Raw genomic sequence first — 67708 nt, 5'->3', positions numbered from 1 at the left:
TTTATTCGTTTAGCCGAAAATTATACAAGTCCGCGAGAGGGTTATTAGTTTATTCGTTTAGCCGAAAATTATACAAGTCCGCGAGAGGGTTATTAGTTTATTCGTTTAGCCGAAAATTATACAAGTCCGCGAGAGGGTTATTAGTTTATTGGTTTAGCCGAAAATTATACAAGTCCACGAGAAGGTTATTAGTTTTTCCGATATGCCGAAAATATACAAGTCCACGAGAAGGTTATTAGTTTATTCGTTTAGCCGAAAATTATACAAGTCCGCGAGAGGGTTATTAGTTTATTCGTTTAGCCAAAAATTATACAAGTCCACGAGAAGGTTATTAGTTTATTCGTTTAGCCGAAAATTATACAAGTCCACGAGAAGGTTATTAGTTTATTCGTTTAGCCGAAAATTATACAAGTCCGCGAGAGGGTTATTAGTTTATTCGTTTAGCCAAAAATTATACAAGTCCACGAGAAGGTTATTAGTTTATTCGTTTAGCCGAAAATTATACAAGTCCGCGAGAGGGTTATTAGTTTATTCGTTTAGCCAAAAATTATACAAGTCCACGAGAAGGTTATTAGTTTATTCGTTTAGCCGAAAATTATACAAGTCCGCGAGAGGGTTATTAGTTTATTCGATATTTCGTAAATATATCAAGTCCACGAGAAGGTTATTAGTTTATTCGTTTAGCCGAAAATTATACAAGTCCACGAGAAGGTTATTAGTTTATTCGATATGCCGTAAAATATACAAGTTCGCGAGAAGGTTATTAGTTTATCCGATATGCCGAAAATATACAAGTCCACGAGAAGGTTATTAGTTTATTCGTTTAGCCGAAAAATATACAAGTCCACTAGATGGTTATTAGTTTATCCGATATGCCAAAAATTATACAAGTCCGCGAGAAGGTTATTAGTTTATTCGATATTTCGTAAATATATCAAGTCCACGAGAAGGTTATTAGTTTATTCATTTAGCCGAAAATTATACAAGTCCGCGAGAGGGTTATTAGTTTATTCGTTTAGCCGAAAATTATACAAGTCCACGAGAAGGTTATTAGTTTATTCGATATTTCGTAAATATATCAAGTCCACGAGAAGGTTATTAGTTTATTCGTTTAGCCGAAAATTATACAAGTCCGCGAGAGGGTTATTAGTTTATCCGATATGCCAAAAATTATACCAGTCCACGAGAAGGTTATTAGTTTATTCGATATTTCGTAAATATATCAAGTCCACGAGAAGGTTATTAGTTTATTCGTTTAGCCGAAAATTATACAAGTCCGCGAGAGGGTTATTAGTTTATTCGTTTATCCGAAAATTATACAAGTCCATGAGAAGGTTATTAGTTTATTCGATATTTCGTAAATATATCAAGTCCACGAGAAGGTTATTAGTTTATTCGTTTAGCCGAAAATTATACAAGTCCGCGAGAGGGTTATTAGTTTATCCGATATGCCAAAAATTATACCAGTCCACGAGAAGGTTATTAGTTTATTCGATATTTCGTAAATATATCAAGTCCACGAGAAGGTTATTAGTTTATTCGTTTAGCCGAAAATTATACAAGTCCGCGAGAGGGTTATTAGTTTATCCGATATGCCAAAAATTATACCAGTCCACGAGAAGGTTATTAGTTTATTCGATATTTCGTAAATATATCAAGTCCACGAGAAGGTTATTAGTTTATTCGTTTAGCCGAAAATTATACAAGTCCGCGAGAGGGTTATTAGTTTATTCGTTTAGCCGAAAATTATACAAGTCCACGAAAAGGTTATTAGTTTATTCGATATTTCGTAAATATATCAAGTCCACGAGAAGGTTATTAGTTTATCCGATATGCCAAAAATTATACCAGTCCACGAGAAGATTATTAGTTTATTCGTTTACCCCGAAAATTATACAAGTCCACGAGAAGGTTATTAGTTTATCCGATATGCCGAAAAATATACAAGTCCGCGCGAGGGTTATTAGTTTATTCGTTTAGCCGAAAATTATACAAGTCCACGAGAAGGTTATTAGTTTATCCGATATGCCGAAAATTATACAAGTCCACGAGAAGGTTATTAGTTTATCCGATATGCTAAAAATTATACAAGTTCGCGAGAAGGTTATTAGTTTATTCGTTTAGCCGAAAATATACAAGTCCACGAGAAGGTTATTAGTTTATCCGATATACCGAAAATTATACAAGTCCGCAAGAGGGTTATTATTTTATTCGATATGCCGAAAATTATACAAGTCCGCGAGAAGGTTATTAGATTATCCGATATTTCGTAAATATGTCAAGTTCACGAGAAGGTTACTAGTTTATCCGATATGCCGAAATATAATATACAAGTCCGCGAGGTTATTAGTTTATCCGATATGCCGAAAAATATACAAGTCCACGAGAAGGTTATTAGTTTATCCGATATGCCGAAAAATATACAAGTCCACGAGAAGGTTATTAGTTTATCCGATATGCCGTAAAATATACAAGTCCACGAGAAGGTTATTAGTTTATTCGATATGCCGAAAAATATACAAGTCCACGAAAAGGTTATTAGTTTATCCGATATGCCGAAAAATATACAAGTCCACGAGAAGGTTATTAGTTTATCCGATATGCCGAAAAATATACAAGTCCACGAGAAGGTTATTAGTTTATCCGATATGCCGTAAAATATACAAGTCCACGAGAAGGTTATTAGTTTATTCGATATGCCGAAAAATATACAAGTCCACGAAAAGGTTATTAGTTTATCCGATATGCCGAAAATTATACAAGTCCGCGAGTAGGTTATTAGTTTATCCGATATGTCGAAAATTATACAAGTCCGCGCGAGGGTTATTAGTTTATTCGTTTAGTCGAAAATTATACAAGTTCACGAGAAGGTTACTAGTTTATCCGATATGCCGAAATATAATATACAAGTCCGCGAGGTTATTAGTTTATCCGATATGCCGAAAAATATACAAGTCCACGAAAAGGTTATTAGTTTATCCGATATGCCGAAAATTATACAAGTTCGCGAGAAGGTTATTAGTTTATCCGATATGCCGAAAAAATTCCAAGTCCGCGAGAGGGTTATTAGGTTATTCGTTTAGCCGAAAATTATACAAGTCCACGAGAAGGTTATTAGTTTATCCGATATGCTAAAAATTATACAAGTCCGCAAGAGGGTTATTAGTTTATTCGATATGCCGAAAATTATACAAGTCCGCGAGAAGGTTATTAGTTTATCCGATATGCCGAAAATTATACAAGTCCGCGCGAGGGTTATTAGTTTATCCGATATGCCGAAAATTAAACATGTCCGCGAGAAGGTTATTAGTTTATCCGATATGCCGAAAAATATACAAGTCCGCGAGAAGGTTATTAGTTTATTCGTTTATCCGAAAATTATACTAGACCGCGAGAAGGTTATTAGTTTATCCGATATGCCGAAAAAATTCCAAGTCCGCGAGAGGGTTATTAGGTTATTCGATTAACCGAAAAGAAAGTATAGATAATAAAAATTTGATAAATCCCCCCCAGGATAAGACATACTGCCGAGGTCGGCGCACAAAGTACGCTATCCGACAGTACATCATATCAGAGAACATACAATAACTGATTTCTTTTATATAATTGGCAGTCGAATTTTGTTTGAGGGTTTTTTTTCGAATGCGCCATCTACCTAAGCATCTGCAAACTACGCGAAAATTTTGACTCAATTGGGTTAATGCGTTCGTTGGCCTATTTGGCTTGGGTTATTGACCTATGGGATTAAAATTCACAGCAAAGGAGTCATTAATCGAAAAACAAAATCAATCCGTTCAATGTATCCATAAATATTATTAAAAAATAATTAAAAGGATATTAATTTATCCGATATGCCGAAAATTAAACATGTCCGCGAGAAGGTTATTAGTTTATCCGATATGCCGTAAAATATACAAGTCCACGAGAAGGTTATTAGTTTATCCGATATGCCGAAATATAATATACAAGTCCACGAGAAGGTTATTAGTTTATTCGTTTAGCCGAAAATTATACAAGTCCGCGAGAGGGTTATTAGTTTATTCGTTTAGCCGAAAATTATACAAGTCCACGAGAAGGTTATTAGTTTATCCGATATGCTAAAAATTATACAAGTTCGCGAGAAGGTTATTAGTTTATTCGTTTAGCCGAAAATATACAAGTCCACGAGAAGGTTATTAGTTTATCCGATATGCCGAAAATTATACAAGTCCGCAAGAGGGTTATTATTTTATTCGATATGCCGAAAATTATACAAGTCCGCGAGAAGGTTATTAGATTATCCGATATTTCGTAAATATGTCAAGTTCACGAGAAGGTTACTAGTTTATCCGATATGCCGAAATATAATATACAAGTCCGCGAGGTTATTAGTTTATCCGATATGCCGAAAAATATACAAGTCCACGAGAAGGTTATTAGTTTATCCGATATGCCGAAAAATATACAAGTCCACGAGAAGGTTATTAGTTTATCCGATATGCCGTAAAATATACAAGTCCACGAGAAGGTTATTAGTTTATTCGATATGCCGAAAAATATACAAGTCCACGAAAAGGTTATTAGTTTATCCGATATGCCGAAAATTATACAAGTCCGCGAGTAGGTTATTAGTTTATCCGATATGTCGAAAATTATACAAGTCCGCGCGAGGGTTATTAGTTTATTCGTTTAGTCGAAAATTATACAAGTTCACGAGAAGGTTACTAGTTTATCCGATATGCCGAAATATAATATACAAGTCCGCGAGGTTATTAGTTTATCCGATATGCCGAAAAATATACAAGTCCACGAAAAGGTTATTAGTTTATCCGATATGCCGAAAATTATACAAGTCCGCGAGAAGGTTATTAGTTTATCCGATATGCCGAAAAATATACAAGTCCACGAAAAGGTTATTAGTTTATCCGATATGCCGAAAATTATACAAGTCCGCGAGAGGGTTATTAGTTTATCCGATATTTCGTAAATATATCAAGTCCACGAGAAGGTTATTAGTTTATCCGATATGCCGAAAATTATACAAGTCCGCGAGAAGGTTATTAGATTATCCGATATTTCGTAAATATGTCAAGTTCACGAGAATGTTATTAGTTTATTCGTTTAGCCGAAAATTATACAAGTCCGCGAGAGGGTTATTAGTTTATTCGTTTAGCCGAAAATTATACAAGTCCGCGAGAGGGTTATTAGTTTATTCGTTTAGCCGAAAATTATACAAGTCCACGAGAAGGTTATTAGTTTATCCGATATTTCGTAAATATATCAAGTCCACGAGAAGGTTATTAGTTTATTCCATACGCCGAAAATTATACAAGTCCACGAGAAGGTTATTAGTTTATCCGATATGCCGAAAATTATACAAGTCCACGAGAAGGTTATTAGTTTATTCGATATGCCGAAAATTATACAAGTCCGCGAGGTTATTAGTTTATCCGATATGCCGAAAAATATACAAGTCCACGAGAAGGTTATTAGTTTATCCGATATGCCGAAAATTATACAAGTCCACGAGAAGGTTATTAGTTTATCCGATATGCCGAAAAATATACAAGTCCGCGAGAGGGTTATTAGTTTATCCGATATGCCGAAAATTATACAAGTCCACGAGAAGGTTATTAGTTTATCCGATATGCCGAAAAATATACAAGTCCGCGAGAAGGTTATTAGTTTATCCGATATGCCGAAAAATATACAAGTTCACGAGAGGGTTATTAGTTTATCCGATATTTCGTAAATATATCAAGTCCACGAGAAGGTTATTAGTTTATCCGATATGCCGAAAAATATACAAGTCCGCGAGAAGGTTATTAGTTTATTCGTTTAGCCGAAAATTATACAAGTCCGCGAGAGGGTTATTAGTTTATCCGATATTTCGTAAATATATCAAGTCCACGAGAAGGTTATTAGTTTATTCGTTTAGCCGAAAATTATACAAGTCCGCGAGAAGGTTATTAGTTTATCCGATATTTCGTAAATATATCAAGTTCACGAGAAGGTTATTAGTTTATTCGTTTAGCCGAAAATTATACAAGTCCGCGAGAGGGTGATTAGTTTATTCGTTTAGCCGAAAATTATACAAGTCCGCGAGAAGGTTATTAGTTTATCCGATATGCCGAAAAATATACAAGTCCACGAGAAGGTTATTAGTTTATCCGATATGCCGAAAAATATACAAGTCCGCGAGAAGGTTATTAGTTTATTCGTTTAGCCGAAAATTATACAAGTCCGCGAGAGGGTTATTAGTTTATCCGATATTTCGTAAATATATCAAGTCCACGAGAAGGTTATTAGTTTATCCGATATGCCGAAAATTATACAAGTCCGCGAGAAGGTTATTAGATTATCCGATATTTCGTAAATATGTCAAGTTCACGAGAAGGTTATTAGTTTATTCGTTTAGCCGAAAATTATACAAGTCCGCGAGAGGGTTATTAGTTTATTCGTTTAGCCGAAAATTATACAAGTCCGCGAGAGGGTTATTAGTTTATTCGTTTAGCCGAAAATTATACAAGTCCACGAGAAGGTTATTAGTTTATCCGATATGCCGAAAATTATACAAGTCCGCGAGAAGGTTATTAGTTTATCCGATATGCCGAAAATTATACAAGTCCGCGAGAGGGTTATTAGTTTATCCGATATTTCGTAAATATATCAAGTCCACGAGAAGGTTATTAGTTTATTCCATACGCCGAAAATTATACAAGTCCACGAGAAGGTTATTAGTTTATCCGATATGCCGAAAATTATACAAGTCCACGAGAAGGTTATTAGTTTATTCGATATGCCGAAAATTATACAAGTCCGCGAGGTTATTAGTTTATCCGATATGCCGAAAAATATACAAGTCCACGAGAAGGTTATTAGTTTATCCGATATGCCGAAAAATATACAAGTTCACGAGAAGGTTATTAGTTTATTCGTTTAGCCGAAAATTATACAAGTCCGCGAGAGGGTTATTAGTTTATTCGTTTAGCCGAAAATTATACAAGTCCGCGAGAGGGTTATTAGTTTATTCGTTTAGACGAAAATTATACAAGTCCGCGAGAGGGTTATTAGTTTATTCGTTTAGCCGAAAATTATACAAGTCCACGAGAAGGTTATTAGTTTATTCGATATGCCGAAAATTATACAAGTCCACGAGAAGGTTATTAGTTTATTCGTTTAGCCGAAAAATATACAAGTCCACGAGAAGGTTATTAGTTTATCCGATATGCCGAAAATTATACAAGTCCACGAGAAGGTTATTAGTTTATCCGATATGCCGAAAATTATACAAGTCCACGAGAAGGTTATTAGTTTATTCGATATGCCGAAAATTATACAAGTCCGCGAGGTTATTAGTTTATCCGATATGCCGAAAAATATACAAGTCCACGAGAAGGTTATTAGTTTATCCGATATGCCGAAAATTATACAAGTCCGCGAGGTTATTAGTTTATCCGATATGCCGAAAAATATACAAGTCCACGAGAAGGTTATTAGTTTATTCGTTTAGCCGAAAATTATACAAGTCCGCGAGAGGGTTATTAGTTTATTCGTTTAGCCGAAAATTATACAAGTCCACGAGAAGGTTATTAGTTTATCCGATATGCCGAAAAATATACAAGTCCACGAGAAGGTTATTAGTTTATTCGTTTAGCCGAAAAATATACAAGTCCACGAGAAGGTTATTAGTTTATCCGATATGCCGAAAATTATACAAGTCCACGAGAAGGTTATTAGTTTATCCGATATGCCGAAAATTATACAAGTCCACGAGAAGGTTATTAGTTTATTCGATATGCCGAAAATTATACAAGTCCGCGAGGTTATTAGTTTATCCGATATGCCGAAAAATATACAAGTCCACGAGAAGGTTATTAGTTTATCCGATATGCCGAAAATTATACAAGTCCGCGAGGTTATTAGTTTATCCGATATGCCGAAAATTATACAAGTCCACGAGAAGGTTATTAGTTTATCTGATATTTCGGAAATATTACAAGTCCACGAGAAGGTTATTTGTTTATCTGAAGTCCGCAAAAGGTTATTGGATTATTCAGTCATGGAAATTTTTACAAGTCCTAAAAAGGTTATTATTATTGAATAACCTTAAACGAGCGGTAAAAATGAAACACCGATTTACATCCTTATTTTTGGCTAAAAAACAGTTTCCACTTGGTCCCGTCTCGATTCCGCGCTTTCCCTCGATTTTCACTGATTCCATATATATAAACCCAATAACCAAGTGGTGTTGTTGGCTTGTTGGGTTATTGGGTTATAAAAAGTCAAATTTGTGTTATTAAAGCTGATCACGGAACATTCGGTAATGGAAATTTCGAAAATTTCGAAAAAGGTTATTGGTTTATTCGAACACCGGAATTTGGACAAGTCCCAAAAAGGTTATTGGTTTATTAGGTTATTATTGAATAACCTTAAACGAGCGGTAAAAATGAAACACCGATTTACATCCTTATTTTTGGCTAAAAAACAGTTTCCACTTGGTCCCGTCTCGATTCCGCGCTTTCCCTCGATTTTCACCGATTCCATATATATAAACCCAATCGTCTTTTGGGTACGGTTTAAAGGGTTATTTGGGTTATTTGGGTTATTTGGGTTAATAGAATGTTGAAGTAATAGGGTTATTTGGGTTATTGGGTTATTGGGTTACTAGAATATTGAATTTACTTGGGTTATTGGGTTATTTTTTAGTTTTCCTCCAGAAATACACGCTTTTCCGGAAGATTTAAAAGTTTTCCGAGTAAATATACAGTTTTCCGAATGAATTTTGAGTTTTCCGAGAGAATTTAAAGTTTTCCAAATAGATTTCAAGTTTCCAGAGTTCATTTCTCCGTTTTCCAGGCAAAATTCCACAAAAAATAAGTTTTCCAACCCAATAACCCAATAACCCAAATAACCCAAATTCTACAAGATACGCTGGAGCACTTGAGTGATTTGGCCTGAGTGATCAGGCCTATCAGAGTGATCAGGGTGATCGGCCAAATAGGGCCCTCACAAGTCCCCCCTCTGCTTTTTTTCCGGGCTTGGGACCGGCATAATTCGTCATTATGGCAGCATTAGGGATTGCGCGGAAATACCTGGTTTCCAATTACTAGTTCGAGGTATTTTCGCGCTTTTGGGCCACTCGAGAAAAAAATATACATTTTTGAAAAAACTGCTTTTTAATCAATTTTAGGGGAAAAATTAACTTATACATCAATTTATATATACACACAGGACATAACTACTGCCACAGACAGTGGAATAACTTCGCATCATCTACTGACAAAGCATACTTTGCCATCAAAGTCGCTACTGGCAATCTGCAGATACTTTTGGCCTTATGCCCGAATGCCTTAGCCGAACGAGAAAAACCTGCTTCTCTCATGTACTCCTGGGCATTCAACCAAATTTTCTGCATTTTGCAGTTATCTTTGATTTTCGCAAGAGTGCTCCTATCGGAAACCAGACAGTGCAACAACACTTTTTCTTCCTCATGTCTCCATTGTCGCGATGGTTTTTGGACATCTTCCCCATCATTTTCAGCTTCCACGTCCGGTATCTCGATTGTTGGATCTCCGTCTAAGTAACAAATATAGTAACGATTGCAACAACAACCTTTAGCAATCGAATAGAGGTGTAAACTTAGTTCATTTATTACCGTCCCAATCGCTATCTGAATATACCATGTCTTCCCACGTTGGCACGTTAAGTGATGCTTCAGGAGAAGCAACACCGACTGTTTTTAGCCCGCTTGTTCCTGGCGCTCGAGAGCTGCTTCGTTTGTCCACATCCAAGGTCACAGATTGTGGATCGTCATCTGTAGTTGGAATGTATTGTTATGATGACAATCTCGAATGATATTGATTAAATCCGTAAAACCATTGAAACAACGAGATTGAAATAACGAGGATTCTTACCGTCAGATTCGGTATCGGATGCCTTTTCATCATGTCCAGTGTCGTCAACTGCAGCTGGCGATGCATCTGGTATAGCAGTGGAATCGAGAGACTTTGCAGCATCAAATGCAGAAGCAGGCAATCGAACCAGTAAAACGACTGGCGACAGATCTGGTGCTGGAGCATTGAATCGACCATCGTTGGTGTCAACAGCAGCTGGCAATTGATCAACCTCCTGTTGATCGTCAACAGCTGCTGGCAATTGATCGATCTCTTGTTGATCTTGAACATTTGCATGTTGTTCAAGCACCTGTTGTTCTCGATCAACAAAGGGTTCATCGACAATCTCAGCAGTAGCAAGTTGCTCAACACCAGGAGGAGGATCGATTGCTGCAGGTTGAACACCGATAGCTTGACCAACGACTGCTGCCGGAGCATTTGGCACTGAAATAATTATATGTTTTATAGCACGTGAGATCGTGTGGAATTATTAAATAAGTAAATATGTATATACATGTAAGATCGTCGATCATCTGGACTTGCCGAGGTCGATTCAAATTTCTCCAATTTTTCTTGTACTGCAGCTTCTTTGGTACATTCTTCTTAAATGACCGGTTCGGTAAATTGCGTAAGGCATCGGGACCAATTTGTTGACCTCGCACCGCCAGTCGATCATTCACGTGATCTAACCGGTTCTGTAGCCACATCGGTAACTTTTCCGCCATTGCTGCGCCTGTAATACAATTGTCTAGTATGTTATTCAAGCTATAGAGAGAGACCTAATGCAATCATAAAAAGTGGGGGTCGTGGTACTCGTTTTCAAGCTACAGCTGTTGGAATAATTCGAGCAAAGTTCAAGGCATACTATGATTTCACTATTTTTTTTCGTTTTTCCGTCAACTCTTATCGACATAATAATAAATGTATAACGTTTTAAAAAAATTTTAAAGATCAATAATGATAGTTCATAGCGATTTTTGAAAAAATCGAATTTCGAACTTTATGGTAATTGAAGAAATACATCACACGCTATGAAATAGCACAATAAATCAATAGGGCACGAATTATTTACAAATATTTACAGCACCCCGCGACTAGTGTCGATTAAATAAAAAATCGGGCATAGGTTCCCCTGCGGCTTGCGCCTTTTCGATTCGCCAAAAGGCCCAAGCCGCAGAGTTATCCCTGTCCCGATTAAAAAATCGGGCATAGGTTCCCCTGCGGCTTGCGCCTTTTCGATTCGCCAAAAGGCCCAAGCCGCAGAGTTATCCCTGTCCCGATTAAAAAATCGGGCATAGGTTCCCCTGCGGCTTGCGCCTTTTGAAAGGTCCCCAGGAAAGTCGCAAATCGCCGAGTTATCCCTGTCCCGATTAAAAAATCGGTGACAGGTTCCTCGGCGATGTGCGACTTTCCCCTCCCCCCGGGATCCCAACCCCTTGAAAAAAACCCACCCCCCTTAAAAAAAAAAAAAAACCAGTACGACGAGGAAGTTTCCTCCCTCGAAACCTGGCAAAAAAAAAAAAAAAAAAAAAAAAAAACCAGTACGACGAGGGAGTTTTCTCCCTCGAAACCTGGCAAGCATGCAAATATAAAATGTATAAATACATGTATAGTGCAGGGGTCGCGAACCGTAGGAACAATCACGTTTCCCGACGGATCCTACAACGTGATTGTTGCATGTCAGAAATATGCAAGCCAAATGATGTGTGAATCCGCCTTCGCTTCGGCCGAAACCGATCCAGCGGCTCTACACATCATCCCCGGTGACCTCTTCCAACCGATAAGGGAAATCTGCACCCGGGCTCGTCAGAGTCACCGGGCTCAACCCTATATCTCGGGATCGAAGGCCCAGTCACCGGCCGACTCAGCATATCCCTGACACACGGGATCCTCTTTTTTTTTATATAATTAATAATACAATTATACTCACCGAGGAACTGCTGCTGCTACTGTTGCTGCTGCTGCTACTGCTGCTGCTACTGCTGCTGCTGCTGCTGCCCGTGCTGCTGCTGCTGCTGCTGCTCCTCCTCCTGCTACCGAACTCCAACGACGAAGAGAACCTGAAAAATAAAAAAGAGAGATTAAATAAAATGTGAAATTTGATGGATGCATTCGTTAATCGACGCACTGTATTGGAAGCCTAGTGCAGCACAGTGAAGTTGAGTAAACTTACTTTCAAAGTGCTGCACTAGGCTTCCAATGCAGTGCGTCGATTAACGAATGCAACCGACAAATTTGACATTCAAAGTTTCCTTACTGTTCAAATCTACTGGGGATGTTGATCTTGAGAATGTATAATCTGAAAAATAAAAAGTTGTTGATGTCGGTCGACGTATAAATATAAATTATCCAAAGGTAATGTACATGGAAATTGTGCATCAGAACCAATGTCACCGTTGGATCACGTCATATCAAAAAATATACTCGAGAAAATTAAAGTCCAAATATCTCGCGATGAAAGTGAGATAGAGCAAAACTAACGATTTTTGCGGGTTTCTAAGGGAAAAAATAATCACCTGGCGTTTCAGAAAATAGTAATACTTGTATATTTCTTTCGAAATTTGCAACTCTGAAAATTTTGTGAGAGCGCTCTTATGATAGTCGTGTTCAACAGTAGGTATGATGTAGTGGTCACAAAATTTTCGGACTTGCAAATTCCGTGAGAAATATACAAGTAGTACTATTTTCTTGAACGCCAAGTGATTATTTTTTCCCTTAGAAACCCGCAAAAATCGTTAGTTTAGCTCTATCTCACTTGCATCGCGAGATATTTGGACTTTAATTTTCTTGAGTATATTTTTTGGTATTACGTGATCCAACAGTGACATTGGTTCTGTTGCACAATTTACATGTACATTACCTTTGGATAATTTATATTTATCAAGAGTCGCGGCAGCCACCTGTGGCATTAATGCCGATGGTGCTGACTACCTATATACGTTGAATTCAAAATGCACCGAGACAACCTGCAGCTTTATTAGAAAAATACATGCAAATTTTCGTATTAGTTAATTCTTAACGCTTTAATTAAACATAAACTTGCTCAAAATTACGAAATCACGCTTGCAAAAAACTTGTTAACGTTATTTTTCATAATCTTTTTCGTGAGGTGGTCAGAATCTTTTTTCTTTTCCAGTGTTCAACATTTTCTATTGCGCATGCGCGAGCCTTCAGCAGCCGCTCATGTATAAGCGCATCAGCTGAGATATCTAAGCAGTTGAACTATAATTCACACTGAGCCTTATAAGAGAATATAAAATTTATCTTTATCGATACTGTATTGATTGATAGTAAATTGCAATCGAGAAATAATATATATAATAGCTTACGTTGAAATCAGTGAAATCTGACAAAAAAAACTTTCAACGAAGTAAAAAGGTTGCACGAAAGCTTTGTGTAGTCTCAACTGCTTTTATCAAAATAATCAACCAATTTTATGAACAAATGTAATTAATTAATACGTTGTAAGATTAAAGTATGATTGCTGAATTATTTTTGTAAAATATGTTTGGTATGCACATTCTTGTCGTTTTTAAAATAGATCTCAGTAATTTCAAAACTTCAAAAACGACTTGCATAAAATTGGTTGATTATTTCGATAAAAGCAGTTGAGACTACACATAAAACATTCGTGCAACTTTTTACTTCGTGGAAATTTTTTTTTGTCAGATACGTCGACTGACAGCAACAACTTTTTATTTTTCAGATTCTAGATTCTCTAGATTATCATCATCCCCAGCAGACTATCAAAGTAAGGAAACTTTGATAGTCAAATTTGTCGGTTGCATTTGTTAATCGACGCACTGCATTGGAAGCCTAGTGCAGCACTTTGAAAGTAAGTTTACTTACCTTCACTGTGCTGCACTAGGCTTCCAATATAGTGCGTCGCTTAACGAATGCATCCATCAAATTTCACATTTCATTTAATCTCTTTTTTTTATTTTTCAGGTTTTCAGCAGCAGCAGCAGCAGCAGCAGCAGCAGCAGCAGCAGCAGCAGCAGCAGCAGTAGCAGCAGCAGCAACAGTAGCAGCAGCAGTTCCTCGGTGAGTATAATTGTATTATTAATTATATAAAAAAAAAGAGGATCCCGTGTGTCAGGGATATGCTGAGTCGGCCGGTGACTGGGCCTTCGATCCCGAGATATAGGGTTGAGCCCGGTGACTCTGACGAGCCCGGGTGCAGATTTCCCTTATCGGTTGGAAGAGGTCACCGGGGATGATGTGTAGAGCCGCTGGATCGGTTTCGGCCGAAGCGAAGGCGGATTCACACATCATTTGGCTTGCATATTTCTGACATGCAACAATCACGTTGTAGGATCCGTCGGGAAACGTGATTGTTCCTACGGTTCGCGACCCCTGCACTATACATGTATTTATACATTTTATATTTGCATGCTTGCCAGGTTTCGAGGGAGAAAACTCCCTCGTCGTACTGGTTTTTTTTTTTTTTTTTTTTTTTTTTGCCAGGTTTCGAGGGAGGAAACTTCCTCGTCGTACTGGTTTTTTTTTTTTTTTAAGGGGGGTGGGTTTTTTTCAAGGGGTTGGGATCCCGGGGGGAGGGGAAAGTCGCACATCGCCGAGGAACCTGTCACCGATTTTTTAATCGGGACAGGGATAACTCGGCGATTTGCGACTTTCCTGGGGACCTTTCAAAAGGCGCAAGCCGCAGGGGAACCTATGCCCGATTTTTTAATCGGGACAGGGATAACTCTGCGGCTTGGGCCTTTTGGCGAATCGAAAAGGCGCAAGCCGCAGGGGAACCTATGCCCGATTTTTTATTTAATCGACACTAGTCGCGGGGTGCTGTAAATATTTGTAAATAATTCGTGCCCTATTGATTTATTGTGCTATTTCATAGCGTGTGATGTATTTCTTCAATTACCATAAAGTTCGAAATTCGATTTTTTCAAAAATCGCTATGAACTATCATTATTGATCTTTAAAATTTTTTTAAAACGTTATACATTTATTATTATGTCGATAAGAGTTGACGGAAAAACGAAAAAAAAATAGTGAAATCATAGTATGCCATGAACTTTGCTCGAATTATTCCAACAGCTGTAGCTTGAAAATGAGTACCACGACCCCCACTTTTTATGATTGCATTAGGTTTCTCTCTATAGCTTGAAGAACACTGGTTTTTAAAAAAATATTCCAAGATAATTGTATTTTAAAAAACTCATAAAACGTAATATGGAAGTGAGGTTAGCCTATCTAACTTGCGTTGAAGTATCAAGCTTTGAACTTTAATATGTTAAAATTTAGCACCGCTAACTGTTTTCTATTTTACCAATTAGTATCACTACCGTTTAACTTGAAGCAAATAAATGAATAATCCATAACATATCTTTCAGCATAAAGTTTCCCAAGCGTGACCTGGCAGAGGAGCGTTGCAATAATGGCTACTGAGCTAATGCAAGAAATGATAGGTAATTGAAAATTTCCTGATTCGGCATACCAAATATAATCCGCTTGTATTTTGATAATTTTTTTCCATAAATTTCCCTTCAATTCTTATTATAAAATCATCTATAGACAACGAGGTAGCGGCGCTTCATCGTCAGCTAGGAGGTGACCAAACCGCAGGAAGCGGCAATGATGACATGTACGGACCTGCGCTAGTCATCAATACTCTGAAAAAGCGATACGATTACATGCTCAACCACGCAGACTTGGTTTTGCTTTTACCATTCTACAATCTGAAGAAGAACGATGACGATTGTATAGAGGTTATAGGTGACCCTGAGGTTTTGCGACAAAGGTTGCGACAACATGTGCGCCATGAAATTGGCACACTTGTTTTAATCCTGCATCAACCACCCATTCACTGGGCAACATTGGTCGTGTGCAATAGATCAATTGGATTCTTTGCAGACAGTGTCAATAAAAAAGTGCATGAACAATACAAAGCTGTTCTTAAACAGTTTCGTAATACAATTAGGATCAGAGTCACTAGTCAACTGCAGCAAGCAGATGATGATGGGGTAAATTGTGGATTTTGGGCCTTGCAAAATGCCCAAACAATTCGAAGTTGGATCGCTGACAATGACAGATGCATTGTAGAGACGCAAGCACCTATATTATTACATGTAGAACAAGATAGATCATGCGATCACTTTGTACAGCTACGGGAAAAGATGATGGCTCAAGTTATTGCTCATTACAAACTCAAGTCAGTATTCGTCGTACTTGATAACCCATTTGCTCGTACACATTGATATAATTCGTTTGTTTTATTTTCTAGTGTCGCAAATTTACAAATGGCGATGAACGAAACATCAGCTGTCCAATCATCATGCAAACAAACAAATATCGACGTTTGTGAGGTAATTTTCAAATATAATTGTGATATATTATGTGTAAAATATACCTCGTCGAATATTCCGCAGGCTGAGTCGTTGATGGATGTTGATGACGATATGGAGCAAGTACCAACTGAATTGTTCTCGACACGGTACAAAATAGGTTTGATTTTACATTGGTTGATTTTCATGTATTCAGCATTTGCCTGTAATTTTCAGCGTACGAGATCAAGAGCAATCCGAAAAAATTGATTCCCGTTTCACAGTCATCGATTATAAAACTCTGAAAGCAGATATAAAAGCAGGCCGAAGAGTTGTTTCACAGGATACCGACAGTTTGTTAATTATTTCAACGAAATGTGAGACGTTTACTGGTGGTAACGGAAGACTCGATTATCCTTTGAAATGTTTGTTTCCGTTGCCTGAAAAAAATGAAAAACTTATTTCGATCTTGATGGAGAAACAAAAAATCATTTGTAACGATGATTATCGGTGGTCCGTGATGCGATTCGGGAATTACGGCGTGAAATCGGTGTACTTCACCTTCTACCATCCCAAAAACATGCCCATAAGATTTTTTCGCAAACAATTCAGCAATGAAATTGTGAAAACTGCGCTGAACCAATGTCTGTTACCTAGTGACGAGACCTCAACGCAACAGTCACTTGACTTCAATGAGCATGGCGAAGGGTCCATAAGGTTCTACAGAAAGGATTGGCCAAAAGTGTCACGAGCTATCGATGAGCAATTAACAAATTGGTCTTTTTTTACTGAAAATGAAATCGAGCAATTTTATTTCTACAGTATGTTACTGTTTTCTATAAATGGTTCGTATCCACCGCATGTTCTAATGCGTTACTTGGTTTCAGCTGCTGAGCATGGCATGCAAGACGATCGGGAAGACGCGATTGAGCAAACTGCATATGAGATGAATGTGAAACTCACGTGCCCACATATTGTTCTCGTTCAAGCCCACCTTGCTTTGACATTGACAGCGTTGGAAAATGAACTGGTCATCGTTAAAACTGAAGGCATTGGACAAGTACTGAGATCGGAAGCAAATGTAAAGTGTTCGAAAGTGAGAGCTATTTTCACGAAATTCATAATGGACGCTGGCCATGTGACGTGAGTTATAGTAAATTAATTTGTAAATTGATGAAGCACTTGCCACTAATCGTTAAATATAAATTTTTCCGTAGTGCTTGCTACAGCTACCGTAGTCCTTACACCAGGACGTACGCACAAACATATCATCCATCCGAAAGACTGGTCCGAAAGCTTCGTCATGGCCTTCTAGTTAATTATTTCGGTCTCGGCGGTGCAAGTTTTAAGTAAGCTTTATATTTATGATTGAGATCAATTCTCTGCCATAATTAAAACTTCAAACACTATTTTTATCGACAACTCCTAATTATTCTTTTTTTCAGGTACTTTCCTCATCATACAAGTATTACGAAATTCCGAGAGAATGCGAGAACGCAAATGAGTGTACTCGAACAATACGAACGAGTGGCAACCGATGGCCGTATTCGCTTGGAGGATGTGCACTCGGCTGATACTATAGATGCATTACAGGAAGGCATTAACTCTCGGGATCATATTCTCCTCAAACAGTTGGCAAAAGTAAGTGAATATCGAATAGAAATTTCGCACGTGACCTTATCAAAGGTGAGCCGCTGTATTATTTCATATTTCAGAACGGCTGTTTACTATCGTTTTCCCCATGGCCTCAGTACCTACGCAATTCTATAGGTTCAGACATAAAATTGTTACGCAGCGCAATGGAGGAAATAGAGATACACGGCTGCTGTAGACTTACGCAGCGTACAATCGTGGAGCTAAATAAAACGGAATCAAAAGTGAAATATTTTTTAATGCCTCACAAGTTTAAGGCGTTTGATTATATTACAGCAAAAGACATGATCAAAAAACAAGAAATATCAATAATTTCCTTCGCAAAATCCTCTTCGATGCTCGTCGGCGACACTGATGTAGGCGACTATGATTCTTCAAGCGACGTGATTAGTGATCAAGAAGAAGTTGGAGAGGAGGTGGTTTATGATGATGAACAGATACATTTTGAGACCGCAACCAGTGACCAAAATCACACCCCAGCGACAGGTTCAAGATGTTTACTCGACTCGATCAACCTGAAAAAATTCTCAGGACATGTACTAGTCGCGACTTACGTGCCAACTTTATTCAAGTTTTTACCCACAGATAACACACACAAACATCCATTACGAAGTCTCAATGGAAAAATAGAATGGTTGTTTACGGTTATTGCGTCCGTAGCTAGATTAGTCAGACTGGACGGTTCAGAAGCTAATACTTTTGTTCAAAATCCCAAGACGGCATTCAAAGCAGCCGCAATCAAAGCATTCGTAGCCAGACACAAGCTAGAGAGAACAATTGCACTCAAAGGAACGGTATCAGCAAGTGAAATAACCAAAAGCATACTACACCCGGACAAACTGTTACCAAGCATCCTTATAAGTTTTTTGAAATTGGATGTGGACGATAAAATTGTGGAAACATGCATAAAAACGTTTGTAAAGCAGCACGTTGATTATTTCCCAAATGCATTCCTCGATAAAAATATAGCACTGGGCCGCTACGCTTACAATCAATGGTGGAGAGTGGCTGGATCTTCGGGAACAGATTTTCCTGAAGCGTCCATTGATGATTCCGCTGGAGTTAGACAGATAAGAAACTTGAAACAATATAGACCGGTGGATCGAAGAAAGAAGGTGAGTTTTTTTTCCATAAAAGCATCCTCTGGTACGGATTATCAAATACAAAGATCTGTCCACAGAACAAATATAGCAACTTAAAGAACAATGAGCTATGGATAGCCAATAAACTGAACAAAGGCAGAAGGAAAGGTGCAGGATAAATAACAATGTGATGTAGATAACTTAGTGTAGGAATAGTTTTACTTAAATAATAATTCTTAGAGTTCTGCTACATGATCGGCGTTTTTTTACTTTATTTTCTAGGACATTCCCTTTAAACCTATTCTCCTTTCTCTCCCATTCCCCTAATGCCGCCATAGATGTGAGTCTATGCCGGTCCCAAGCCCGGAAAAAGTGCAGAGGGAGGGAACTACCTTGGAAAATTCGCTGTAAAATAGCAAATCCTAGACGGAATTTCCTCAAAATTAGAAAGAAAGTGAGTTGTAGGAGACGGTAATGATTTCATTTTTTACGATTTTTCTTACAACATTTTTTCCATCGGGGGGGGGGGGCTGCGCCTCCGCCCCCCCCCCGAACCCCCCACGATATTTTCAGGTTTGAGAAGCGGAAAATCCGAGAAGAAAATCTCTGGAAAATGAGGGAAAGGTAGGACTGCACCTGAGAAAGATATTTTCGTTGGAATGGAGCGGAAAAGTACTCCCGGAGGCTGAGTGTGACCTTGAAATCACGTTTTTTTCAAAGTTTTCGGGAAATTCGCTGCCAAACGGAAAATCCGAGAAGAAAATCTCTGGAAATTGAGGGAAAAGTGGGGCTGCACGTGAGAGAGCTATTTTCGTTGGAATGGAGCGGAAAAGTACTCCCGGAGGTTGAGTGTGACCTTGAAATCACGTTTTTTTTTCAAAGTTTTCGGGAAATTCGCTCCCAAACGGAAAATCCGAGAAGAAAATCTCTGGAAATTGAGGGGAAAGTGGGGCTGCACGTGAGAGAGCTATTTTCGTTGGAATGGAGCGGAAAAGTACTCCCGGAGGTTGAGTGTGACCTTGAAATCACGTTTTTTTTCAAAGTTTTCGGGAAATTCGCTGCGAAACGGAAAATCCGAGAAGAAAATCTCTGGAAAATGAGGGAAAGATAGGGCTTCACGTGAGGAAGCTATTAAGTACTCTCGGAGGCTGAATGTGACCTTGAAATCAAGTTTTTTCAAAGTTTTCGGGAAATTCGCTGCGAAACGGAAAATCCGAGAAGAAAATCTCTGGAAATTGAGGGGAAAGTGGGGCTGCACGTGAGAGAGCTATTTTCGTTGGAATGGAGCGGAAAAGTACTCCCGGAGGTTGAGTGTGACCTTGAAATCACGTTTTTTTTCAAAGTTTTCGGGAAATTCGCTCCCAAACGGAAAATCCGAGAAGAAAATCTCTGGAAAATGAGGAAAAGATAGGGCTTCACGTGAGGAAGCTATTTTCGTTGGAATGGAGCGGAAAAGTACTCCCGGAGGTTGAGTGTGACCTTGAAATCACGTTTTTTTTCAAAGTTTTCGGGAAATTCGCTCCCAAACGGAAAATCCGAGAAGAAAATCTCTGGAAAATGAGGGAAAGATAGGGCTTCACGTGAGGAAGCTATTTTCGTTGGAATGGAGCGGAAAAGTACTCTCGGAGGCTGAATGTGACCTTGAAATCAAGTTTTTTCAAAGTTTTCGGGAAATTCGCTGCGAAACGGAAAATCCGAGAAGAAAATCTCTGGAAATTGAGGGGAAAGTGGGGCTGCACGCGAGAGAGCTATTTTCGTTGGAATGGAGCGGAAAAGTACTCCCGGAGGTTGAGTGTGACCTTGAAATCACGTTTTTTTTCAAAGTTTTCGGGAAATTCGCTCCCAAACGGAAAATCCGAGAAGAAAATCTCTGGAAAATGAGGGAAAGATAGGGCTTCACGTGAGGAAGCTATTTTCGTTGGAATGGAGCGGAAAAGTACTCTCGGAGGCTGAATGTGACCTTGAAATCAAGTTTTTTTCAAAGTATTCGGGAAATTCGCTGCGAAACGGAAAATCCGAGAAGAAAATCTTTGGAAATTGAGGGGAAAGTGGGGCTGCACGCGAGAGAGCTATTTTCGTTGGAATGGAGCGGAAAAGTACTCCCGGAGGTTGAGTGTGACCTTGAAATCACGTTTTTTTTCAAAGTTTTCGGGAAATTCGCTCCCAAACGGAAAATCCGAGAAGAAAATCTCTGGAAATTGAGGGGCAAGTGGGGCTGCACGTGAGAGGGCTATTTTCGTTGGAATGGAGCGGAAAAGTACTCTCGGAGGCTGAATGTGACCTTGAAATCAAGTTTTTTCAAAGTTTTCGGGAAATTCGCTGCGAAACGGAAAATCCGAGAAGAAAATCTCTGGAAATTGAGGGGCAAGTGGAGCTGCACGCGAGAGAGCTATTTTCGTTGGAATGGTGCGGAAAAGTAATCCCGGAGGCTGAATATGACCTTGAAATCACGTTTTTTTCAAATTCTCGGGAAATTCGCCGTGAATCGGAAAATCCTGGACCGCATGAATTCAAGAAACGCAAAACTCGGGAGAAAAAAGAGGAAAAAAACGATGAAAATCCTGGAAAAAACTCTATATATACATCGCGCGCGGGGGGGGGGGGGTAGCCGAAGAAAAATCGCACCGTAAAAACGCGAAAATCGGCGGAAAAAATCGAAAAAACCGGCAAAAAAGAGGAAAAAAGCGATGAAAATCCTGGAAAAAACTCTATATATACATCGCGCGCGGGGGGGGGGGGGGGTAGCCGAAGAAAAATCGCATCGAAAAACGAAAAAAAAAAAAAAGAAAAATCCATTTTTCTCGAAAAAACGACCGAAAAAAGCGGTTTTTTTACCTCGAAAAACGGCTTTAAAGGCGAAAATACACCGAAAAAAAGCACAAAAATCGAATTTCACCGAAAAACGCGCAAGTAAACCCTTGTAGGAGGGTTATTGGGTTATTGGGTTATTGGGTTATTTTGCCTGATTTGTTCATTGGCCTAAAGGGTTATGATTTGCGACTAACACAACAAGTTACATAAGTCAGACGTGTCAAAATCCATGCGAATTGCTTTTCTGAAACTCCAAAAATGTCAAAGTCCATGCGCATTGCTTTAGTAAAGTTCAAAAAAATATCGTAATAATGGCATTCGACAAAAAGATGAAAAAAGTGAAAAATCTTGAATTTTCGTCAAATTTACGAAAAATGTGAAAAATCATGAAATTTCGTGAAAATGACAAAAAAAGTAAAAAATCATGAAATTTCGAAAAAATAAGCAAAAAAGTGAAAAATGTGAAAAATCTTGAAATTTCGACGAAATTACGAAAAATGTGAAAATTCTTGAAATTTCGATGAAAAGATGAAAAAAGGGAAAAATTTTGAAATTTCGACAAAATTACAAAAAATGTGAAAAATCTTGAAATTTCGAAAAAATAAGCAAAAAAGTAAAAAAAGTGAAAAATCATGAAATTTCGTGAAAATGACAAAAAAAGTGAAAAATGTGAAAATTCATGAAAAGAGTGAAAAACTTTGAAATATCCGAAAAATTATGAAAAGTCTTGAAAACTTTGAAATTTGACGTTGAGCCAAGATCTCCCAAAGATCTCCCATCCTCGGTTTCCGAATCGGCCTAAACCCAATAACCCAAAGTATATTTGGGTAATGGATGGGTAACGAATGGGTTATACACCGGATTCCGCTTGGAATTGATGTAAAACGAATTTTTCTTATCGTTACCCAAAATCGAAATGGTTATTTGGGTTATTTGGGTAATTTGGGTTATTGGGTTATACCGATAACCCATAATTTTTTTTTCATAAATCGGTAGATTTTCGCGCGCGGATACCAAAAAAAACCAAAAAAATCGATTTCTACCGATTTTTGACAAGGAATTCATTCAGGGGATTACGTTGCACGGATTAATTTTTTTTTCGATTAATGATTCCTTTCCTGTGAATTTGAATCCATTAGGACAATAATCCAACCCAACTAGGCAAACGAACGCAGTAACCCAACTAAGTTAAATCTTTTGGTGTAGTTTGCAGATGCTTAGGTAGATGGCGTATTAGAAATTAAACTCGCAAGCAAATGCGACTGGTAATTATATAAAAGAAATCAGTTATTATTTGTTCTCTGATATGATGTACTGTCAAATAGCGTAGTTTGTGCGCCAACCTCGGCAGTATGGTTACCCTGGGCATTCATGAATTTTATCATCTACTAATTCTTTTCCCCTAAACGGATAAATCAATAAATTTAATATTGTGCAAGTACGCATTAGAAATGGTTTAAATATCGATTTTAATAATAGAAAGATGTTTGTTTCTGCGTTTCTATGGTTTTTCTTTGAACATCTCGACTGTTATTTTTTGGTTTCTTTGACAATTACGTCCTAGCCTTTGAAGTGTTTGGATGTAAAGAATATTAATTATAATTTGTGAAGTTTGTATTTCTTAATATAAAATACATGCATAGAATAAGAAAAAAATAGTTATTTTAAATCGTTTGATCAATTATTTGGAAAGAAATTATTGATAGAAAATATAAAAGGCAGCAACAAGGTGTCCTAGATATGAACGTATTTGATTGTGATCATAAGGGCGCGATTCTCGATGACGCACACGACTTTACGGCAAGTTCCTGCTGCTGTCCCGTTGATGACCTGGATCGTTGACCTGAAATAAAGAAAAGAAAAAGAATTATTAGTATCCTTGTGTTCCTCTCATAGGTTACAGAGTAATTTCGGATCGATTCTTCGCGATCCGTTCATCCTCACAGTTTTATTCGTAAGAAAGAACGGATCCCCAGGGTCTACGGCGAGGACGTGACCGATCATCAGACCCCACATTCATACACACATTCACTCATGTACACACATACAACATTTGCCGACAACGTCAAAATCCTGACGTTGTCCAAACGCCGAGGCAATCTGTAAAAAAAAATTACATAATTAGAAAAAAAATTGACATGAATATAAATAAATAGTAAAATTGATACTTACCGCTACCACTCGACATAGTCCTCGCCTTGGTCGTTGATCATTTTGATCTTTTTTTGAAAAAGCTCGCCATGATCGGCGCAGTGCGAACTTTTCACCGTCTTTGCAGTAGAGGTGAACATGGCACATCTCGTGCAAGATGGTGCCAGTCACTTGCTGCAAAGAAGCACACTTCTTCACGTTCACTATGATGTGTCGGTCCGTGAAATCAGTCAACCCAAAATTTTGTTTGCCCTCATATCCACGATAGATCCGCCACTCTTTCATTTCAACGTCATCGTTGAAATAACGGTGACGAAAATAGTCGTAATATGCACGCAAATCAATTTCGTTAAAACTAATTTTTCCAGACGGCCTATAAAAACGAAAAAACATAAATTTATTAAAATTAGTTTCCAATCATCTTTTATACGCATAAAAATAAACTACTTACCTCTCGATGGGCTGAGGCTTTACATTGAGATCCCGTGAACTGCGTGAAAGCCGTGAACTGCGACGAAGACCAGAAGATGATGACGCCATGATCTAGAATATATCAAATATATATTATAAAGCTATAAAATTATTATAATATATATTTAAATAAATTCGTTGATACTTACCGCTTCCACTCGACGTAGTCCTCGCCTTGGTCGTTAATCATCTTGAGCTTCTCTTGAAAAAGCTCGCCATGATCGGCGCAGTGCGAACTTTTCACCGTCTTTGCAGTAGAGGTGAACATGGCACATCTCGTGCAAGATGGTGCCAGTCACTTGCTGCAAAGAAGCACACTTCTTCACGTTCACGGTGATTTGTCTGAGCGTGTAATCAGTTAAACCAAAATTTTCTTTGCCCGCAAATCCACGATAGATCCGCCACTCTTTCATTTCAACGTCCCGTTGAAATATCGGTGGCGGAAATACTCGTAGTAAGCGCGCAAATTAATTTTTTTATAACTGATTTGACTAGACGGCCTGAAACGAAATAAATAAAAATCATTCAATAAATTGCCAGCGATTCATTCGGAAAATTCTACAATAGACATAATTACTACTACTACTACCCTCTTGATGGTCAGAGACTTAACGTCCAGGTCATACATTGGATGTCCGAGGTCATAGCAATAAAAAAGACTTTGAGGTATATGTACCGATTGGGTTATTGGCTTCTTGATTGACTCAAAATTATTAGAAAATAGTCTGAATTATCTGAAACTCTTGAAGGTACTAAGCGAATTAGAATTATCCAAGACATACTGAAAACACGTCACAAATAGACCTTTTCCAGAATCGCACATATGATATTCTAAGTCCTAAATTTTTTACTATCGCTATTTCTACAGATTTTGAAATAAAAAAAAACTTGCTTTACTATATTTGATATATTGCCATATCACACGTCGTCTAGATCGCTGTCAAACAGTATAGTCAACTAGAGTCTTTCTTCTCAGTTGTGGCTAATGGCACTGAGCTTGTGGTCCCTACCCACTGTGAACATGTTCTAAAATAGTCTTGCTGTTTGGAACACCTCAACACTAGCTGAAGATTGCTTGAAGGAGCACTAGTAGTAATCGAGTGAGTATATTATATATACATCATTTATTATTTTACAAATAAAATGGATCCCGTGTCAGTGATATGGTAGACAAGCCGGCGACTGCCCTTCAACCCCGAATAAACGTAATGGAATATAAGGTAATAATATAATATGCATGATAATAATATGCATGTTTGAATGAGATGTTAATGCCAAGTTTCGTACGAAATAAAGGCGTAAACACTGATAGAAGCGTTTGAGATTGTTTTTTCACTCTTCTCAGCATCTAGGGGCCATATACCGTGATCAAAATGTGATAAAATAACTGTTTTTCCGTATCTCGGGCACCATCGGATGAAAATTAGTCGATTCCACATACGTCCTGTGCGCGATAGAAGTAGACCTAAGCATAGATTGGTGAAATTTGTTTTTCAAAATAGCAACCTTGATGATAATTTATTTAAATATTGTTTTATAATAAACAATTCAAAACGACAAAAGAAAAAACACTGATATTTTTATTTTTGATTACGCTATGAATGGCATTGTTTGACACTATTTAGCCCAGTCTTTGCCTGGGGCTTAAAGAGTCAACTTTTCAATGACTACAAATTATCATACTTATTTATATTAATAGATGTAAAACACCTCAATTTATATTATTATTACCGATTGCTACATTCAGTCAATCAGATCACGAATAAAATTACTTCGCTCAGCGTCACTTTTTCGTATAAGAAACTAATGATACATATACAGGGTGAGTCATTTTAATTTCCCCAGTCTAATAACTTTTGAAACAAGCAAATTACGCAAAAATGTTTCAGACCAAAGTTGTAGGGGTTCAAGGGGGACATCTAGGGGTGACTTTGAAATTGACCTTGAGCTTGACCTTGACGGTTTTCTCAAGGTCATTTCTATTTTTTTAATGGAAACCCCTATTTCTGATCTCAGGATCAGAAAGAGCGGGAAATTTTACGTTCAAGTATCTATTTAGTTTTTTTTCATAAGAACATAAACAATATTTCAGTTTTTACTTAAGAAATTGAAGCCGCTTTCAAACATCAAAAGGTTTAACGAGCATCGAAGACCTTTGTCGTACTTCTATTCTCAATGTGAAGCAAAGGTCAAATTCTTGAAAATTCTCTTATTTTTGTTACATTTCGAGGCGAAGCTTTTATCGCATATGACCGTTGTTAAATAAACTTCCAAAGAATAAGGGACTGGCCATGTACTAACGATGCTGATGTTTAAGATCATAAACTTCCTATCTTTAGCACTACCCAGGAACAACGACGTGGACGTAATAGGATTATGTTCCCTCTGGGGTGCTTTATTAACGTGAGTCCCCTTGCCTCTCACGATTCGGGGTGCTTTATTAACGTGAATCCCCTTGCCTCTCACGATTTGGGGTGCTTTATTAATGTGAGTCCCCTTGCCTTTCACAATTCGTGATGAAACTAGAATAAACTTATTTCCTATCGGTTTTGCTCGAAATTATTACCATTTACGTCGATGCATTGCCTGAGCCTCTGTTCGAAGCTTTCAATAGTGCGCAGTAAGATATCTCTAGAGATTTGTCTACATGCAACTCTAATCCTTTCTATCATATTCTCTCTTGTTGTGGGCGCTTCGGCGAACAAGTATCCCCAAAGGAAGAAATCTGGGGAAGTTAAGTCCGGTGATCGTGCAGGCCAAGCAACTGGACCACCTCTTCCAATCCACCTTTGTTGGAAATTTCTATTTAAAAACTCTCGTACAATTAAAGCGAAATGCGGTCCTGCACCATCCAGTTGTATCTACATTCGACGTCTAGTCTCAAGATCTACGTCTTCAAGTAAAAGTGGGAGATGATCCCTTAAAAGTTCTAAAATAGCATTGCCGTTGACGTTTTCTTCAAAAAAGAATGGCCCGATGAGATGACCATTAACTATTCCACACCATACATTTACACTCCAACGATGTTGATTATCGACTGGTCTGTACCAGTGAGGATTCTGATCAGACCAATAATGACTGTTGTGACGATTCAATTGGCCAGTACTATGAAACGTAGCTTCATCAGAAAAAAGGACATAATTAAAAAAATTCGGATCCTGCAAAATCATCTGTAGAGCCCACCGACAGAAATTTACTCTGTTTCTCATATCATTAGCGTTTAATGCTTGCGTTAAGGTAATATGATACGGATGATATCTATTACTTCTTAAAATTCTAATAACGGTTCTCTGAGGTATTCCTGTTTCTCTCTCTATTTGTCGGCTGCTGATATGAGGATTTAGGTGAACCAATCCTAAGACAACCAAAACCCTAGCATCTCTATCATCATACTCATGTCTTGGTCGACTTCTTCGTAGATGCCCTTGTCGAGCTCTTTCTTCAAGACGATGAATGGTACGGTGATCAGGATGGCGCCTTTGTGGGTATCGAATTCGATACAACCTTGACGCTTCACGGTAATTACCTCTACATTCTTCTAAAATCCAAATCATATCAACTATCTCTGTTGGGGTAAAATCAGCCATATTTAAAAGATTTTTTCAAAAAACCTCAATACAAATCAACAAAGGCAAAGATCATAGAAAGATGATACAAATTAAATATTACTGAAAACAGAGGCAATATTGTCCAAATTAGATTTCATATGATCGATGGCAATAAGAAAGGTCTCTTATTCAAATATGAAGAAATAATGATAGTGATACAATGAACACAAGCATGGTTAAAACAAAAGTAATATTTAAAGCTTTTTCAAAATTGAAATCACGACTGAACGTATTGCGATTACTTTCTAAACGACTTCCAAATGTAATAGATTCTTCATTGAACATGAAATTTATCCTTATGTATTTAACTTTTACTCTTATTTCTTTGCAGAACATCAGATTGATACTGAAATAGTTTCATTAATTTAATAGACTTGTAATAGCAAATTATTAGCAACAACTTCCAATATTTGAAATTTATTAATAATAATCATACAGTCCGGTGAAAAATAAAAAAGGATAGGGAACGGAAACAAGAATAGTCCCGTAAAATTTAAAAAAATTAAATTTAAAACATTTTTAAATTTAAAAAATTTTAATCCTGTAAAATTTCCTGCTCTTTCCGATTCCAAGGTCAGAAATAAGGATTCCCAATAAAAAAATAGAATTGATCTTGAGAAAGCCGTCAAGGTCAAGCTCAAGGTCAATTTCAAAGTCACCCCTAGACGTCCCCCTTGAACTCCTACAACTTTTTTCTGAGTCATTTTTTCGTATTTTGCTTACATTGTTCGATTCTTGTTCCAGGATAGTTTTGACCTTAGCATGACCTTAAGGGTTTATTTTGACCCATGTTAAAAGATGTTATCTGGATGTAAAATTTCCCGCTCTTTCCGATTCCGAGGTCAGAAATAGGGGTTCCCAATAAAAAAATAGACTTGACCTTGAGAAAGCCGTCAAGGTCAAGCTCAAGGTCAATTTCAAAGTCACCCCTAGATGTCCCCCTTGAACCCCTACAACTTTGGTCTGAAACATTTTTGCGTAATTTGCTTGTTTCAAAAGTTATTAGACTGGGGAAATTAAAATGACTCACCCTGTAGGACCAGATACAATTTGCGCGCTTTTCTCTTCTTTTTCTTTTCTTATTGTTATATTAATTAACATATTTAAAATAAGTTACTTTTTTAACAGGTGGATTCATCAATTTTGGGGAGGATACGGATATAAAATATAAATATAAAACTACATTAACATATAATTAAGAAAGTAAGTCAGTCTTTTATCAACTGCATTTTGAATGCATGCAAAAATATGTGCCATATATTACTTATTAATTTTTGAATTGAACTGTAATAGAAGGAGTTTAGCGGTAATGATATGGTAAACGCGATTTCCCATGACTAGTAATGGGTAAGCGGCTACAGCACAGGAGATGGCCGCGACGAGCACGAGTTACGCCCTTTGTTTGAACGATCCAGTAATACAGCCAAAGTATGTTGTGGGCCCCCTTAAATCTAGTGCCTAATAACCTACTAGAACCTTGCGGTACTCTCCAGCCTTGCAACCTTCTCGATTAACGGATCCAGTATATGGCACTTTCTAATAATTTTTCTCGAAGCATTATCGTACAACTTCCTTCAAAATCGAGTACGTTGTTAATTCTCTCGACTCAAAGAATCTGTAGGAAAAAAAAATGAAAGCATTCATGGAAAAAAGCGGTATCGTTCAGCAAATCTGTTTATTAAAATATGTTAAGCAAGAGGTATTATCGATTACTAGTCGTTTCATCAATTGGCTTTGGAATATCCAAATCCCAATCGTGATTGTCGGCAGTGTGAATTTCGCGTTGGTGCACTCGAGCCTCGCTACTACTCTTTTGTTTATCTGGTTTATCCCCTCGTTGCTGCGTTGCATCCGCTGAACTATTGAGATCTGCCGAAAGTTGGCTTAACCATGCCGACGCTAAGGCTGTAGCAGGCAGTGACGTGTATCTTGGAGAGTCAGGATTATATTGATCTTTAAAATTATGTGGATAGTAGGGCTCGGCAGGTTCGTCCTTGTCACTTAGAACTGTAGAATAGTAGTCCGTCATCGTGTCTGCGTCAAGTGCGGATGAAGAGTTAACGGACACAGGTGGCTGGCGCGTATAGCTAGAGCTGACGAAACGATCGACGAGAGTTTGATGGGAGTTGTATACGGAGTCTTGAACGTAAACTGGCGAATAAACGGCGTTGTTGTTGATGACAATGGTTAGGTTCTCGCGAGGAGTCGTGCCTAGTGGAGGACGCCGGTTCACGATGACTCGATTTTGCTGGTTGATCCGAGTCTTGTTTGGTAATTTTCCGTCTGGTCTTCGGCGCTGAGGGCTTTGAGCGCGTCGCGATAGAACTTGCGTAGAGACAGCTGCTCGCCTTTCCAACCACGGCTCAAGGTTCATGAATCTCATTGATGGATGATCTCGGCAGTGTAGCCTTTGGTTTTTCAACTTATCGACACTCAGCATGACGAACGGTTGAATGTCATCAATGCCATCCGCCAATGTGGTGCATAGAATCTGCGCCAGAGTGCTCTTTCTGAGCTCCGCAAGCTGAGCGAGACTGAAAGCGCTCTCTGGAAATGGGTTCTCGTACCAAAATCTATCACCTCTGCGCAACTGGCGAAACTGCTGAGCGATGATACAGGCGAACGTGGGCCCGACCAATCCATCCCGCAGAGGCTTCTCCGCAAGTCCAGCCGAAAATAAATCAATGTCTTCCACGACGGCATAGATACTCGCAAACTTGTCCGCAGTCTCCGCGGACATAACGCGCTTCAAGTCCGCCCAGTCTCTGATGAGGTTGAGCGCGCAAGCTCGCCTCCATTCGACAAACGGCGCGATCCCGTGATCTCGTCCACGTTGTATGTTCAGAGAGGCCAGATCCATGCCAAAAGCGAATCCAGGAGTTTGAAACAGATGGTTGGTAAGTTCTTCCGCGATAAATTCATCTCGCTTCTGCGCCGGTTGATTAATTAGCCCCAGTAATATGCGCTCGAGCGAGCCTGCAGTCTCCAGATTTATTGGATTCGCAAATTCCTCGTGTATACTGACGTCTAGCAAATGTCACGAATATCATCGATTAGTCATCGATCGGGAATCAAACGAGAGCGACACTTACTGCCAGACAAGGGACAATGCGTCTTGTCGTATCGAATGAAGCTACGTTGCACCAAAGAATGGCCAAATCGGTAGGCTGCACTCGAGAAGGCGTTCGCAATGTTCGGATTGGCAGACGGATCGTAGCCGTTGTAATAGCCCGTCCGAACGAGTTCTAGATCGAAATTTTTTACGACGTTTTGCCCTGCAACATTCACCCGTTGGCACAACCATTGCAGCCGAAGTATCATCCGAAAATTGCCACTTAGTGGTATAATAATCACCCAACACGATCGGCAGGAACTCGTGATAAGTGACGTGCTGCATGAGAGCCCCGACAATCTTACGACTCTCTTGAAAAGTCCTCTCATCGCTCCAGTGCGGATTGATCGTAGACAGATCGCTGGCAAGGTGGTTGTGCAGCCGCAGAAAGACAGCGTGTAGCGATACGAGAGCCGGCTGCTCGCTCAGTCGACCGTCGCCCGCTCTGAAGCAGCCCGTCGACAGAGAGCCTTGCAAACAGATGTCGGCGAGGCCGGCTTGACGCGACTTGCCATACTGCATCAGACCTGTGCGCGGATGCGAACGAATCGATAATTACGCGGATGAAGGATAAGAAGGGAGAGGCTCGCGCATTCGAGTACCGTTTCGAAAGAGACGAAGACCGTCGCTCTGCTGGGCGCTACTGCTGTAGATCGTGGAGGCGTCCAGAAAACTGGTCACTTGGGAGAGCTGCTCTCGCGGGCCGAATGCACAGTCGTCGTTCGGCGCGGGGGCCGGACCGCTCCTCACGAACTCCAAGCATCGCAACCCTTTCTCGCCGCCTAGCTGGCTGTCCTCCGAATGCACTGCGATCGGTAGGCAGTCCGGGTGCTGCATCAAATAATCTCTCGTTCACGACACGCATCGTTCGCGCTCGATCGAGATCGCAATAAGGCTCACCGTCAAGCGAGGCGCTTGAAATCCCTTGCCGTTCCTCGAGCAGCACTGGGGCACACTGCCGTTGAAAGCTCTGCTTTGGCCAGTGGCGGTCACATCGTGATCGACAAACTGCCCCCACTGCATAAGCATGTGAGTGATCGAAACCATTGGAGCGTCTCGCTCTCGATGAATGACATCGCTCACTTGGCGGGCGCTGGGTAGCGCGGCTCCCGTTACCGATTTTCGTATGCTTTCGATGCCGTCGTTGTAAACTGCTGGTAAAAGTCTTTGCATAGTTGACATTGCAGATCCCCACCAGAGTTCTCTCAGATTATTGCAACTACCGTCCGAAGTACGGTATTTTCGACTTGCTGCAGGGCACGATGGACTTGATCTTCGCGGGCATCTCATTGGTATACTATTTTTCAAAGCCTGTCTCGTCGATAATGACGGGAATTTTTTGCGAAATTGCTTAGTGGCTTCAAGCATTGCGTAAGCCGCTCTTGACAATTGCTTGTACTCTGCGTTTTGCTCGTTAAAGACAGCAACGAAGTGTGCAGGATCATCGTTTGCCAAAAACAAGCCTGTAACATATACCAATTATATGGGTCAACGTGAAATACATTATGGCAAAAATGTGCCCAACTCACCCATCGCGTAAAGTTCTGGTTCCTTTTCCTCGTATAAATGCTTCATTGAACGTAAGCCATATTTAATAGCTTCTACAACATCACTTTGTTGTGGCTCTTCGTTATTCGAATTTTCTTCGTGCTCTCTCCTTAAATGAAACATTCCTCTGCTTAATCTCTCTCTTACAATCATGTTTTGTTGAACCTAAAACAAAAATTACCGTTACCTTATTATTTATACCGTATTTTGTATGTGATTGCCTTTTTTAGTTGTCTGCTGTAACGTGACCAATTTGATGTGTTGTCTTCCAACTTGTTGATATTTGAAGATAATACATTCGGTAGCACAGCAACGATGTAAAAGCTGAAGAATTGATGATTTTGTATTATATTACTACATAAAAATAATGTTTCAAATAAAAAATAAAAATAATTTACATAAAAATCTGCATATTCACCATCGCGTCAATGCACATCATCCTAAGAGTAAGCAAATCTTTCCGCAAGAAAACGAAACACTTCGTGAACTGGGATTTCTTCCACTACTGGGACTGGTTTTGAATACTGGTTCAGGCCATTCACATTTTACCGTATGATGATATCTTTCTCTCTCTCTCTCTCTCGCGCTCTCTCTCTCTCTCTCTCTCTCTCTCTCTCTGTCTGTCTGTCTGTCTGTCTCTCTGTCTGTCTGTCTCTCTCTCTCTCTCTCTCTCTCTCTCTGTCTGTCTCTCTGTCTCTCTGTCTCTCTGTCTCTCTGTCTTTCTGTCTCTCTGTCTCTCTGTCTCTCTGTCTCTCTCTCTCTCTCTCTCTCTCTCTCTCTCTCTCTCTCTCTCTCTTATACGCATATTTCCAATATGCGTATGGGAGTATAAATAACTTACATATCTTTTAGAAACGCAAGAAATAAATAACAAATATTTTTACAACTCTTTTATTTCAAAGTTACACTTATTGATAAAGTGTGAACTTTTGATAAATTTCTCAAGGTAGAAAATCGAAAAATCGAACGAGCACTTTAATGATGCTAAAGCTCAACACTAGATGTCGTCGAACCCTTTTCGCTTTTCGAAAACAAAACAAACAACGTAACCTCGGCTGCCAAGTGCTAAGTGGAGGTGACGTGTGTTGAGAGATATTAACAATATACTAACAATTACTTCCATCGCTCTTTCAATTATGGAATTAAACGAGCCAAGAAGTAAAACATCGAAATTCAGATTAGAGCCTAAATCATCTTTACCCTTAGTATTTGGCAATAAAGGTGAACTAACAATGTTTCATGCCAATTTAACAGCTTTAGGATCATGCATAGATGATCCCGTTGAAATTCAAATGATATACAACATGGTAAAAACTTGATTTCAACAAATCAATGGTCTTGTCAACCTAAACTGATTGCATACATTTCATGATTTTTATCCAAAAATATTTAGGGTTATTTTGGTAAAGGATCTTTTTCTAAAAGTCATCCATCCTTCGATAGAATACAACATGGAGCACCACCAGTAACACGTAAAAGACAATGGCAACGCCGTCAAGAGTGGATTACTGATGTTCAAAAACTCAGTGCAACAACATTTTGCGAAAATGATAAGCACAATTTAGATTGTCAAACGTCTTTCAGTCAGCCAAGTGTAAAAGTAAAAAAAGGTATATACATATATATATATATATATATATATATATATATATATATATATATATATATATATATATATATATCTATCTGTACTTGAATTTTCAAAGAACCTAACTTAAGAAATATAAAGAAATACAATTGCATTTTCAAAATCAAATAATATTATAGAATTTTGTATAAATATTTTTGTAAATTCCCATGTTCAAGCTACTGATGTATTTTTAGAAAACCATAATAAAGGAGCAAATGAAATTGAAATTTTAGATTATGGTTCGAAAGTTCCAACTAATGGCCAAAATAACAAAACTAATACAGCAGTTGATCAAATTGTTCAGCTTGACTCGACAGAAGAGGAGGATGCTAGTGAAACGTCAGTGGTTGATAACCATGAATCGAGTTACGTCCATAAAGATTGTTTTCCCAGTGATAATTATGACCTAGTAAATATCTCTAATAAATATAACAGAGGTGATTCTGATTTACAAGGAAAAGTATTAGTTTTATCGGATAGCGACTCGGAAACAGACAATTATTTAATAAACATAAAGCCACAAATAAAACACGAAAATTTTCCTGTCAGAGAAACATTGCACTTGACTGCTGAAGAAACCTTTTTTTTAATGTATGGCCTTGGATGTTTAAGAGTTGTAGATTTTGATGGAAAGTATTTGAGTATTGGACAAATCTGGAATTATTTTTGCAAAGAACAAAAATGTTTTTTGCAGAAATATATCGCATATCACTATTTTCGTAGTAAAGGATGGATAGTGAAGTCTGGTTTGAATTACGGTGGAGATTATTGTAAAGATATTATTATATAAAAATAATTTCAAAATTAATATTCACACTATTGACAATATACTATTTTATTTTAGTGCTGTATAAAGAAGGACCATCTTTTTATCATTCCTCTTATATTGTTATAATAGATGTTTTAGATGCAGTTGCTTTAAAAAGAATAGAAAGTAAATCATTGAGAAATCCGACGTGGAATAGTTTTATTGGATTACAAAGATTGGCTGAAACTGTTAGAAAGGTAAACAAATGTGATAATATTTTATCAATTATATTAACGACAACAATGAACAATGTTCGTAGGAAGTATTGTTTGCACAAGTACTGTGGCCACCTTCTGTACCGATTGATACTTTGCCAACATCTCCAGAAGTTCTCTCTCAATTTACAATTAAAGAAGTACTTTGGAGAAGATGGAAATTAAATGTTAATACATTTAATGAGTATAGCGATGACGATAATTACTCGTCGTAAAAGCTTTTGATAAATATTTTTCATTTGTAAATTTTTTGTACATAGTAATAATAACTATCCAGTTAAATATGGCGATGTTTTGCTTTGAAGTCTCGTATTTTTTTAGGTTCTCCGGTACGCCTGAATTCTGATCTCTCTTGTAAATATTGATCCTTGCATTCTTCCCAAAATGCTTGATCTTGGTACCAACGCACTAAGCATTCCTTCATTGCGGTATTCTGTTTTTGACAAGTGAATACCATCATAAAACTGCTATCTTTACAACATGCGTTGAAAGCTGAAAAATGTAATTGCTTATTATTATTCTGCGGTTTAAAAGTGTAAAAAAAATTAACGATTACCTGCAACTTCCGGTATACATTTTTCTTCTCTGGCTCTATCTCTAACCTTTTTTGCCACCAAGATATCTTGCTCGACTTTCCTAAGTGAACGATCATCAGGATCACCTGTAAATTAAAGATGTATCGAGTGATTTTTTTTGTCAACGCGTAACCTAATCTGCGTTATTATAATCTAATATAATAAGAATCTTATTGTGTACCTAATCCATGAGGGCCACCACCAAATTTTTTTGGGTTTAATACACTGTATTGAACATCTTTTTCTTTTCTAATATGTTCATTTGACATTGTTTTTATGAATAATTTCAATCTAATTCATCAGGTACATATATCGAGAACATAAACAGTATTTACTGCAGACGACTAATAATTCCCGAAGGATACATTAGTATTGTACCGTAGCCAACACACGAGTTGTCATTTCGTTAGTTTAGATTCTGTCCCGTGACCGTCCGTGCTCCCTATTACAGTCGCATCCGCGTGTATTATAACTATAAAGCAAACGTAGCGGTTATAGACGCGGCAACTAACGTGCATGAGATTATATGAGTTTGCAGAATTCAGATTGTTGTGTCCACGGTTTCGGTGTTCGATGCTCTTTTTAATCTTTTCTCGTCGCTTTTGCTAAAGTCGGTAATTTATAGAATTTGAGCGTAAATATATTTAGATAATATTTTAAGGCATCTTACAGGTGAGTTGGAAAGATCGATCGTTCTTTACTCGAAATAAAAAAATTTGAAACGCTATATTTCGAAACTAATTGTAACCTCAAATGTTAAATTCATTTTGTGCTTTCTCATTTCTAATGGTGTTGTTGACATATTAGTAGAGTTCTATAAATGTAAAGGTACGTACATGTACATATTGCAGTGTAATCTAAAGTCATGGATAGATTATTACGACTAGGAGGTGGAATGCCAGGGCTCAATCAAGGTCCTCCACCCTCTGATGCTCCAGTTGTGGATACTGCTGAACAGGTAATAAATTTTTCAACCAAAGTATCGCTTCAATTTCACGATTTTTTTTTTTTTAGGTCTACATATCCTCCTTAGCTCTTTTAAAAATGTTAAAGCATGGCAGAGCTGGAGTACCAATGGAAGTTATGGGTCTTATGCTTGGTGAATTTGTTGATGACTATACAGTCAGGGTGATCGATGTATTTGCCATGCCTCAAACTGGAACTGTATGTTTCTTACTACAACCTGTGTGTGTGTTATGATTTTATGTGGAATGGGTTTTTTTTATTATCGCGAATGTTGTCAGGGTGTCAGTGTCGAAGCAGTTGATCCAGTTTTCCAAGCTAAAATGTTAGATATGCTCAAACAAACAGGTCGACCAGAGATGGTAGTTGGCTGGTACCATTCGCATCCTGGATTCGGATGTTGGCTTTCTGGTGTTGACATAAATACGCAACAGTCTTTTGAAGCACTCAGTGAAAGAGCAGTTGCAGTGGTTATTGATCCTATTCAATCAGTGAAAGGAAAAGTAGTTATTGATGCATTTAGACTAATTAATCCAAATATGATGGTGAGTAAACTCGTAATTTTCAAATTTCAATGTATAATTTCTTAAATTTTAATCGTTTAGGTACTGGGTCAAGAACCTAGACAGACAACATCCAATTTAGGTCATCTTCAAAAACCATCGGTACAAGCTTTAATTCATGGTCTTAATCGGCATTACTATAGTATTAGCATAAATTATAGAAAGAATGAGCTTGAACAAAAGATGTTACTGAATTTGCATAAAAAGACATGGATGGATGGTTTGACTCTTGCAGAATATTCAGAACACAGTAAATTCAATGAGAACATAGTTCAGGAAATGCTTGAATTGGCTAAGAATTATAACAAAGTAAGCTTTTCTTTTGTAATTTTTGCAGTTTTCTTATGTTTCGTAAATTGATTATTAATTCGTCTATGTACAGGCCCTTGAAGATGAAGAAAAAATGACCCCAGAGCAGTTGGCAATTAAAAATGTTGGTAAACAAGATCCAAAACGACATTTAGAAGAAAAGGTAGATAATCTCATGGTAAAAAATATCGTTCAGTGCTTAGGAGCTATGCTGGATACTGTTGTCTTTAAATAAGCATTTGATAATCTTGAAAACAAAATTCGAAAGTACATTATAAACGTTTTTTTCAGCAAGTTAATGTTTTGTACTCATACACCGCAAGCCATTTCTCTAATCTTGTAATGAAAGAAAAAACTTATCAAATAAATTTTCAGATTTTTATTGAAAATAGTTCATTGTCTTTACAAAAGTTATATAGTCAGGTATTGTTTTATGTCAATAACCTGTAGATTACCTTTATCGAATCCAATGCGCGTGTTCACAAAGAAGAAAAAAATTAGTAATGAATAAAAAACAAATTCAAACTACTTCGTAGATTACGAAACGTACGAAAATAAATGATAAAAAAAAGTTACTTAAAAATTTTTTGTTTTGTCAAGTGTGAAACACATTCTAAGAAAAAATTGCTATTTATGTACAGCCGTTGATATACTCAAACACTTGTGAATGTGTTAATAATGTGGAATTTCATACTTTGGCAATATTCATAGAAAAGCCAAACATCACAAATACAGTTTTTCTTATTACAACCATCTGATATTAAAATTGTTTAATCCAATCTAAAATTATCAACATTTTCAATCGCCGTCTGTTTTCTGTTCTTCTTTGCTCTTTTTTTTCTTTTTTTTCTTCTCTTTGATTGGTTGCCGTTCCTGTTGTACAAAAAATAGAAAATTATATATTAAAACAACAATCATAGATAACATTTGAACATGTGTTGTTATACCTCATCAGCTTCTATTTCAGCTTTTACAGTCAATGACGTTTCGGCTTCGGTATCAGATATCTGGTCTTTCTTTCTATCTTTTTTTTTTTTTTTATCTTTTTTGTCCTTTTTTTTTTCTTTAGGAGATGCCAATTCAATATCCACAGACTCATCAGCTGCAGCAACTTCTGCTACTAAAATAGGCATAGCTTCTTCGCGCTTGCGTTTTTTAGCGATAACTCCACCATTATTTGTATTATCTTTTACGCCATTTTCTTCAGTCTGCAACGGAAAAAATCATTCTTATTGTTTGAAAATTTAAAGAGTAAAGAGAAATAATCAAATATACACCGTCGCTGGACTGATGCTGTAATCCGTATAACCAGACAGCCAATCAGCAGGTGTGTTTTCATTTGGCTTTCCGTGTTTGTCAAGTTTTCCCTCGATAATGAGACGTTTTTTCTTCGAGGCCTTAGGACCGAGGCCCCACTTTCTTGGATAAGCATCTCGTTCCATAATTACACGTTTGATTTTGGCGACTACTCCGTGATCACAAGCAGACATTGTTGGCGTCGTCATGAGAGCAATAGCTGAAAAGAAAAATATCTTGTAAAAATGTTTTTTTGTTTCTCCATTTTTCAAATCTCAGGATAGTTGAATAGTTGATAATTGAAATAAATTGTATTTACCAAGCGCCACGGCTTCTCCTTTCGTAGTAACTATTACTATTTCTTGATTTAATTCAATACCTTCGTCGTACATCAAAACACCAGGAAGCATTATTTTAGCTCCATAACATATAGCATTTACCTAGGTACAGGTATTTACTATTATAAATATTTTGGAGCATTGCAAGTTATTTAAAAACTATTAGCTGACAATTTTATTTGCGACAAAATGTTCAACTAATGTTTTTGAAAAATTAAGACATATCGATGGCAAAGTATACTTACAGCGCTATCCTTAACTATAATTCTTTTGTGATTGACAAGAAGAGATTCTAATGGCCTGATAACTCTTCTGAGGTATGATTCATCTCCATGATTTTCGTATAGCCATTGCGCATCAAGAATGTCATGCATAGTTACCAAACCATCTTTCTCGGACATGATGCCAGAACGATTTCTCCTTAATTCCTGCATTTGACATCCAGTGCCAAGAAACAGGCCAAGGTGCACACAAATGGTTCTAATATATGAGCCTGCTTCACAACTAACTTTGAGAACTCCCATATTCCTGTCTTCGTCATAATCTAAAAACCAACTGTCATAAACAGTTCTTACTCTTAATTGACGCTTGACTGCTGATATCAGAGGTGGTCTTTGAAATAGAGCACCTCTTAATTTTTCTAGAGCTTGATGTATCTAAAATAAAAATTATTCAAGTTAATTTTAAGTTATTAGTGGTAACAACATTGCAATAAGGGAATTAATTAATAGATATCTACGTTTACCTTTTTAACGTTATCAACTGCGGAATGAAGTTTAAAAACAGCAACATATTCCTTGCCTGCGGATTGTTGAGATTTGGCAAGACGTGTTGCTCTATCTATGCAAACAATTAAGCATCCTGATACTTTTGGATCTAAAGTTCCAGAATGACCAGTTTTCTGAACCTTTAAGATTCTTTTGATCCAAGCAACAACTTCATGGGAAGATGGATTTGATGGCTTATCTAAGTTGATACATCCAGATTGGACATACTCTGATAATGATCGATGCAAAGGTGTAGATCCACATGTGAGCGGTGTGAAATGTTTGGTTCTTGTTAACATTTTATCAAAATTCTGAAAGAAAATACTTGTTTGCATTATTTCTGCTTATCTAAACGAAACAAACAAATGTCTTTTATAATGATTGAAAACCTTAAACAACAATGGCCAATCCTTGCATTCCAGCTTCATAGTTTTAGCAACATCAGAAGGTTCTAACTGACATTTCATCTTGGCTTGGATCTCACCTAGAGATTTAGTCTTATTTTTCTTCTTGTCCTTCTCTGTAAAGTTGAGATAATCAAAGTATACTCTAATAACCTTACATTTTTTTACTTAACCTAATACAATGGAGCAGCCAACGATAGTTTGAGGATTTGTCTTGTGTTAATATAAATAATAAATAAATGATTTACGCGTAATACGTTATATTTTTCCATGTCTTATTATACTTCAGCTAAATATTACGGTTGGAAGTTAATTTCAGTAACCACGTGTTTACATTGTCAATAAATCCGAGCTATTATAACAGGAAATACTTTGTGAAATATAATTTTTAAAACTATAACATGTTAGTGTTAACACTTCTTTATTGATTGTAGAAAAAAAAAGATAATATAACTACCAATTTCAGCCATGGTGATCAGGTTTGAAAAACACGTGCTCAAAGATTTTTGTAATTGCCGATGTCCGATGGTCGCATAAGGGTGCATCTATATAAGCTGCTCCTTACGCATTGTTCCTGGCAGTGTTGAACAAATTCATAACTACAAATACATAACTAAGATGATCAATCTATATAATCACAGTTAAATTAGAAAAATCTGTAGATATAACTGTTAAAAAAGGTTAATAACAAAAATTAAAATTAAAAATCAGGTAAAGCAGGAAACCTGAAACACAAGTAACAAAAGAGGCTATGTAGACACACCCTAATACAGACATTGAAGACGCGCCAGCCGCTAGCGGTGCGAGAGCACTGTGAAGGTAGCCCCCTCGATTGTAGCGGAAATTGTTGAAATAATTTTAACAACGGTATTAATTGCCCTAATTGTCCTTGATATCCGTGATAATTTCCCATTTTCGATTCGTCAACAGAAAATGCATGAAAATCACGATTTTCTTCGGTACATGAACAGGCTCGTTTACTCTAATAGTTATCGCTGAATTTTTGTATTTGATAGCTCAAAATTACGGTTTTAATTTCCCTCAACAGCCCCTCGAATCAAATTTTCTATTCGTTGCACAATTTTCAAATTAAAATTATTAATAATTTTAATTATTAATAATTTCAATTATTAAATTAGAGAATTAGAGCAATTAATACCGTTGTCAATATTATTTCAACAATTTTCCTTACAATCAAGGGGGCTACCTTCACAGTCCTGCTCTAACCAGTACTGTTGCATGACTAATAGAAGAATAGTTTTTATTAATTATCTAATATTTATGTTAATAATTTCGCAGAAGTAAAGAGGGTACAGTAGAGATTAGTCACGGTGCAGTTTTTTTGTCTAATTAAATTATACAAATATCGAATATTTACGAAGATTTGGCCGTTCGAAAAATCCTTAAAAGTTGGAAATATTTTCTGGAAAAACTAGGACGATGCAATTCAAATTAGAAACAATTTTGGATAGTGCGGTTAGAGATATTTTGACTTGTATTTTTTGTTTTTATTATGAATTAAGTTTTCTGATGGGATAAGATGGGTACAATAAGGCTTTTATCCTACGTCCACAGGGGGCCTATTCTGAAAAAAAATTTTAGCACATGTCATAAGCATTTATCACATCTAAAGTGATTAATTCTGTGGTAAACTGAAGTGACAAACTGATTTACCACAAAATTTTTTTTCAGAATAGGCCCCCAGTCCACACAGCAAATAATTCTCATGACCCTGGATCTACAATATCGTGCAAAACATCACGTTAACATGTTGTGATGGTCACAGAACCTTCTTTCCATTTTTCATACAAGTGTTGCCTTAAAGAATGAGAAATGAATTTTTTTTTAACCTAAACTGTTGCCTTAACCCTTAACTGCTATGTGGGATAGATTTACCCCAGACAATTTTTTACAATAAATAAAATTTATTTTTTTTTTTTTTTCAACAATTGTTTTCACTGTGTGTAACATTAAAAATTGTTAACCTGAATATTTTTTTTGTAGTCAAAGGCTTGAAATATATTAGAAAAAATTTTCATAGCAAAATATCTAAAATTCTCTGATTTATTCGATGTTTTTCGGGCTGGGGTAGATTTATCCCACCGAGCGCAGTTACGTGGCCGAAATGAGATGTGCAAGTTAAAAGTTAAAATATTTACTGTACGGAGAACACAGGTGTTTGTTTACGATTGTTTATTTTTCAAAATAAGTACTAATAACATTTTGAAAAATATACAATCATACAAACAAATACCTGCATCCTCCGTACAGTAAATATTTTAAGGCAAAAGTTTAGGTTAAAAAAAATTCTTTTCTCATTCTTTAAGGCAACACTTTCATGAAAAATTGAAAGTCGGTTATGTGTCCGTAACCACACGTCAACATGATGTTTTGTACGATGTTGTAGATCCAGCCTGAAAATTATTCGAATCATTGAGTTTGACTAATTTTTGTCCAACACGACAGCTGTGGCCAAGGCAATGGACAAGTATGTTATTCGTACGCTCACAAATAGCGCTGGGCCGAGCTAAGGGAGCGTCCACGCGGGATCTCTTCCTTACCGGCCTCGAAGCCGTCCCCGTCCAGGTCTTAAAAGTTAGCATCCAACAATTGAAATATTGAACAAATCTATAAACTAATTGCACCATTCGATTGGGCGGCTTTTAATTAATCACATATCGTTTGTGCATCGATTATGCTCATTTTCTTTATGTGAAAAACAGATAAAATTAATTATGGGTGCTGGCCCTAGCACCCAAATTTGATTCTCCAACTATAGTGGTTTATATCGTGAAAATAATTGTTTACAATATACCAATCGCTAGTACCAATACCACGCATTATTGGCATCCAACATAAAATTATTAAAAAGTGAATCATTTAATTAATTAAAATAAAATAATACTCTTGCGTATTTAAAAAGGTTATTATGACATTGTTTCGCGCATGCGCCTCGAATATAACATTGTTGCTCAGTCGGAGACTCAATGCCATCTAGTAAACCGAAGTAAACTAAATTCAACTGAAGCATATTGATTTAATTCAGCCATACTCAGATACAATAATTCAACTAAACTTGAAAACAAAACCAATCGCACAGTGTACAGATATATTTATTTACTTGAACATGAAAAAGTTACTATCAGACTAGTAATTAAATGTTCAAATTGAGTTCCAATGGAGTAATATATTTTTTATTTACTCAATTGAAAAAAAGTCCGAAGCTGATGGACTCTGGACGAAAGGCGCACTCCGACTGAACTCGTGAACTGAATAACAATGCTTCAGTTGAATTTAGTTTACTTCGGTTTACTAGATGGCATTGAGTCTTCGACTCGAGGCGCATGCGCGAAACAATGTCATGATAACCTTTTTAAACACGCAAGAGTATTCTTTTATTTTAATTAATTAAATGATTCACTTTATAATAATTTTATGTTGGATGCCGCCAATAATGCGTGGGACGCACTAGCGATTGGTATATTGTAAAAAATTATTTTCACGATATAAACCACTATATTTGGAGAATCAAATTTGGGTGCTAGCGCCAGCACCCATAATTAATTTTATCTGTTTTTCACATAAAGAAAATGAGCATAATCGACGCACAAACGATATGTGATTAATTAAAAGCCGCCCAATCGAATGGTGCAATTAGTTTATAGATTTGTTCAATATTTCAATTGTTGGGTGCTAACTTTTAAGACCTTCCCCTCCGAGTCTTTGTATGCGCACACTTTCTCTATAATTTCGAGTTCATAGATTAAGATGCGTATCTCGTATTCATTATGAAATTTACCACTGAGCTCGAAGTTATAGCGATGGCGTGTGCATACAAAATCTCGGACGGGGTCGGCCCCAGAGTCTGGAAGGAAGAGGGATCCCATGTGGATACTCCTTAAAAGAAAAGTGGCACAGTTTCCATGAAAGTAGCTAGCAGGCCAGGCAATAGTGGCAGTGCATTTTTCAGAGTAAATTCGCGTGGCTACATCAGGACGAGGACACTGAAGTGGCTACGATTTATACACATGAAAAAAGCCTATATTTTTATCTGAAACTGTTAATTTTAAATAAATATGAGTGATGAGGTTATATATCTATCATCGGATGAAAATGAAAATACACCTCCCTTCAAGGTGTAAAATTAACACATCTGAAAACATTGCTATTAATTTGTTATCTATTGATATTTAGTTACATACATGATTAACTTTTTTTACAGAGTGCAAAAAACAGAGTTAATGAAGAAACAAATTGCCAAAAGAGGACGTTGTTACATGTTGATTCCAGCAGCTCCAATGCCAGTCCAAAAAAACAAAAATTTGAAAACATAAAGTGTAGTTCACCTCAACCGGGATGCTCCACAAATTTTAACGAAGTAAAAAATAAAGGGAGATTTATAAAACCACAACTAGTAGTCAAAACAAAAATACCAATCCCAGATGCAAGTGAAGATGTTTTTCAAGAGTTTACGAAAACATGTCTGAAGAAGAGAGACGATGAAAATACAAAGATAATTTTACAAAAGTTGGAAAAATTATACAATAACTTAAGTCCATTTCATAAAAGCAATAACGAGTTAAGATTGTTCATTAATAGTTGTCATGAGAGGATTACCGAAGGCCTATCACATGACATTTACACACCAATTTTGGATGTTCGTACAGAAATAAAAAATCATCTTCAATTGGCCAAGCAAGCAACGCCTAGTAACGCAGAGAATAATTTTGAAGAAATTGAAATGTCGAAAGGGGACATGAAAAAAATTAAACTATTAGAAGAGTCAATTACTGAGTGTCTAAAGAAAATCAAAGAATTGGAAAAAAAAGAAGTTAATTTTGAGGAAGATAATGACTCTGCATATATTCAAGAGGATAAATACAAAAAAAGACTAATTCAATTATGTAATATGCTAAGCAAAATAACCGGAGATAAAATCATTAGAAAACAAATATTAAAAAAAAAAATAAAAAGGTCAGATATAGCAGATGAAATGACAGGAATTTCGTCAGTTGACGAAGCAATTTTAAATTTTGTAAATTCTGACATAGCAAAAATCAATCGGTTAAAATATTTGGAAAGTAAGCGTATTGCTGATCATATAAAAATGCCTGAATATTTAGATATACTGAAGTGCATTGAAAAGTGTAATAAAAACAGCAATCTTGATCTGAGTAAAGAGAAAATGAATAGATTAGGTATGTAAATTATTTAGATACAATTTTACATACAGACACTTGAAATGAAAATTTTATTTTCAGCTAAAAAAGCGTTTCAGACTGTTGTAATTTTTTTGAAAAACAGACGACAGACTGAAACAAAAATTTACATGCAGTCCTTGTTAGATCATCATGATGGAAGTGAAGATCCTGCAATAAATGATATTGATTTAGATCAAAAATTACAAAAAAACAAAAAGGAAGGAGATAAAAAGCTTGAGGAAATTTTTAAAAAATACGTTGATAAACAAGAAGGTTTTCACGAAGAAGAGATAGAAAAACAATCTGATGATATCAATTCTGAAACTGACAGTGAAACAGATGATACTGAAAATGAAGACTTCTACAATCTATCGTCTTCTGTAAATGAAGAGAATTGTAATGATATCAGTAATAAAAACTCAAAATCAGGTTCAGTTGAAAAGATTCCATTGGTTGAAGATGAGTGTAAAGCACATACAAGTACACTGTACATAAATAATAAAAAAAACAGTATCACAAATGAAAGTAAAGACAAAAGTAACATTAAGAAATATGATGTTAAAGGTAATAGTAAAAAATTACTTACTACAAAAGCCACTTTATGCAAGTCCAGTACCTCGGAAAATAGGATGATCGCAGAGAAAGACGATGATATATTAATTATCAACGATGACTCAGGTGAGTCAATAATGAATTTGAATTATGTAGCGTAAGAGTCATTAGAGCATACACGTTTATTACTGTGGTTTTTTAGATAACACCATGGTAGCGAAAGATTCATCTGATATGTCTGTTGCTGAAAGTAAAATACTTACCAAGCCGACTGAAGTATTACAAATAAACATTGAAGATTCTCAATCAGTTCAGTCTCAAATAGCAAGTTCTACTCGCATCAACGAAAGTATGTGCATAAATCGCGCAAAATAAAAAATCAATTGAATATTTGTTTAAAATCATTTGTTGCAGATTCCCCAACTAATATCTCGAGTAAAAAAGTAGTGGATGTAGCTAAGGCATCATTTATTAAAGTACGTGCTTTTGCAAAGCCACCACCTGCATGGGGGGATTCATCACCAGAGAAATTAAAGGCAAAATCGAAAGGACCTGTTCAACAAAGACTACAAGAATTGTCAAAGCTTGAATATATCAATTTGACGAAAGAGAGAGAGAAACATTTACGTAGTCCTAGTACGCGTTCTATCAATCCGTTAGCTAATATCAAATATGCACTGCCACCAGCAAAACGGGTAGTAATTGTAAAGAATGTCATAAACAACTATAACGTTCCGTTTCGTGTAGATAGCATGAAAAGTTCAAAAGATGTCCAGGTAGTAAGTAGAATACGTCAGAATATCACTAGTGCACGTGGCGGCGACGGCGGTGGCGACCAAATAGCTAACAAAGCCAATGAAAATGGTGTGAAATCAGCATGGCTTTCGAAGGAAAAGGGTGACGTGAATAAGAGGCCTTACACGAAGTGATGTATATTTTTAAACACTTCGCGCGCGAGGACTCGATTTTTGCATGCTTGGGAAAGCTTGTGTGCTTGAAATCTCATCTCGTATCGGTCGAGTTGAAAAATAAAATTCGATTCACATGCGCGAGAAAATGATTTCATCCTCGTGTAACCTCTTCAAATGTCCACACGAGGATTAAATCATACTTTCTTACTTTAGTATCGAAATGACTTATCGCAAGTTGAAGACTTGAAGAGTTTATTGACAGTATGGTTGACAAGTTATAAGTTAAGACTTTATGTAATTTATTATGATTTCCGACAGGCTAAAGTCAGTTTTTATAAGATTTTGTACGATATCAAAGTGATCGGTATTGTCTCTTATTAGTAGAAACTCGACGTTATCAACAAACATTGTGATGTGCTGAAATTAAACATTAATCGTTATTTTTATTAGCTTTTACACCTTCCATCGCATAGTAAATTAATGGTAATTGCAGTAGTTACCCTCGCGTAGCGACGCGACTCCTCAACGAAAATTGGCGAGTCACATTCACCGACCGTTACCAAGACTTTGAGATTCTGCAAGGGTTCCGCCGGTGCCGCCGCCGCCGCCGCGTTATTTTCCGTACCGTACAAAGGCGCAAATGTAAATAACTTTATTTCGTCTCTGAAAGATTGTTTTGTAAATAAAGTTGATATATTTTTTAAAGTTGAAATTGAAATGTTAACTTACGACGTGAGCTGTAAAAGGTTATTGACGCTCACACGTAAAAGAGGTTCAAGAGCGTAAATACCGCTGATAAGAACGAGACCTTTGAGAAAATGTCTGCAGCCAAGCTTATCCATGGATCTTAACCAGTCGCGATCATGCAAGAGGCTCGCGGCAAGATGTGCACCAGCGCTGTGACCAACTATCCACACGCATCTGCGTAAGTAGGGAGAATAGTGTGAATGATTTAGCGTCATGAAATGAGCGACATTTTTGTTTGCATATCTACTTTGATCCTGACGATCGGGCTAACGTTAAAATTGTTTGCGCTAGTTGCTTGGTTTCTTGGACGATATCCGTCAATGTTACTGAAATATACGTACAACAATATCTCTCTTGACGATATAGACGGCTGTATATTTCTATAGGTGTATGTAACAATAACTACCTGCAGGACATAAATCGTAACCCCCGATGATAACTTTGATACCGTGAGTAACAAAATTTAGCACTGCAAATCCCGATAAATCTTTGCTAAACTCTTGCCAATAACCACCGTGAATGAATAGGAGAATTGGTGCTTCTGCGTAAAAGATGAGCAATGCTGTAGTTTTGTATTGCTTTGATAGAAACATGCATACCTTTTGGGAGATTCGTCCCATAAATGTCGTATTTGGTTTTCTCGCCGGGCCCGTAAGGAATATCAAGCTCGTGTTGGAAGGTACAGCGGGCTCGGAGTGTTGCTGAGGGTCAGCATAACAATTGTCAATTTGTTAAATAATAACTTTATTCAGTCGAATTCGTGTACTCACCATCTTGACAAAACTCGAAGTAACGTACTAATAATTCCGTCGGTCCGTGCCTTTTGCTCCAATTGCTAGGCAAGTAGAGCTTCTCTAGTTGCTGTGAATCGAGGCGTTTAAATAAATCAATGGATGGACTGCATTCGGTATACATGCCGCTTGCTGCTGTTCCACTCGCTTCAACACCTTGATCAATTACCTCCTTACTCATCTTCCCACTGCAAAGCTTTACTAAAGTATAGTACACAATGTATTCTTTTATTATTTGTTCGTTAGCTTCTTTGAAATGTTAGAAAGAGAGAGGGAGAGGGAGAGATGAATGGACAAGCTGAACGATCTCTAACGTAACGGCACAGTTCCACCACATCTGATACAACTGAAAACGCATTCGCTTTATGTGTTCAGCTCTCCCAGAGGTCTTATAGTTACTTTACGTTATTATAAAACTTCATTTTTTTTGTCGGCACTAAGATAGCACGCAAAGATTTGACCATATACATATTTTTCGATTGTCGCAGCTTGTGTAAACTGAAACATTCGACTACAGCGATTGCATAACTACATACTACGTCATTTGAGCAAAGTTTCCGATTACACCAAAGTATTGTAAACCTTGCAACATACTTGTTTTGAACGGTAAAGTCTCATACAAATAGAATATATAACCTACTAGAGATAATTTCAAAATTATCGTTTGTTCTACCAGCATACAAGTGCATAAAAACTAATTTTCTTTGCTAATTAAAAATTTGTACATTTGTCTAATACGCCCTACTTATGCGCGATCAGCCGTAACTTTTGATCAGAAGTGAATTTTTGGACGTAGAATTCATTTGAAAGCTATACTCTCCTATCTTTTTATAAAAAAGAGATTTCTGATGCTCATAAAAAATATATAGGTCTGGTAGTGGAAATAGTTTATTCGTTTTCTGATTGACTGAATGATGGTCACGTGGCTCTTACTAAATAATTCTTGACGAAAAGAAATGAAATAATTTTAAAATAAATATGTTCGTTTTGCTTTTTCTTTCTTCCTATTTCCTATATAATCTTATATAAAAAAGTAATAGCCTACCAAATGAAATCATTTATACGTTCTCTGATTAACTGAGTCAGGTAGGTTACCGTCATGTGGCAGTATGCATGTGCACATATGTGTATTAGACTTAGTCCTTTAAAATAAATCATTGAACCATCAATTTGATGATACGTAGCTTGAACGACAGCCTTTGTAGCAAATTACTTTTTTTAAATGCGCCAATCAGTATGTTCAATATAGCGCGCCCCTTTTGGAAAATGAATTTTGGAAGGTAAAAATTATGTAAAACTCTTGAAAATAAGTTTTAATGTAAAAATTTATTGGAATTAACGTTACAGTTATTTTCCATACTTTTTAGTAAATGCTAATTTAGAAAACTACACTTTGATTTAAATAAAATATTAAAATTTAGATTCTTATTAACACAGATTTTCAAATAAAAATGATAAAAAATAGTTTTATTCAAATTAAAAGCAGGCGAAAGTCATAACAACTGAAACAGAATGTAGTTTCTAATTGAGAAATGTCTTTGAATAAATATTTTAAAATATAATATGTAACAACATTCAAAATTTATTTTATAAATAATATATAATCTTTGTTATCTATACACGCTAGTCAGAGCAAATACAATCCCTAATTCTACAGTCTTTATTACGCATGTCAAGTTTTCCTGTGTCTATTTTGCTTTACTTGCATTCATAAATTCATAACTAAACCAATATATAAACTGTAAGTTGTAATTTTCCTTACTAAAACAAAGAACGAAAAGTAGTGGAGCCTATATTGATTAAGACTGGTATTGAAGATCGAAGTTATGGCATGTAATTGATGGCTTACTGATATGACGTAATGATTTGGCGCAAGAATTGGAACTATTTATGTACTTGTACAAATTAACAAGTGTTTAGTGATTACTAGTTTTTATAAATTGTTTATGTTTTTTTTTTGCAAGCAGCCATATTGACAACATTAAGTAAAAATAGTAATCGAGATGACATTTGACTAAATAATACATTGCAAAAATGTTGAAAAGAGTTTTAGAAGGGGTAAAAAACAGCGAATCGAATGGTACATAAGAAATTTCGTTTTGGGAATAATAAGATAGCTTAATTTCTACATACTCATCTAGAACATATTGAAAAAATTTTTTTAGCCAGAGCACAAAAGATACTCGAAAATTGGAATCAACATTTCGTAGCCTTCAAAATTTTGACATACATATTCACCAATGACATCACTGACATCAGGGTCTGTCTCCATAGGGCCTGCCTGAGTCCGTCCGAGCCGGCCGAGATTTTTTATGGGCACGCCATCTCTATAATTTCGTATCCAATGGCGAGTTTCATAGTGAATGGCTGCGTTTACATAAACGAGCCCGATCGGACGCAGCCAATACGAGAAACGCATGAACACGAAATTATAGAGATGGCGTGCCCATAAAAAATCTCGGCCGGCTCGGACGGACTCAGGCAGGCCCTATGGAGACAGACCCTCAGTATCAGTTTATCAGTACTAAATAATTGCCACGAGGTGGCGTAGCAATAGCGTACTTAAATTCGAAATATCGGTGCATATTAAGCAAATGTACCTTATTACTTTGAAGCGTCAATTTTTAATTATTTGTATCTACGACCTCGACAGAAACTTGGCGCTTCGTAGTAACAATATGTAATAAAAATTTCAATGAACACTTAACGTTGTAATGACCGGCCAGGAGGGGGGGGGGGCGAAGACGCGAATTACGATCAGCTGGTTGCATTATATCAATTTGGTTTATTTTGTTCACTGAGTGTTAATTGTTGAAAATCTTTGCTATCGACATAACTTTATTTATTATAGAATTTGATATATCCATGTAACGAATGTATATAATAAATATATTTCATTAGTACAAGAGAAAATCCGACTTGCTCTCGCAACTGGGTAGTTCTAGGCTATTTCGATTGACTTGTAACCCTTAGGTTACGGATTTTTTTTTAATTTGGCACAATTGTTGTACACATAAAACTGAGATTTTTTCCAAATTTTGGAGACGATACATTAATTATATCAAAAGTTATTAACAATTAAAGAAAAATGATAAAAAATTTTCAAACAGCTATATTTTAAAAACTAATAAAGATATCGAAGTCGGATTTTTTTCAAAATACTTATAATGCCTTAAAATTTCGAAATAATTACAACAATAAACAATAAAAATTTTTTTTCGAAAGTTATTAACTTTTTGTTTAAACAATTGCTAATATCTCAAAAAGTATATTTTTTTTTTGAAAAATTCTTGCTCCTACGTATTCCTGAGGATTTTTGCTATCGAAATCAATCATAAAATTCAAGGGCCCGACATATCGGAAAGCGTAGCCCTAATCAAAAGAAGACGCCTCAGCGTAAGACCACGAAGACGTCCTGCTGTCGTTGCGACGTACACTGAGGCATCTTCTTTTGATTAGGGCTACGCTTTCCGATATGTCGGGCCCTTGAATTTTATGATTGATTTCGATAGCAAAAATCCTCAGGAATACGTAGGAGCAAGAATTTTTCAAAAAAAAAATATACTTTTTGAGATATTAGCAATTGTTTAAACAAAAAGTTAATAACTTTCGAAAAAAAATTTTTATTGTTTATTGTTGTAATTATTTCGAAAGTTCAAGGTATTATAAGTAATTTGGGAAAACTCCGATTCGGTATCTTTATTAGTTTTTTAGATTAAAGCTAAAGTACCTTTCGACCGTGAGTCCGCTGGAGCGCTACCGCAGCCTTACGCCGAGGCGTCTTCTTTTGATTAGGGCTACGCTTTCCGATATGTCGGGCCCTTGAATTTTATGATTGATTTCGATAGCAAAAATCCTCAGGAATACGTAGGAGCAAGAATTTTTCAAAAAAAAAATATACTTTTTGAGATATTAGCAATTGTTTAAACAAAAAGTTAATAACTTTCGAAAAAAAATTTTTATTGTTTATTGTTGTAATTATTTCGAAATTTTAAGGCATTATAAGTATTTTGAAAAAAATCCGACTTCGATATCTTTATTAGTTTTTAAAATATAGCTGTTTGAAAATTTTTTATCATTTTTCTTTAATTGTTAATAACTTTTGATATAATTAATGTATCGTCTCCAAAATTTGGGAAAAATCTCAGTTTTATGTGTACAACAATTGTGCCAAATTAAAAAAAAATCCGTAATCTAAGGGTTACAAGTCAATCGAAATAGCCTAGAATTACCCAACTGTTCGTCTTGAAATGACTCGGTAGCGGGTGGATACTAATAGGCTTCTAGATTTTGTCGCACCATTCTCGCCTCTTCAAAAGGGGCAAATTTTGGTCTTCAACATCTTAAGGCGACCGAGGAGAATAACCGGTACTGACGTGCCCTATTAAGGTGTGTCTGACGGAATAGCATTTTTATGATGGATTTTTCCACATTTTCCCCTCTTAAAAATATCGAATGAGTTCTTACAATCGTACATTACGATATAAGTGCGGGAAAGTAGATTCTTGTCTCGTGTAGTATTTACGCCTGAGCGAAGCGAGTTTTAGTTTTAATTTGTAGTCTAGACCAGGAAATAGGAACTATTGGCTCTGCTGGATTACAAATTTTGTAATGTATATGTGTATGCGCGCGCGTGTGTGTGTGAGTACATGTGCGTGCACGCGCGTGTGTGTGTATTGCTGTTATGTAATGTACCCATATTTACTCTGGTTAATAAATAAATAAAAAAATATCAAATTAAGATTTTCATTTGACCTGTAGAAAGTAACAATATTGATTCATCAGAGGTTATAATCGTAATTTTACTTTATCATGCTTACTCGTTACCGCAACTTATGATGCGCGCTGCTTCTGTTTCGTGATTACTCCGTGCCTACGTGCTATACCGCGAGTCTTCAACTGTAATTAGTTCAACGTTAGCTTGTATTTAAATATACAAACGAATCAATCAGCATTCCAGTCAGTTGAGAACCTCGACGAATAAATCACAGCTCTAGAATATCTGCGCTCTTGGCTCATATTCTCGCAAACCAGAAAAACCGGACGCCAACCTCAGCTCACTCGTCTGCACTGCTTATCTCTGATACAGCTGGCGCGATGAACAGTGCAACTCTATAGTCACAGTATATACGTTTTTCGAGCGTGAATTCTCGATTTAGATTTGAAGTAATTAAAGCAATCATTCAAAGGTGATGGGGTTTCGGTTCCTCTTTTGTAAAATTATAATTTTCTTGATGGATGTGGATAGCATCTTGTACTTCACTTGTTGCGCTAAGTCAATTCGAAATTGGCTGCTATGTCTGCATTGACTTTAGTCGCAATCTTGACTGCGAATAAATGAGATCGCTTTGAAAGTAAATAGCCGCCGACTGGATTAAATTATTCGACAGGTAATTTATTTAATTAAATTATTTCGAGAGCAGTTGATCGCAGTATGCTTGAGAAAAAATTCAAATCGAAAGTCGGCCTGTCCCTATGACATTTCTCGCGAACCTTGTCCTCGTCAATACGAGCAATTGGTGACTCGGCCAACACGTAGCACGATTAAGGTTTCTGGAGCATTGTTGATAACTCCATTGGATTCCGTTTGAGTGTAGGATCTGTAGAAGCGTAATTAGTTGGAACAAACGGAAGAGTATAAAATGTCCTGCGCGAATTGTCTTACAGATTCGACACAAGCAAGATCAAGCAAAAAATGCGCACAATAAAGAACTGTGCGCCTCTAATCGAACGTTGGTGTCAATTATGTTTTCATAGCTTTATTCCCCATTTATACATGCATATTTCGCTGATTTTCGATCGATAAGCACCATAATGACGAGTCGCGCAATCTCGATGGTAAACCACTCATGTGTGTGCTTGCTTGCGCACGAAAGGGCAGCAAACGAAAGTCTCGTATCAGATAGAGCCGCAGGCTATAAAGCTATATATGGATAAACGATGTAGCACCAACGTACAATCGAACCACATCAAACTTTAGGTAAATGCGCGGCACCATGTAGCTGTACTGCTATTCTCTCTTGCTACGGCGGCAAGATTCGATCCGAGAAAATAATAGCACCAATTACGTCTCGATGAACCGCCCTTTTAGTCTATTAAAATTTGACAAGTGTTGCCAGCAAATATAATTCCAGCTTGTTGGTATCCTTTGCGAACATTCATCGTGCAATCGTGTGCTTTTTTGCAAGCAAACAATTAGTCAAATGGAAGACCTGCTTGCGTTTCTTATTGCCACGATGTTTCGCTTTCGATCACAGCGTAGCAATCAATTGTGAACATAAATGCCACGGGAAGCACGTCTTTACGTGCTTTTCAATCCAATTCACATTACAATGACGCCGACTAGCCAGCCTGTTACGTCATTGACAAAGCATTCACAGCGCAGAAGGTGCAATCGTTCCAAGAATTTCTTCAAGAGAGAAAAGAGAAGAAGGGGAGACGTACTAGCGATCAGGCACCTCGAAAGGACAGTCTGCTTTCACTGCTATAGGTAGCGCCGTACGTATACATTAGCCACTTCCCCACTACATACCATGCGCAACGGCCATGTGTGCAAGCCACTGCGAGAAGGCTGGCAATGCTGGTATTCTTGCGAGGGGACCCTTCTTCCTGGCGTTCTTGCGCTGCGTATTGGCCACCATAGCAACGTTGGATCATGCGCACGCCGCACATACCGTCAGCTGGGCACCGACGTCGTGGACGGAGGAGTTGGTTCCCTCTTCCCTCTGTTCTACTCACGCCGGTGCCGCGCTCCCGATGCTGTTATATATATAATAAGGCCCCAACCAAAACTAACTATGATAAACACGCTTTGTCACGGTGAAACGTAATATTTCAGGGACACCGTGCTCGCTTCCTTCCATCAGGCAACGTGCAGCTTCACGATCGATCGGCGTCTCGTTAGTCACGTACGCAACCGAAAATCCTGTCTGACATGTGGAACCGCATGTCACGAAAAGCTAGAATAGCAACGTATACGTTTACGAAAAAACATTACAAGACAAAAGACAGAGGCTTTGGCGAGCGCCGAATACTGATTCTTATCGGGTAGACATAGACCTGGGTTTAGGTTTCAACAGGTTTAACCTGTGCGAGACGCAGGCGCAGTACCCCGAGTACGTTGAGCGTTGAGCGTCATGCAGCGTGCTCATGCTCGTGTGCTGCGCCCTGCCAGAAGATAAAGGAGCGACTGTGCACGAAAGCATAGTTGTGTGCAGTGTCGACGGTGTAATAGCTGATGGTGGGGCCGACTCTTTGCACGCACACACATGCACGCTGCTAAACAGGCAGACAGGCAGACCAACCAGTCAGCCAAAGCGATCACTGTGTGGACAGGAAGGAGAGTGGGGCGCGAGATAAAGCACGACCTGCGTGGGGGAGAGCGTGTGTCGTGCGAGAGAGAGAGCCTCATCCGGCGGCTCCGTAACTGGAGAAGGGGGAGGGAGGGGAGAAAGGAAGGGTCCCGCCGCGAGCACGAGCTCAGTCCCCGACGCCTAGCTCGCGTGCTCGATCATTGCGAGAGCGAGACGAGTCCAACGACGCTATAATCCTGTAGTATTGGATCGCCATCGAGTGTGCAGTAAAAGAAAGTCAAGCGCAAGTGCTGTTACATCGCCTCGTCGAAAGTGCTCTTTCAGTGCTGCGAATATTCTCCTGTGAACAAGAAAATACACCAAAGCTAACTGTGAATATGCCACTGTCTCTTCCACGCTGCTGCTAGCAAGAACAAAAACGGAACGCTCCGCGCAGGATTCACGCACTCTTTAGTCGAAACCCGCCCGCTGATAAAAAGGTATGTAGCTCGCACGATGCTGTAGCAACCATTGTTAGCATTGACTGCGAGTGCACAAATTTCTCAGTTGGTTCATTTATTGACCCCCATACATATAGGATACTATGTCACTGTCGACGTGTCGACTGTACCCCTTATCCACGCTTTTTAGGATGCGTTGTTTCAACTTCCACGCGTTTACTGTTATTCCTTATTCTACTGCTCCCCGTAACAAGTACACTCAAACATGCAGCGTTTAATGTAAAAAGAAGCTAGCTCTATTAAACGATTTATCGTCATTGCCGATGAAAAATAGCTAATAATACTTTTATCATTAACGATTTCGGATGAATCGCCTCTTACCAATTGCACAGCTATCGCTTACTAAAAGTTTTTTGTTATCTTCAGTGGGTACCAGTCTAAGAGTTCCTGTACTAATACTTTGCTGATGTTCCTTCACAGGGCTGTTAATTGGTGAAGAGTCAAAAAAGAAAAATCAAAATGTTTGACGTCTTTGGCTCTGTCAAGGGCTTATTGAAGCTAGATGCAGTTTGCATAGACAATAATGTATTTAGATTACATTACAAGGCAACCTTCATCATTCTAGTGGCCTTTTCATTGTTGGTCACGTCCAGGCAATACATTGGAGACCCCATAGATTGCATTGTAGATGAGATTCCACTACCCGTTATGGATACATACTGCTGGATTTACTCGACCTTTACCATTCCAAATCGCAGTGGCATAGTGGGCCGAGACATTGTTCAGCCAGGAGTAAGCTCTCACGTGGAAGGAGAGGAAGTCAAGTACCACAAGTACTATCAGTGGGTGTGCTTCTGCCTGTTTTTCCAAGCCATTCTGTTCTATGTACCTCGCTACCTCTGGAAGACATGGGAAGGTGGTAGAATCAAGATGCTCGTCATGGACCTGAACTGTCCGGTGGTCAGTGAAGATTGCAAAACTGATCGCAGGAAGCTACTGGTCGACTATTTCGCCACAAACTTGCACTCGCAAAACTTCTACGCCTTCCGATTTTTCTTGTGCGAGCTTTTAAATTTCGCGAACGTCGTCGGCCAGATCTACTTTATGGACTTTTTCCTGGATGGCGAGTTCACTACCTACGGCTCGGACGTGGTCAAGTTCACAGAAATGGAACCGGAGGAGCGCATGGATCCGATGTCGAGGGTGTTCCCGAAGGTAACCAAATGCACCTTCCACAAGTACGGTGCGTCCGGGACGGTGCAAAAGTTCGACGGTCTGTGCGTACTGCCGCTGAACATCGTCAACGAGAAGATCTACGTGTTCCTGTGGTTCTGGTTCATCATACTGTCGGTGCTCAGTGGTCTAAGCCTAGCGTACCGCACCGCCGTCGTGGCCGGGCCCAAGTTGCGCCTAATTCTGTTGCGAGCGAGATCGCGCTTGTCCACCCAAGATCAGATCGAGACAATTTCCAACAGATGCCAGATCGGTGACTGGTTCATCCTTTACCAGCTTGGCAAGAATATCGATCCGCTTATCTACAAGCAACTAATCGCCGACCTCGCCAAAAAGTTCGAGGGCAAAGAGAACGTCTAAGAAGGCAGCGGGAACACTTACTTTCCAATTTTTCCTTTCAACTCTCTTGCGCGCTCGTGCGCGCCAGGATCCAGCATTACAGACACGAAAGAGTGCCAAACGCGCGAGCGCGCTCGAGAAGGAGCTCATTTGTACGTAGTAAAATATATAAATTGTGATAGATTAGTTCCAGCAGCGAGAGAAAGATCGAGACGAGGCACGTCAGACAACTCGTCGCTTCGTGGCCGCGGCAGCGCGGCCAAAGAATGCAACCATTGTCTGGTACTCGTGTGCTTCGCGCGTTTTCCGATAGACGGCGGCTGCTCTAAAAGGGAGAGAAACCTTTTTAACGTGATTTTCTCATTCTTTGAGAACCTCCGCTGTCTTCCTTCTTCCAGAGAGACCTTTCTCAGTCTCTCTTCCTCCTTAGCCCTCTCCTCGCTCCCTCCCCCTTCGCTTTCTCACTGTCGCCCAATTTCGTTTACCTGCTTTTTTCGTTCTCGACACCATCCGAATCATTGAACGCCAGTTCACGAGCCTCTAAGATATATACTTTACGTGATACAAGCGCACGGCCGCGTAAACTCTAATTATGTGATAAACGGAGGACGGCATCCTCCCCGTCTCCCTTGCCCCAGCCTTCCAGTTAATTTTATTCGGAATGCGATTACGCGCAACCAACTTTCCCTCCGTTTTTGCGATAAATCAAGGTACAATCGAGCCTTTCGTTTGTACTGCTTTCCGATATTTCAATTGTTACGACGGCAGATTGATAAAAGATCTCTGCGCAAATGTTCGATTCCATTTTGAACTGAAGCGGAGAAAAGAATGATCATTTTTTGTCTCAATTCTTTAAAAATATCCTTCGGTTTTGACTATTCTGCGCACGAAGGAACGCTTTCCAAATTCCAATACTGTTTTCATTTGTCAAATCAAAAATCGACACTTGTATACCACGAAATTATTATTATTTGATGATGTTTATGTGTTAGCTGATGGTACATTTACATACCTACATTTACGAGCGAAAAATGTTTCAATATTGAATAAACTTTACGGGACAAAAAAATTGATAGTTAAAGAAATCGCCCGGCGTTGTAAATGATAAAGATTTAATTCCTAGTTGAAAAAAGTTTGCTCGCCGTAAATTATTGCTAAGCTTCAACGCTACGGGTCAGGTGTATGTATAGCTTCAAGCAACGAACGGATAATTTTAATTAAAAAGAAAGCTTTTGATTATTAATCATGTCTGTTGGCGGGCAATGACCTTTCAAAAGCAGTGTCTTAACGTTCGTGTCATTTGATGCACAAGTGACTCTTTAATCCTTTTAATCTCTCATATTACACTATCATTACACTCAGGCACACGCACGTATATCACCGATTGTCTTTCCTGATCCAATAGAAAGTTGCACGAAAACCAGTCAACCGTCGGCAGTGAGAAAAAGAGGAGGGAAAGGAAACAAGGCAACATCTTGGTGAGAGCAAGGCGCCGTCCTTCCATTATAGGGTAAATTTTAGCTGTCCCATCAGTTTATTAATCTTGATAACTTCATTAACTTTATTTTTCATTCTACGTCATGTCATTACATAGTAATTGTATTCTATGGACAGAAGCATTACTCTTTAGCTCGTAGAAAAGAATATTATATATATAAATAATTATGTGTATAACATGATTAACACATATACATACATACATACATATATACATACATACACATATGCCGGAAGCGTGTAGATACATGTAATTTTTTGTCTGTTCCTCGCGCATTAAAATGATAAGTTTTTTCTTGTAATGACAGCGTACATTGTTAAATTGACGATACCAGTTGTTGTAAAAAGCAACAGAGGGACCAATCGATTATCCAGGACTGCCAAATAACGGAGCGTTTCTCTTTTTTTTTTTTTCTTCGATTCTAATGGTAGGTTATCGATAGAGCACAAAATTTCAGAGAGACTGCGTGCACTTTTTGCATTCGTATCAAACAAGAGATTTTAGCGTTATTTTCATAAAAAAAATTAATAAAAAATGAAAACGAATGAATGAAGGAATATTTTGTGCAATTACCTAGTTTTCTAAGGTCTTTCGACTTGAGGAAAGTAATGGCTTCATTCATATATCTAACTATAATACTGCCGAGCGTAGGTGTAATGCAATAAATGCGAATATTGCTACGTAAGCGTTTAGATTTTTTTTTATCTTCGCTTAGTCTGTTGTAAGAAGCCAAGGAATACGAAACGCCAATGAAGCGCTTCTTTTTTTGCCTTTCGCTATACAGTAACATTAGATTTTACGACTAAAGAGAATCAAATTTGTAGCTATCATTTAACTGTTATCGCACTGTAATTGCCATGTCACTCGAGCTTAATCGTACGTATTATATCTTTTATGATTTTTTTAAATCCGGGAGAGAAAGTTATCTAATTTCGTCAAAAATCGAGTGGAAATTGGTAATGTTTCTGATGGCACAGTTAGTAAGCTCTGACAATAATTAATATTTAAAAGTAAAGCATAAAAGCAGTAGCAAAAAAAATGCGTATATTGGTATGTGTGAGCGGAATTTCATATGAAAATTGGCGACTACATAAGAAATAACGCAGTGGTCATGTCGCATCTGCCACTCGTTACTATCTTTCGTAATTAAATGAAGTGCTCAAAGTTAAGGGCTTTTGGCTTCAAAAGTACACGTAGCACACGCTCGTATAAACATCATATTTAAAATCTAACCAGTTTAGCCTCTTTTTGGTTTGTCAAGTTTATTTGTTTTTCTTTTCCTTTCTTTTCAATAAAAATTATGATTTTATCAATGATTTTGTCACTTATGATTTATTGTCCTGATCCTAAAGAAAAGAACGTCGCGGTATCTGCCTACGTCACCGTGGTAAATTATGTAATGGCGAGCGTAACTTTTGGTTTTCGATAATACACGGGCGTTTAGGCTGTACTCGAGTTGAATCAAGAGCGCTTTTCCGAGCTATTTCTTTCGCATCGACGGCAGCGTACGGAGCGTGCAAGGATCCTTCAACTGTCCATAGATTCGTGACAGCTTGATGATTAGTTAATTGTTCGAGATCGCCATATTTTCAGAGATTTTTCAGATATTTACACAGGCGAAAGGACCGTGGAAGACGAGCATTTAATCTTTTTCCAAATAAAATGTGCAAGCACTGCATGGGGCTATTGCTCGATTGTTGTTGTGGACAAGCTGCTGGAGTAAAGCTGCAAGACACGTACGGCGAGAGAGAGGCAAGGGGGACGTATTAATAGGTGTTTCAACGAGTGGACAGTTGTACTCCAAATAAAAGCATCTTTTTTATCTTTCGATCATACGAATGAGATGTCTGGCTTTGAGAAAAAAAGGCATTCGAATTCTCGTACTTGGTACTGATGAGCAACTAAAAGTTCGTACATCGGCTTCATTCCAAAAACTGACTAATCGCTTGCAAACGATCGCGCGTACTCGAGCTACGCGCTTTATTACGGAATAAAAGCTTGAATAAAAGCATAACTTTCAGCTGACTCGTGATCGATGCTGCTCAACAGATGTGAGATAAGAGGCGACGCATGCCGATCTGGCGGAAGTGCAGTAGGGAAAGCCGAACGACCTAAAAAAAATCTTAAAGCGCTAATTTGCCGATGTCTGAAAAAGAGTAGCAACGGTGTCGCTTCGCTTTCGTGCTGGTCGTCTTGTTGTTCGAGGCTGCGTGGGTACATTGGGAGGCGCGCGTAGAGAGCTCAGACTGCTGGCGAGAAACTCCCGCGTGGAAGTGCCAAATGCCAAGTGCCGCCTGGCAGTGATCGTCACTCGAAGGCCCCTCCGCGGCCTGCTGGCGGCACGCGCGCTAGATTCGATTTGGTTCGCCAGCGCGTGACCGTTGCGCTGCCGGGATCGAGATCACGTCGCACTCGGCCGGAGGAGACACGCGCCAGGTCGTGCACCGAAGGTCGAGTCAGGGCCACTGGCCGACGTTGCCGCGCCTAACGCAAGCCTTCTCGAGGAGAAGAAGCCGATCGAATGGATCGGCGTCGAGGCGCCGCGGCGTGAAAGCCACTGGGCGAGCGCGCGCGCAGTCGCTGGAATGCGGCGGCGTAAGCCGGCGCCCCCGAAAGCCGAGGCGTGGGCCGGTGGGCCCCGAACGTCAAGGCGAACGGCCTCGGGCGGGCCGGCGTGCCAATGTGGCGGCCGATCGACTCCGTTGGCTCGGCCTTTAGAAAATCCAAGAGGTAGCAGTTTTATCGTGCGACGCGAGCGGCGAGCGACGAGCGATAGGCGAGCCCGCCGCGCCGATCGGGCGACTTCGCTCCACCAGCCCGCAGCGATTCGAGTCGCGTGCCGTTGCTTTGGTCTAGCTCGGCTGCTGGATGTACGATGGCCCAGAACCGACTGGAACAGCCGCAGGCGCGGCTGCGAATGGGCCGCTGCGGGTCGCGGAGAGCCGAGCGGCGCCGATATGTATGTACGCGGACGGGGGCAACGGCCGGTCAAAGTCCTATAGCCACCGCAGCGGTAGCCTTTCGATTCCAGGTTTTGGCTTTTCCTTTCTCTGCTCACCGCCGCTCTATGCACGCGCGGGCACAGCGTCGTGGCTCGTCTCGCTTCAAGTGGGAATGCCACGGCTAAGGAGCGCAGGGTAGATCTGTGAAGTGCACGTTGATTTCGTGTTGAGACGGTCGGTGCAGGCGCTCTGTTTGCTCGGCATTACGGCGATGTTTCGACAGTTTTTTACGAGGCTGCCAAGCGCTCCTGCTGCGGCTTATCGCTGCGCGAAGCTCTTATCGAGTCGTATTTGACGAATGGCGCACGGCGCGAGATGAGAGGCAACACCTGACAAGCACTGCTTTATCGGCCTACTACGGAACGTTTGGCGTTGTAAAAGCTGCTTTGTTAGTCGGGGAATTAATGACTCTGCCACGCGGCTTGTCACGTCGCTCCTCGCTGATAATATGCCTTTTATCGTGTCGTTCCAATTACGGGTCTTCGCAACGCTCGCTCGGTCGACGAGCAGCACCGAGATCTGCTGTCGATTCTCTCCTGCGACGAGTTCCAGCTGCCTCGTCCCAAACGTTCCAATCGGGCTGCAAGCGTGTACCGGTGAAATGGGTGAAATGAGCATTGCCAGTTGTCACGTCGGCCGACCGACTTGAACTTCCGGAGAACTTACGGGGCCGGGGCCCAGCATCGATTGTACAATCGATTGGGCCTCATCTCGACAGTTTCAACGCCCAACCTTTTCTCGACTCGATTGTTAGGTCATTCGCGCGTGCCCGGACAATGATGATTGACGCCAATTAGTGACTCGAGCCAGAGTGATCTGTCGATAACCGCCCCTGGCTTGTCGACAGATCGTTAAAAATCGATCAACCAAATGCGAACTCGCCGAGCTGGAATCAAGTTGAACTCAGCTACCAAGATTGTACTCGGTCGTACGCAATATGCCGCTACGTAGGCCACGCACAGAGCGATAGCGCTTGGTGCTTTGCTGATCAAGTGTAATAAAAAGCGACGATCTAGTTCTCGATAAGTCTGTACCATCGTAAAAGAGATATACGCCGAAAAAACGGCAGTTATATAAATTAAAACTATATAAAGATAAAGCATCTGCAGAGCGCTGCGGCAATCGGTTGGCTCGGTCAACAAGCCCATGGTCCCTGCAGGAAGCGTAAACAACTAAAAATATTTATTAGCATGCGGACAGAAGAAGCAGGTGGATGGTGATGCTTCGTCGCGCGGACGGTTCCGATCCCGTGGACGCGCCGCCATCGAGGCTGGCCTTTCAGTGGGCTTATCGCAGCGAGCCGCGCGCGGCTTATCGGCAAGGCGAGGCGAGCCAAGACGGGACTAGAGAGCAGAGAGCAGAGGCGCAGAAGCTCTCACGCTTGCCTGCTAGGCGCGTGATAACCGCGACGACGGCGCTGCGCGATAAGACCGTCTCCAGAATTGTCTCGACCGGCGCGCTCGTCGCTTCGCACAGCCTGCCACGGCCAACTTTGCCGGGAGAGCAGCACCAGCACCAGCAGCAACATGTTTGGCAGCTTCTACGTGCTCAAGAAGCACTTCAACTTCAAAGTCTACCGCGACTCGCCCTCCATCGACAACATCAGTAAGTGTGGGGTATGGATAATGGGTGTTGCGCGTGGCCGTCTCCACAGCAGCTGTCAAGTGAGAACGCGCCGTAAGTAGCCTAACGAGAGCTCTTTTTCGAAAACAGTCTTCAAGCTGCACTACCGGGCGACCTTCCTCATCCTGCTCTCGTGCGTGGTGCTCGTCTCCTCCAGACAGTACATCGGCGAGCACATCAGGTGAAAGCGCGAGTGCGCGTCCGCGCCGCCGGCGGGCAGGCCAGGACACACAGGGCTTAACGATCGATCGCTTTGCAGGTGTGTCTCGGACGATGGTGTGCCGGGCGGCGTCATGGAGTCCTTCTGCTTCTTCATGTCGACCTTCACGGTGGTAAGTGCGCCGCGCGCTGACGCCGTCGGCGACAAATCATAGTCTGGGCTTTGGCAGGTGAAGCACATGAACGTGACGGCGGTGGAGGAGGGCGAGATCCCGCACTTCGGAGTTGGGCCCAAGGGCAAGAATGACGAGGTGACCAGGCACGCCTACTACCAGTGGGTGCCGTTCGTGCTGTTCCTGCAGGCGCTGCTCTTCTACCTTCCCCACTACTTCTGGCGCTCGGTCGAAGGTTCGTGCTTGCACCTATACAGCCTACAGACTGCAGCTCTGATCTGCCGGCCAAGTTGACGCTCCGCCGCGAATTGGCACTCTGGCAGGCGGTCGACTGGCCACACTGACCTCGGGCCTGCAGATGGCGGCCATCGCGCTCCGTGACGAGAAGCTGGTGACGGACAACGCGGTAGTGCCCTCGAGGAAGGATAAGGAGGCCAAGATCCAGGAGATCCGCACGGCTTTCATGAACCGCCTGCACCTGAACCGGCCCTGGGCCTACTACTTGGGCCTGTGCGAGCTGATGAACTTGGTCAACGTCATTGGCCAGATGTACATCACCAACAAGTTCCTGGGCGGCGCATTTCTCGACCTCGGGCACGACGCCATCGAGGCCAGCTACGACCAGCTGAAGAACCCCTTCGACGAGGTCTTTCCGAAAGTCAGTCTCGCTGCACGTAGCTGAAATAATCGTTTGCGCGTACACACTAATTTCTCAGCTCAGTGGTTGGTGACTCGACAGCGTAGGTAACCAAGTGCACCTTCCACAAGTACGGGCCATCGGGAAACATCCAAAAGCACGACGCCCTCTGCGTCATGGCTCTCAACATAATCAACGAGAAGATCTACACGTTTCTCTGGTTTTGGTTCGTCATTCTTGCCTCGCTAAGCCTCGCGGGCCTTGTCTGGAGGGTCCTCACCATGATTCTGCACTCGAGGTGCGTGCAGGTTTTCGTTTTCTCGGCAGTCAGAGGCGTTTACGATCGCTCGGCTGCGAGAGAAAACAGCTGTCGCGGTGCAACTGTTGCAGGAGCACCTTCTTCAATAAGTGGGTATTCGCAATGGCCTGCCCCGGGAGGTACAACCCTTGGGACGTGCTCAAGGTCACCAACGAATACTACTTCGGCGACTGGCTGTTCCTGTACTACATAGCCAAGAACGTGGAGAATTACGTGTTCAAGGAGTTGCTGCAGGGACTGGCCCTCGACCTCGAGGAAAGGAGACGAGTCATGTATCGCAGCTTGGCCCAAGAGGATCCTCTGAAGGGCACCGAGTACAGGTGAACGATTGCCCGATCGACCGACGACAACGGCCGCGCGCCAACTGGCCCAGAGCGCTTTGTTGCTCGTACCGCTGTGACAAATAAACCGTGCGACGGTACGCAAAAATGGTGCCTTGCGCACCGTCGTCCTTGTTCCCAAGAACCGACTGCGCGCGCGCGCGCACCACCAGATTTCAACGCTCGCTTGTTACCAATGAAAAGCTTAAAATCGGACTGAAGGCGATAGAGGCTGCGACGAATGAACGGTTAGCGCGCTTAACGTTGATCGCGCGCGTCACGACACGGGCACGCGACCGTCGCGAGCCTCCCTTTCCCGACTTTTTCCGACTGTCGACGATGGCTCGTTGGAAAAGCGTCGCTCGCTTGCACGCGATAAGATCCGCGTGCGTGCGCGCGCGACGGAGAGTGTCGCCGCGCTAGCGCAGCGGAACTCGACGATTTGACGGGATTCCGCGCGCTCAAATTATCGCGTCCTTTGTCGATTGCGCTCGCTGACAAATCGCCGTCTAACGAGCGATAGCCGCCTGCGCCTTCGCTGCTGCTTTTTATTGTACCTCCGTCGGCACGGACTGCACTACGACGTCGCGTCAAGCCTCTTGCACACGCAGCGCCGTTGCTTATTCGACCCACGATTAACAAGCAGATTAAACCAGTGAATTTTCTTGGCGTCTAGCGCAAAAGATGCCGAGGCGCAAAGCGACAACTCCAAAATGCTGTTAATGTCCTGAGCGGGGAGCGAGGCACCTGGAGCAACGTCGGCACGACTGGCGTCGCGAGATCGTAACCATCGTGGATGCTGACTAAGCACATCGCTGGCGGAAGCAGTGTACACCACGCTGGCTGCCTCGCCCTCAACGCCGGTGGATCAGTGGAACTCGCCGGTCAAGCTCTCTGCTCGTTCATGCTCTCAGACGTTGTTTCGCGTCGCGCGATCGTCTACAAGGTGGATCAACGATCCTTCTGCCTCCCGTTTCTCCTCGTTCCTCCTCGTTCCTCCTCGTTCCTCCTCGTTCCTCCCCGTTCCTCCTCGTTCCTCCTCGGTCCTTCTCGTTCCTTCTCGTTCCTTCTCGTTCCTTCTCGTTCCTTCTCGTTCGAACATTGTAATTTCGTTTGTATTGGTCGAACGAGCGACGATCGATTGTACTGTCTCTGCGAGCTCGCAGGTCAGCTTCGTCGCAGATTAAGATATTGCGCGCTATACCGCTTCGTAACTGCGAGTGCGCGTGCATATGTGAGCAGCGAATGGAACTGAAACAAATAAATGGTTTTAAAGTGCTTTCGTGTGTTTGGTTAACTCGATGAGCGCTGTAATCCAATGAGCTGTCGATAGGCGGAGAGCTTCAGGTATGAGCTCGAGCAATCGTCGATGATGGCGAGAAAGCAGAAAGGATGTCGAGGCCAGGCGAGTCATGTGGAGCACCGGCGCCTACGTGAGCGCGGGTGCTGAGTTCAGTGGAGGAGTGCTGTGCAGGCCGCGCCACGGGTGTCACTCGGCTTTAATTACGACCTCGTACTCGTTTTTTTTTTTATGTTTCCATGGGAAAGCAGTCGACTCGCTGCCTCTTTGTTGCAGATTCAGCGATTGCACCGTGCTGCATCTGGAGCCGACGCCGCTGCGAGCGCGGCTGCTGCTGCATGCGAGATAAAGCAGTCGGCCACGACTCGACGCGCATTCGTCACATGCGTCGCTCAATTGAAGCGATTGAGGCAAGCGCGAGTTCAGCGGCTCTCAAAGCCAAACTCGTTCGTCAAATTGGATGCGCTACGGAGCGCGCAATCCGAGTCTGTCGAGTTCGTCTCTTTCCAATCTGAAGTCGAACGAGCGTTCGTCGGCCATCCAGCTGACCACCGAAATACATCTGACACGCGCGAAGCTGCAGTCGAAGCTCCAGTCGATGGTCGGGGAACACGAGGAACAGAGACAAGCTCTGCCTTGGCAATTAGAGTCTGTAATTGAGTCTGTCTCTTATCTGGCATTCCGCTC

General features: G+C 39.5%; 10 protein-coding genes across 17 annotated transcripts; 5 read left to right on the top strand and 5 right to left on the bottom strand.

The window, feature by feature from the left end:
- Positions 1–9220: 9220 nt before the first annotated feature.
- LOC131672137 (uncharacterized) lies at positions 9221–11884 on the bottom strand. The gene is made up of 5 exons (XM_058949151.1): positions 11806–11884; positions 10390–10608; positions 9897–10319; positions 9638–9796; positions 9221–9558 (listed from the first exon to the last, which is right to left on the bottom strand). Exons 2-5 carry the CDS (start codon positions 10598–10600, stop codon positions 9221–9223), a joined length of 1131 nt encoding a protein of 376 aa, XP_058805134.1. The 5' UTR covers positions 10601–10608; positions 11806–11884.
- Positions 11885–29637: 17753 nt separating this feature from the next.
- LOC131672136 (chorion peroxidase-like) lies at positions 29638–33119 on the bottom strand. Its single transcript, XM_058949150.1, has 8 exons — positions 32994–33119; positions 32817–32919; positions 32577–32760; positions 31948–32510; positions 31650–31878; positions 31290–31574; positions 31028–31210; positions 29638–30962 (listed from the first exon to the last, which is right to left on the bottom strand). Exons 1-8 carry the CDS (start codon positions 33032–33034, stop codon positions 29638–29640), a joined length of 2913 nt encoding a protein of 970 aa, XP_058805133.1. The 5' UTR covers positions 33035–33119.
- A 539-nt stretch (positions 33120–33658) lies between these two features.
- On the top strand, positions 33659–35463 carry LOC131672141 (tRNA-splicing endonuclease subunit Sen2). Of its 3 annotated transcripts, XM_058949156.1 has the most exons (5): positions 33659–33902; positions 33989–34170; positions 34325–34995; positions 35070–35230; positions 35293–35463. In XM_058949156.1, the coding sequence occupies exons 1-5, from the start codon at positions 33732–33734 to the stop codon at positions 35461–35463; spliced, it is 1356 nt and encodes a 451-aa protein (XP_058805139.1). In that variant the 5' UTR covers positions 33659–33731. The 3 variants fall into 3 exon arrangements, with proteins under 3 accessions (XP_058805139.1, XP_058805141.1, XP_058805140.1); XM_058949158.1 differs by having other exon boundaries at positions 33989–34205; positions 34459–34995; positions 35070–35413; XM_058949157.1 differs by having other exon boundaries at positions 33989–34205; positions 34420–34995; positions 35070–35413.
- LOC131672145 (COX assembly mitochondrial protein homolog) lies at positions 35392–36200 on the bottom strand. Its single transcript, XM_058949164.1, has 3 exons — positions 36005–36200; positions 35805–35909; positions 35392–35740 (listed from the first exon to the last, which is right to left on the bottom strand). Exons 1-3 carry the CDS (start codon positions 36090–36092, stop codon positions 35526–35528), a joined length of 408 nt encoding a protein of 135 aa, XP_058805147.1. The 5' UTR covers positions 36093–36200; the 3' UTR covers positions 35392–35525.
- Positions 36201–36303: 103 nt separating this feature from the next.
- Positions 36304–38027, top strand: LOC131672144 (26S proteasome non-ATPase regulatory subunit 14). The gene is made up of 6 exons (XM_058949163.1): positions 36304–36495; positions 36675–36781; positions 36838–36987; positions 37068–37331; positions 37392–37658; positions 37732–38027. The coding sequence occupies exons 2-6, from the start codon at positions 36689–36691 to the stop codon at positions 37891–37893; spliced, it is 936 nt and encodes a 311-aa protein (XP_058805146.1). The 5' UTR covers positions 36304–36495; positions 36675–36688; the 3' UTR covers positions 37894–38027.
- A 4-nt stretch (positions 38028–38031) lies between these two features.
- LOC131672140 (H/ACA ribonucleoprotein complex subunit 4) lies at positions 38032–41410 on the bottom strand. The gene is made up of 9 exons (XM_058949155.1): positions 41227–41410; positions 40921–41062; positions 40449–40579; positions 40038–40370; positions 39538–39948; positions 39274–39394; positions 38936–39174; positions 38606–38866; positions 38032–38531 (listed from the first exon to the last, which is right to left on the bottom strand). The coding sequence occupies exons 2-9, from the start codon at positions 41006–41008 to the stop codon at positions 38457–38459; spliced, it is 1659 nt and encodes a 552-aa protein (XP_058805138.1). The 5' UTR covers positions 41009–41062; positions 41227–41410; the 3' UTR covers positions 38032–38456.
- A 467-nt stretch (positions 41411–41877) lies between these two features.
- Positions 41878–47146, top strand: LOC131672139 (death domain-associated protein 6-like). 2 transcript variants are annotated; one of them, XM_058949154.1, is made up of 5 exons: positions 41878–41939; positions 44686–45661; positions 45725–46342; positions 46419–46565; positions 46631–47146. In XM_058949154.1, the coding sequence occupies exons 1-5, from the start codon at positions 41904–41906 to the stop codon at positions 47143–47145; spliced, it is 2292 nt and encodes a 763-aa protein (XP_058805137.1). In that variant the 5' UTR covers positions 41878–41903; the 3' UTR covers position 47146. The 2 variants fall into 2 exon arrangements, with proteins under 2 accessions (XP_058805137.1, XP_058805135.1); XM_058949152.1 differs by lacking the exon at positions 41878–41939 and adding an exon at positions 44276–44599.
- Positions 47147–47406: 260 nt separating this feature from the next.
- LOC131672142 (kynurenine formamidase) lies at positions 47407–53738 on the bottom strand. 4 transcript variants are annotated; one of them, XM_058949160.1, is made up of 8 exons: positions 53486–53738; positions 48645–48866; positions 48474–48575; positions 48281–48415; positions 48122–48200; positions 47857–48048; positions 47628–47790; positions 47407–47544 (listed from the first exon to the last, which is right to left on the bottom strand). In XM_058949160.1, exons 2-8 carry the CDS (start codon positions 48844–48846, stop codon positions 47410–47412), a joined length of 1008 nt encoding a protein of 335 aa, XP_058805143.1. In that variant the 5' UTR covers positions 48847–48866; positions 53486–53738; the 3' UTR covers positions 47407–47409. The 4 variants fall into 4 exon arrangements, with proteins under 4 accessions (XP_058805143.1, XP_058805144.1, XP_058805145.1 ...); XM_058949161.1 differs by having other exon boundaries at positions 48645–48861; XM_058949162.1 differs by lacking the exon at positions 53486–53738 and adding an exon at positions 49070–49228.
- Positions 53739–56135: 2397 nt separating this feature from the next.
- On the top strand, positions 56136–60898 carry LOC131672113 (innexin inx2). Of its 2 annotated transcripts, XR_009302598.1 has the most exons (3): positions 56136–56457; positions 56899–58142; positions 59396–60898. XR_009302598.1 is itself a non-coding variant. In XM_058949088.1 (2 exons), exon 2 carries the CDS (start codon positions 56938–56940, stop codon positions 58009–58011), a length of 1074 nt encoding a protein of 357 aa, XP_058805071.1. In that variant the 5' UTR covers positions 56136–56457; positions 56899–56937; the 3' UTR covers positions 58012–60894. The 2 variants fall into 2 exon arrangements, 1 of the variants encoding a protein (XP_058805071.1); XM_058949088.1 differs by having other exon boundaries at positions 56899–60894.
- Positions 60899–63506: 2608 nt separating this feature from the next.
- On the top strand, positions 63507–66994 carry LOC131672112 (innexin inx7-like). Its single transcript, XM_058949087.1, has 8 exons — positions 63507–64095; positions 64204–64294; positions 64373–64445; positions 64503–64680; positions 64769–65103; positions 65190–65380; positions 65473–65721; positions 66398–66994. The coding sequence occupies exons 1-8, from the start codon at positions 64017–64019 to the stop codon at positions 66450–66452; spliced, it is 1251 nt and encodes a 416-aa protein (XP_058805070.1). The 5' UTR covers positions 63507–64016; the 3' UTR covers positions 66453–66994.
- The last annotated feature ends 714 nt before the right edge of the window (positions 66995–67708 follow it).

This window comes from Phymastichus coffea, unplaced genomic scaffold, assembly GCF_024137745.1.
Source record: "Phymastichus coffea isolate CEN01 unplaced genomic scaffold, Cenicafe_Pcof_1.1 PCOF00143, whole genome shotgun sequence".
Classification (NCBI taxonomy): domain Eukaryota; kingdom Metazoa; phylum Arthropoda; class Insecta; order Hymenoptera; family Eulophidae; genus Phymastichus; species Phymastichus coffea.
The sequence above is the reverse complement of the archived record's forward strand: the minus strand, read 5'-3'. Positions and strand labels throughout refer to the sequence as shown.

Bases quoted from the DNA above. Each gene is read 5' to 3' on its own strand.
- LOC131672113 (XM_058949088.1), top strand. From the start codon at position 56,938: ATGTTTGACGTCTTTGGCTCTGTCAAGGGCTTATTGAAGCTAGATGCA.
- LOC131672112 (XM_058949087.1), top strand. From the start codon at position 64,017: ATGTTTGGCAGCTTCTACGTGCTCAAGAAGCACTTCAACTTCAAAGTC. The intron at 64,681-64,768 runs GTTCGTGCTTGC...GCACTCTGGCAG, and splicing joins CTTCTGGCGCTCGGTCGAAG to GCGGTCGACTGGCCACACTG. The intron at 65,722-66,397 runs GTGAACGATTGC...CTTGGCGTCTAG, and splicing joins CTGAAGGGCACCGAGTACAG to CGCAAAAGATGCCGAGGCGC.
- LOC131672139 (XM_058949152.1), top strand. From the start codon at position 44,540: ATGAGTGATGAGGTTATATATCTATCATCGGATGAAAATGAAAATACA. The intron at 45,662-45,724 runs GTATGTAAATTA...TTTTATTTTCAG, and splicing joins AGAGAAAATGAATAGATTAG to CTAAAAAAGCGTTTCAGACT. The intron at 46,343-46,418 runs GTGAGTCAATAA...GTGGTTTTTTAG, and splicing joins AATTATCAACGATGACTCAG to ATAACACCATGGTAGCGAAA.
- LOC131672140 (XM_058949155.1), bottom strand. From the start codon at position 41,008: ATGCACCCTTATGCGACCATCGGACATCGGCAATTACAAAAATCTTTG. The intron at 40,371-40,448 runs GTTTTCAATCAT...ATTTTCTTTCAG, and splicing joins ATTGGCCATTGTTGTTTAAG to AATTTTGATAAAATGTTAAC. The intron at 38,532-38,605 runs GTATAACAACAC...TTTGTACAACAG, and splicing joins CTGAAATAGAAGCTGATGAG to GAACGGCAACCAATCAAAGA.
- LOC131672142 (XM_058949160.1), bottom strand. From the start codon at position 48,846: ATGAGTAAGGAGGTAATTGATCAAGGTGTTGAAGCGAGTGGAACAGCA. The intron at 48,576-48,644 runs GTGAGTACACGA...GCTGACCCTCAG, and splicing joins CTTCGAGTTTTGTCAAGATG to CAACACTCCGAGCCCGCTGT. The intron at 47,545-47,627 runs GTAACTACTGCA...GTTTAATTTCAG, and splicing joins AGTCGCGTCGCTACGCGAGG to CACATCACAATGTTTGTTGA.
- LOC131672141 (XM_058949156.1), top strand. From the start codon at position 33,732: ATGGAATTAAACGAGCCAAGAAGTAAAACATCGAAATTCAGATTAGAG. The intron at 34,171-34,324 runs GTCTTTCAGTCA...AGAAATATAAAG, and splicing joins CACAATTTAGATTGTCAAAC to AAATACAATTGCATTTTCAA. The intron at 34,996-35,069 runs GTAAAGATATTA...ATTTTATTTTAG, and splicing joins GAATTACGGTGGAGATTATT to TGCTGTATAAAGAAGGACCA.
- LOC131672137 (XM_058949151.1), bottom strand. From the start codon at position 10,600: ATGGCGGAAAAGTTACCGATGTGGCTACAGAACCGGTTAGATCACGTG. The intron at 10,320-10,389 runs GTATATACATAT...TAATTATTTCAG, and splicing joins GATGATCGACGATCTTACAT to TGCCAAATGCTCCGGCAGCA. The intron at 9,559-9,637 runs GTAATAAATGAA...TTTGTTACTTAG, and splicing joins TTCAGATAGCGATTGGGACG to ACGGAGATCCAACAATCGAG.
- LOC131672144 (XM_058949163.1), top strand. From the start codon at position 36,689: ATGGATAGATTATTACGACTAGGAGGTGGAATGCCAGGGCTCAATCAA. The intron at 36,782-36,837 runs GTAATAAATTTT...TTTTTTTTTTAG, and splicing joins TTGTGGATACTGCTGAACAG to GTCTACATATCCTCCTTAGC. The intron at 36,988-37,067 runs GTATGTTTCTTA...GAATGTTGTCAG, and splicing joins CCATGCCTCAAACTGGAACT to GGTGTCAGTGTCGAAGCAGT.
- LOC131672136 (XM_058949150.1), bottom strand. From the start codon at position 33,034: ATGATGTGCATTGACGCGATGGTGAATATGCAGATTTTTAT. The intron at 32,761-32,816 runs GCAATCACATAC...TTTTTGTTTTAG, and splicing joins ACAGCAGACAACTAAAAAAG to GTTCAACAAAACATGATTGT. The intron at 32,511-32,576 runs GTGAGTTGGGCA...TATATGTTACAG, and splicing joins ACCAGAACTTTACGCGATGG to GCTTGTTTTTGGCAAACGAT.
- LOC131672145 (XM_058949164.1), bottom strand. From the start codon at position 36,092: ATGTCAAATGAACATATTAGAAAAGAAAAAGATGTTCAATACAGTGTA. The intron at 35,910-36,004 runs GTACACAATAAG...TTTAATTTACAG, and splicing joins TGGTGGCCCTCATGGATTAG to GTGATCCTGATGATCGTTCA. The intron at 35,741-35,804 runs GTAATCGTTAAT...TACATTTTTCAG, and splicing joins ATGTATACCGGAAGTTGCAG to CTTTCAACGCATGTTGTAAA.